Source organism: Alosa pseudoharengus, unplaced genomic scaffold, assembly GCF_046254945.1.
Source record: "Alosa pseudoharengus isolate Yale_2024_CS ecotype anadromous, Long Island Sound unplaced genomic scaffold, YU_APseudo_1.1 YU_APseudo_1.1_scf_23, whole genome shotgun sequence".
NCBI classification, from domain to species: domain Eukaryota; kingdom Metazoa; phylum Chordata; class Actinopteri; order Clupeiformes; family Clupeidae; genus Alosa; species Alosa pseudoharengus.
This window is the reverse complement of record NW_027468685.1, coordinates 24,726,085-24,785,584: the sequence shown is the minus strand read 5'-3', so window position 1 is coordinate 24,785,584 and position 59,500 is coordinate 24,726,085. Positions and strand designations below refer to the sequence as shown.

General features: G+C 41.7%; 4 protein-coding genes across 5 annotated transcripts; 2 read left to right on the top strand and 2 right to left on the bottom strand.

Annotated features, from left to right (window-relative positions):
• The first annotated feature begins 6,808 nt into the window (after positions 1 to 6,808).
• Positions 6,809 to 9,401, top strand: LOC143140952 (uncharacterized). The gene is made up of 3 exons (XM_076302120.1): positions 6,809 to 6,955; positions 7,416 to 7,928; positions 9,015 to 9,401. Exons 2-3 carry the CDS (start codon positions 7,423 to 7,425, stop codon positions 9,160 to 9,162), a joined length of 654 nt encoding a protein of 217 aa, XP_076158235.1. The 5' UTR covers positions 6,809 to 6,955; positions 7,416 to 7,422; the 3' UTR covers positions 9,163 to 9,401.
• Positions 9,402 to 10,000: 599 nt separating this feature from the next.
• On the bottom strand, positions 10,001 to 12,013 carry chrac1 (chromatin accessibility complex subunit 1). Its single transcript, XM_076302121.1, has 3 exons — positions 11,788 to 12,013; positions 11,297 to 11,423; positions 10,001 to 11,181 (listed from the first exon to the last, which is right to left on the bottom strand). Exons 1-3 carry the CDS (start codon positions 11,932 to 11,934, stop codon positions 11,105 to 11,107), a joined length of 351 nt encoding a protein of 116 aa, XP_076158236.1. The 5' UTR covers positions 11,935 to 12,013; the 3' UTR covers positions 10,001 to 11,104.
• A 148-nt stretch (positions 12,014 to 12,161) lies between these two features.
• crtc2 (CREB regulated transcription coactivator 2) lies at positions 12,162 to 23,187 on the top strand. Of its 2 annotated transcripts, none has more exons than XM_076302119.1 (14): positions 12,162 to 12,764; positions 13,493 to 13,594; positions 14,292 to 14,405; positions 16,728 to 16,789; positions 17,303 to 17,371; positions 17,869 to 17,969; positions 18,277 to 18,353; positions 18,716 to 18,759; positions 19,030 to 19,268; positions 19,499 to 19,950; positions 20,680 to 21,687; positions 21,988 to 22,044; positions 22,307 to 22,475; positions 22,702 to 23,187. In XM_076302119.1, exons 1-14 carry the CDS (start codon positions 12,585 to 12,587, stop codon positions 22,848 to 22,850), a joined length of 2,823 nt encoding a protein of 940 aa, XP_076158234.1. In that variant the 5' UTR covers positions 12,162 to 12,584; the 3' UTR covers positions 22,851 to 23,187. The 2 variants fall into 2 exon arrangements, with proteins under 2 accessions (XP_076158234.1, XP_076158233.1); XM_076302118.1 differs by having other exon boundaries at positions 12,182 to 12,764; positions 20,656 to 21,687.
• Positions 23,188 to 30,655: 7,468 nt separating this feature from the next.
• slc39a4 (solute carrier family 39 member 4) lies at positions 30,656 to 43,724 on the bottom strand. Its single transcript, XM_076300842.1, has 12 exons — positions 43,515 to 43,724; positions 41,590 to 41,892; positions 40,893 to 41,151; positions 40,301 to 40,482; positions 38,765 to 38,939; positions 37,989 to 38,161; positions 36,687 to 36,860; positions 35,317 to 35,412; positions 35,149 to 35,197; positions 34,540 to 34,692; positions 33,823 to 34,010; positions 30,656 to 30,787 (listed from the first exon to the last, which is right to left on the bottom strand). Exons 1-12 carry the CDS (start codon positions 43,722 to 43,724, stop codon positions 30,656 to 30,658), a joined length of 2,094 nt encoding a protein of 697 aa, XP_076156957.1.
• Positions 43,725 to 59,500: the final 15,776 nt, after the last annotated feature.

Below are 59,500 nucleotides of genomic sequence, written 5' to 3'. Positions count from 1 at the left end.
CGAAAAACAATGGACAGGGTGCATGTTCCATCCGTTTAACTGTTTGTGTCGCAGGTAGAACGTAGCCAAACTGTGCTATCCCTTGGGTGCAATTGTGTTGAAGTGGCCTTGTGTTTACCTCTTGTTACCTGTTACTTATAGGATGGTAACATTACAGCAGAGGCCATTTCCTCACAATTGCATGAGACAAACTGAACAATTGTCACAACGTGGTAATTCTCCGAAGTTCTTGTTTTAAATTTTGTTTTCGTTTTTTTCTTGTCATATCCAAAGGTGGTGTCATGCTCACTGATCCTACATCACTGCTTTACTTATATCAGGGCTGAGTATTGTCATTTGTAAAGGGCTGATGTGGTGATTTTTCCATCTAACCAAACACCAACTGGTCTAGTCTCTGCTGGTTTCCTTGCTTAGATGATGGATTAGTGGCTTTGATTGGATTAAAAGGAAAACATCACCCTACCTTAGTCCTTTCAGTGCAAGATTACAACCCCCTGTTCTGTATGGTCCAGAAACCCTCTTGTTGATTGTAACTGATGTCTGTTATCAGCAGGCTTTAAATGGCTGAGGTGACTGGATTCCATAGGTTTTTCCATAAGATTAATTTCCCACTATTACTAATCATGTCATTAAGCTTACTGGTGCCAAATCGACTGCTTTGGATTTCCTAGGAGCTTGCCACATTCTGCAGTCAATGCAGATTTAAGGTGATTGAGACCCATCTCTTGCTTAGAGGGCATTGTATTTTTTCAACCTATCTTGGGTGATTATAATATATATATATTTTAAATGTGCCGTGTACCAAATAGTCTTTCATGCTTTTCTTGCAAGTGCATTGTTCATGCATCACACATTCATTTCTATAAGCTCATATGCCAGCGACTTGAATTGACTGCTCCATAATTCAGTATTAAGTAAGTCAGAAATGTTAGGACAACCAGCTTCACATCCACGTGACCCTTTTTTTTGCTCTTTGTTCAAGTACACACATTCTGTGTAGTTCGTTTTTCAGATTTATTCATTTTGTTTCTGTACTAAGATTTGTTAGTCAGTTATATTGCAACTTTTCTTGACTCTCAAACCCATCTTGAAAAAGGATTTCCAATGATTTTGTCTTTTAATGTTGCAAGTTCTACCTGCTGATACCAGCACCTTAGATTTCCAGTTGTTCTCAACATATGCAATTCCTTAAAGTATGAAAAGTATAAAAAAACATTGTTTTGCACTATAGAAGTTTGGAGTTGTCAGTGGTGTTTAGAAGTGTATACCTCAGAATTGGGGCGAACGTAATGCGGGTAGCTCTGCCGTCATCTTGGTGACTTCTTTAAAGGTCTTGGGGTTACATTAGCCAGACACAGACAAACATTGGTACAAGAGAGAACCATGAACTACTTATGCCAAGTTCTACATTGTTACAGCCTATGCAAAAAGTGTACTAATGGAGATATTGATGGAGATAGTCAAAATGGAATCATGTAAGGTTCTTTTTCATTTTTAAATCATTGCTTTTTGATTTCATTGGATGACATCCAAACCTTCCTCTAGTTTTTTGCCATATAATCAAAATATTTAGGGCAACATATCTGTGTGTCAAAGATAGTATTGTGTTTTGAGTGCAAGCTGGAGGTCTCTTGTCAGATTGAATTTTGTGGTGCTTTACTAAAACAGATTGGCACTGTGGATAAATTGTGCTGTGTTGGCAACAAAAAATGTAGATTGTTCAATCGCAATTCAAATCTTATTTTTGTATACATGTTAAGGCTCAAGCTATTTCTCTTTGCTGTAGACTTTCTTTTGTTGGTTTCGTCAGAATAAATGATGCAGCACTATATAGTTTTGCCCTGTATTTATGACTGAAGATTTCATGATTACTTGTAAGCACATACAGTGTTCTCAGGACTGTATCAGATTTTACACTGAAGGTTTTAACAACATTACATCATAAAACTCTCCTACCTTATTTTTGGCCAAATAACTTACCTGCTTAAACACTACCAACAGGTTATTTTCCAGAGCTGTGGCATTTTACTCTGTATTCTGCAAATAAAGCTTACTTTATACATGTTCAGAGAGCAGGCAGAAAACTATTATTGATTGCTCCAGTCAGAGGATCTTGGCTTGTGTGAATGCTTTTCCCTTTTGGTTTTAGGCTGCAGGGTGTTGCATGTGTTTCTAGTGAGGCTTGCACATTCAGCTTTATTTTATTTTGTCTCAAGTTTGGCACCAATAATTTTACTATTGCCTTTTTATCAGTGGCTGTAATGAGTAAAATATACAAAAGATCCCTCCCTTTATATTACTCTTATTAATGGATCCTTCCAGAGGATCTATTCAGCATAACATGGTGAATGTATTTTAAATGCTAGCATTGTAAAACCAGTGTACTCTAGACCTATGTTCTGTTCTGTCTATCTTTACCTAGATGTAAGCTCCAATAGAAAGAAAATGTTTAGAAATTGCATTGCATTTAGTTCTTATATTCAGTCGGGCTCATCAAACAAATTTCAAGAACATCCACATTCAGACTTTTTTTTTTTTACCATTTTTCTCCAATGCTTCAGGCAGTTCTTCTGTATAGAGAGAACAATCAAGATGTTTCCTCAAAAATGGCATGAGCAAAACCTTAATTATTTATATTAATTGATCGACTTTTTTATTTTGGTCTCAATAAATCCATCACCATTTTAAGGCATGTAAGGGCCTTGGGCCTTGCGCCTCACTACATGATGGCACATACCATATAGTTGAGTGACCCTATTTTCTTTTGTTTATCACCCACATAGTTTTATTTTATTCCATATTAAGCTTTTCTATTCTTAGACTGACAGGTATTTATTGATATACAGCACCTTTTTTCATAGTTCAAAACATGCTCTTTTTCCCTGACCGGTTCTTTGGTAAAACCAGCATTACCTTTGGTGTGGATACTGAGGATACTATTCCAGATTCTGTTACTAGACATTCATAGTTAACAGAAATGCCATATTATTATTGACGTTTATTCAATGGATACTCTTAGTGCTCCAATCCTCAAAATCAATGCCATATTACTGTAATTAGGAAGCATGAGTGGGCACCTAAATCTGAAATGAATCAAACTATTTTTTCTTGTCTTCAAGAACTCCGGATTTATCTGGCTTTTTATACCAACTTGGAACACTACCTCAGAACAGTGTCAGGTGCTAGCATGCACCCCTGATTTGTATAATGACAAAGAACAGTAACAGTGACCAAACAACACATGCCAATACTGTTTGTATAGAAAATATTATTATTATTGTTTTTTTTTTGGTTGAGGACTAATTTGAGGGACTTTATCACCCAAAAAGAAATTCAGGGGACCAAAAATGTTGTATTTGGCAACAGCATCGTTTCATCCATATGTTCTCTCTTATGATCTAAGACTATGTCATTTCTAAAAACTGCCTGTGAACACCCTTATTTATTGCAGTGAGCCTCAACCAAGACTGGATGACCTATTTGCCAACTGTATGATGACCTGGTCTGCTATGTCCTTTCATGGGTCAGCAGCTGTTCTGAGGGTGTAGGATGCTAGGAGTATAGGTGCCATTTGATTGTGCTGATCTACACACTAAGCAGTGGAGAGGAAGAGAGAAAGAACCTTAAAAAGTTCTTCCCTGCTAGGGTCTTTGGGGAAAAACCCTCTTTTTTTAGCAATGAACAATGTCAATGTCAGCAGGGCTTCTAAACGAAACCTTCAGGTTTCAAAGAGTCCTGGAACTTTCAAAACTTTTTAAGCTTGACTTCATGAGCAGGTTTTACCAAGACCTTTTAGCAAAGAATACCTGAAGAACCTGAAATGGTTCTAAGAACCTTTTTAAGCGTATAGTGTGATTTAAGATAATATGTATGACTGAAGTCAAGTCAAGGATTGGCTTAAAGTCTGTGGAGGTTTGCGGTCATAGTTTTCAGAATAAAATGGTGTATATTTGAAAAGTTGTATATTTGTGCTATTTGACAGGGATGTGCCATATTGTGGGTTGTCTGTTAATTGTGGAGGAATGGTCATGGATGAGGTTGTATTGGCTCTTATCTCCAACTTTGGATTTTGCTTTTGGGCAAGGCAGCCTGGTATCTGAATAATGTGCAGTATCCGATCAGCAATACCATTGTGGCAAGCTGAAAATAGTGGCCGAATATAGCAAGGATTTAGGTTGTGATCCTCTACTTGACTTCATTTTGTAACTGTATGGCAATAAAATCAGTGAAGCTGTTGTCAAAATCAAATCTGCTGTTTTCTCCCAGAGTTAGAGAAAATGCAGAACATGCATAAGCTATGACAGTTCTCTGTTTCAAGAAACATATTGATAGACTAATTGCATTTTATAAAGGGAATAATTCTAAGTGACAAATCTAATAACAAATATATTCTTTTTAACTAATGCACGGGTTGGTTTTAGGCGTTTCAAAGAATTGCTCAGCAGAATGGTACAGATAAGGGTGTGTAGAATCTATGTTAGGTGTGAGGTAGAGACATCTGATTTTTTTTTTTCTCCCCTCATTCCTATGTGTGCCTTTTCGATCACCCCCCCCCCCCCCTCTTCAACGTAAAAGAATTTCTATGTTACTCATCATGCAACCTTGTAAGAACATGCTGCATAGAATGATCAGTATTTATCTTTTGCACTTTCTAAGCAGTTTTTAAAAGAAATCGCCCACATCTGGTTGGGCAGAGTGAGAGACAGATGAAAAATGAAAAGAACGAGGTATTTTCTGCTACAATAGGAACTTTAAGGAATAATATGACTTGGATAACTTTTCTAAAGAAAAAAAAAGTATATACACATGAAGTACCTCATAAGCCTGATATATGCTGCATTGACTTTGCATTTTATTTTTTAATTTTGCATACTGCATTTTTCTTCCAAAATCAAAGTATCCCTTTATCCTGGGAGGTTTGTTGAACACACAAGGTTGTGCAAATGCCTGTTTTTGTCTTTCCTGGCACAGCGTCACCTCTTTAATTATTGTTTTTTGTAACCCTAAATAGCATTTGCATTTGTACATTACATAGTGCACAGTTGATCAAAGCCTCTGACGTAACACATAAACTTAATTTCAGTTAATGTTCCCGAAATTTTCCCATCTGACAAATTCAATGTGATTCTGTATGATGACCCAACTTGTTAAACTAAATGGGCATAGAGAAATACATCCCAGTGAGACATGATCACTATTGGTGAATGATGAAATGTGACTACAGACTCAGGTATTGCCAGCTAGGGGCTATATCTGCTGCTGCTCTGTTACCTTTCAGTTCCCTCACCTTTGTCTTAAATTAGCCAATTGCATGTGGTGTTGGAACAACATTTCTGGACATCTGGCCTTAATAATGCACTATGACCTGCAGCGTGTAGGCTAAATGTTGCCCGTAGTTATTCAATGCCCTTCGTCTGTTTGCTTTTCATCTACCTCCTCTGAATGTAGGGAGTGTCTTGAACCATTTTTCCCCCCAAAGACAATCATTTACATTCTCCTGGCCCAACAGGAATCAAATGCAAGTAAAAAAAAAGAAGAAAAAAACTATCAAAGTCTTGCTATTCTGGGCAGCATGATTACTCATTTTTTTAAAAAGTAGTACATTATTTCCAGGACACTCCCTTTTTTATTATTAAAAACATATTATCTTGAAACATGAGTCCATATCCACACACAAGCCATGGAATAGCAAAGTGACCAAAGGTTTTTATTTTATTGTGATGGCATCCCTGCACAGCCCACTGGCTACAAGCCTCCCATTCATGTCATTGATTTTGAAAAACTCTCTAAACGTCATAGCTTTTCACCACATGCCAAATTTGAATTTTCTGTCATTCCTGTCTTGGTGGTCTTTTTTCTTTTCAAAATGATGCATTTGAATACACTGCTAAGTTCCTTGATGTTTTTGTTTTTCTTCTTGATGTTGTAACGTGTGAGCTTTCAATTTGTATTTTACTTTTTGTTAATTATTATGATTAACTCGGAAGATATGCTGTAAACCTTATTAGGACATAATGTGAATATGTATCACTTGTAGTTCACTCTCTGGCTTGACTGTATATTGCATTAATTAATAAAAAAAAATAAAATTAGATTTTCTCTCACCAGGCCTTTTTTATTTAATTTATTCATTTGTACCACTTGTTGATCAGGTGGTTCATATATACATATACATACAAATATATATCTCTCTCTCTCTCTCTCTCTCTCAGGTCATTGTTATATGTTTTTTAGACAGTATTTTACCGAATTGTAAAAAGGGCCAAGCCACTTAATTCTAAACAAACACAGATGGCCCTGGCCTCAGCAACACAATTGGGATTTTGCGCAAGCTCATATTTTACAAATGTTTAGATGGGGATGGACATTGTTATTGGTGTTCTTGCTATAAGTCCAAAAATGAGGGCACTGTTATTCTTAAGATCTGATTTCCTCTGCACACTATTGCGACCATTGATAGCGTTTTGCATTAGTAGCTGGTTTGGTTTTAATCTTACAAGATCTGTTTGGACATTTAGCTAATAATCTCTAGCCTGGCCCCTAGTCAGTAGAGTTCCAAATCTTTGGAGAGTAGCACTCAGTCACATCCATTGCGGATGCAAAAAGCATTCACTTTTACTGTAAATCGGAGTGCAAGTGCATATTCGCTCTCAAATGCAAATAGGCCTACTTGGAAATACAAGTAGCCTACATAGGCTACACTCAACACCGACAAGACCACACAGCATTACAAGACCATACACATTCCAGGAAGGCTGTGACGTAATTGCCGCGTACTGAAAACATGATTAGGTTTGAACGCCTCCTGGTAGAAGAAAGTCGTTCAAGACATGATCCGGCAAACAAATGGTGCATCGCTGGTTTCGAAGTCCGCAGTCGCCACCGACTCAGACTTTCCAATAGCTCAGCCGTGAGAGCACTTCACTGGTGCTCGAAGTTCGAGCTCTTCTCCAAGGTAAGTAGTTTGAATAGTTTTATTTGAAGAAACAGTTGCATTGCCTTTAAACTCCCGAAACTTGTAGGTATTTGTGTTTCCTATGTTTTATCTGACAAAACATGCACGTTATACTACGATGGGATTTCCCAGTTGAAAACTTGCTATGACAAAGCACAGTAAACAAAAGACACGATGGAACGTGAAGTGGGATGTAGGCTACCATTCTGTTTTTTTTCAGTGAACAGCAAGCTTATACGATATCGTCGTATTCAGAGCTGTTGAGCTGACATTATTATCTGTATTGTAGATCTCCTAGATCACCAAGATGCAATGGTATTTACACAGGAGCTCCTCTATCTCTCCCTCTAGAAAAATCTGTTAACCTGTGGAGAACCTGTGTTTGCCCTGTGGACGGCACCATTGCTGAAATACCTCTCTCAATCCATCACATCAAATTAATAAATACACTGTGTTGCAGTGCCACAATGTTGTTGTTTCAGGTGGACATGGGGCGATCTTGGCTGCCCATTGGTCTCCTCCTCTGTGCCTGGTGCCCCGCACACGGACAGGAGCTGGACCAGACGCAGGGTGACTGGGACGACTGGGGCTCGGGTGTCCAGGACCTCCTGCTGGCCGGCTTCCCTGCGGACAGCCCCTTTGTCTCGGAGACCCCGGACAGACCTGTTAACTGCACCCAGCGCTTCTGGCTGCCCCCCTCCTCCCCGGTCTGCTGGGACGACGTTGTTGGGCAGGAGGAGTTTGAGCAGACCCGCCTGCTGACTCTCCAGAACCGGGCAGCACTGGAGGCTGTGTCGGTGGCCAGCGGCCTGGACGAAGGAGGGCCCTCGTACGATGAACAGGCCCGTCAGGACGTGCAGGTGGTTCAGGCTGATCACCAAGAGGTGGTCCAGACTGCCGAGACCATGGAGAAGGTTTTCTTCTCTTTAGAGGACAAGAGGAGAGAGGGCACTGAGCATTATACCTTTTCCAGGTAAGCTTCACTTATCCTCTTATACTATATATCCCTTATCATAATCCATATTTAAGAACAAAAGATAACATGAGAGCTGCATTACATGCCACCTCCTGTTAATTAGTCAACAAACGGAGCCTTAAAAACCTGCAGGAAAGAACAAGCCTGTTTTATTAGCTCATATTTACCACAAAAGCCTTGAGACAAAGGGTTTTTATGAGGCAGACACACACACACACACACAAACACAGTCACTAACACATGTGGAAGAATGTAGGCAATTGTGAGTTTACCATTTTTCCACACCAGAATCGCTGCATACCTCAAACATGAGGTCACAGCCATCAGCTACGAGTCAGGATCTTTTCCGTTGCTCTGGACGTGTGCCGCACACACACCAACAAAAGCACTTGCCCAGACGTCCAGAGCTGTGATTGACTGTGGGGGGCCTAGATTCATGCTCAACAACAAGCAGCTGCAGCACTGTTAACAATTTAATAAATGTTGTTACAGTCAATGAGAGACACTAAAGGAACAGCTAGAAGGAAAACACAAGAATGTATAATGATACTACTGTGAAAATCAGCTGCAAAAAAGGATTGTTTCCTATGTTCTTTCACATCACTGCATTTAGATGGTTTAAGGTAGGGCCTAACTTATGATCAGATTTATTAATATTTCAAGTTTCCAGAAAAGTGTAAAAGGAAACTACAAATAAAGAGGCACACAATACAATATTAGTAGTAAAAAATAAAGGTGCTTAAATGCTTCTTTTCATCACTATATGGTTCCATAAAGAACCATGACTTTGTGTTGAACCTTTACATCAATTGAAAGGTTCTTCAGAAAGACTATTTTCGTACCTTTTCTTAAATGGTTATTTAAATATCTAATGCCTTGAGGGTTCTTTGAAGCACTACAAAAAGTTATGGCGTCCCTCAGAAGGACACTTTTTTTCTTTTCAGTGTTCAGGAAACAGCATTCAACATCTGTTTAACCCAAATGGCATGCCTCACCTTCTAAAAACACAGAGTACGATTGGTATTTTTGACATGAGACTGTTTAACAAGGCTACTGAAAACTGGGTTACTCTTCTCTTCATAGTATAAAGGAGCAGCTGACCAACACCAGAGCCTCGCTCCATAGTCGAGAGGAACTGGCCGCACTTCTGGAGGAGAAGCTCTCCATTCTGGAGAGGTCCCTGGATCTCATGCAACTTCGGCTAGCCAAACTGCTGGCACGGAGATGGTAGCCATGCCAACTGTTTTCATGACTATGCACGACTTATAACTAACATATAAAACCCTTGTTTACAACGACCTCTGATTTCTCTGAGATGTGTATTTACCTGATAGTTGGGCTTGTTAGATGGGGAGGTATTCAAGTTCTCATCTACATCGTTTTGCACCTGCCATCCTAATGATCCAGTGAAACATACATTATGGTGGCGAGTGTAAGCCTTGATAATAAAATCTATTTTTATACTCTCAGCCTTCAGGCTTGTTCCCTTTACATAGTGTAATATTACTATAAAACTGCCTCAAATTAAATGCTTAATCTGAGAAAATAATACTCTTTTTTAGAGCTTAAAGTGGTGGTATTGTGACACTAAGTAAGGCACTTAACCCCAAGTTGCTCCAGGGATCCTGCAATTGGTATCTGTAAGTTGCTTTGGACAAAAGTGTCAGATAAATTAATAAATGTAATGTAAATGTAACTGTATCAGAGACAGTATGGGGAAAATGGGCCAATTCTTGAATAATGTTTTTGTAAGCAACTAAAACAGGGATCCTCTTCCAAGGTATATGGCATGTGAAGTGCACCAGTCATTCCAATTGACTGCATAGGCTTGGCTATGCACTACGCACTTATGTGGTCCATATAGAACCACACCTAATAAAATAATTAAATAAAAACTTTTACAGTATGGCACCATCAAGTATATTACCCAAAGTGCTACTGATGATGTTTGTACGTTTTTTTGCATGCCTTTGCAGTAGATTGCTAGCTGCTGCTATATTATCTGTGTCATTGTGGACTACACAGAAACAATCTTCAGATTTTAATTGTGTTAAAATAAAACACAGCCACACTATGCAAACATGTTTATTTCCATACATGGTACAGACTAAACCCTCTTAAAAACATATATGAACACTACACTACGTGTTAACAGCTATACAAATCATATCCAGTGCACTTTGTTTTCTGCATGAGAAAAAAAGTCAGGTGTTAAGGAGAGTGACAAACTATATCTCAACTTCATCACCTCTGTTAAACATAGGAGAAGTTATACAAAATATTCCACTGATTCTTTAGAGAACAAATATTGAAAGGGTATATGGATGTTTCACAGCTTAAATAAATAAAAAAAAAAATATTCCTAAAACCCCTACCATTCATCTAGATGATTATTTGCACAATTCTTACATTTTTTTGCCCTCTGCAGAAATATGAGACTGGGAATCTTTTTTGGATTCAACAAATATGATTATCAAAAGAAAAGAAAAAACACAAAAAATGTATTAAAAACAATTTTGTGTTATTGCCCTCTAATAGAGAGAAAAATGAAACACCCTGAGTTATATTTAGTTCAGGTATTGGTCACAAATGCAGTAGTATTTTATATTCAAGACTGCTTTTTGAACAGTCAATGCCACTGGTTTTCAAGAATGAGAATAAACACACAGTACCCCTTTTTTGATTGATTTTTCACACTGTGAATGGAAGCCTCAGGAAGCACCAATGGAATCTGTCAGTAAAGCACCATTTAACCTGAGAATGTAAAATCCTGAAACAGCGCAATATATGTGGATGACCTGGCTAAGGTTGAGATCCATCCCTGAATAAATGTCTATGTGAACTGTAAATTACTGGAAGCCAAATTAATCACTGTTGCCCATGATCAGGCTCTTGCAGTGCCTCTTAAGAGAGTATCAGTTCACTGTGACATTATTTGCAGTAAGGAGGCCAAAATCAAACAAAACAAAACAAATCCACAAGCACAGCTTTTAAGTAAACTTATCAGGCTATTTGAGCTGTGCCTTGATTGGCTGGGGAAAAAAGAACATTTTCTGTAACCAGCACACTGATTCTGTGGTTGCTGATTTAGCTGCTAAAGGGTTGGAGAACTCAGCCATCTGAGCTACTGAGTGAGTGGTAACAGATCCAGGTTTGCAAACTCTAGATTTTCATTAGATATGATCTTCCTCTCCCCTTTCTTCCAGAGACTTCAGGTAATCCCTTGCCAATATCTTCTTTGGAAGGATATCTATAAGTGAAAAACACAGGCTTAAGGACTACAAACAAAATAAGCCCTCTTAGCTCTTGCAACAGCTCAAGAGGACAGCACAAACAACTGTTCAATGTAAAACTTGAGTTCATACCAATTAGAAACTGAAAGTTGTCTGTCCCCTCTGCAGCGTTGGCGAGGTCACTGTATGAAAGTGTGTTCTTTCCTTTCCCAGATCCATTCTTATACGAGGACCGGGCTAGATGCTGTACAAAGAGCTCCTGGATAAAGATGAGATGAGTTGAGATATCGTATTCTCTACCGCCATTAAGCTACTATGAATGACATAGACCTTTATGATCAGGCCATCTTACCAGGAGCCAGTTAACATTTCTTTACGCTAACGTTAGTTGTACGTGGCTAACATAGCTCGCGAACTTTTCACCACCATCATCACGTCGGATCAATCATAGCTATATTAAACCTAGACGTTTGTTTATACAACCTCTAAACAACCAATCTCTGTTATAGATATGAATGAAAGGACTGTGAATTAGCTGTCTGGATTGACTTCATTGCTAGTAAACGTGTGTTAGCTTGTCCCTACTAACGTTAGCAAACAAACAGCCAGGGATGTAGCCTTACCGTTGCTTTTGTTGTTAAAAAGAGGGCTTCCTGGTTAATATTTGAAACATCTGGAGAACTTTTCATTATCAGCTTCACTCGGGACATTGGCAGTGAAACATTTTTGCTGTTTGGTGCAACTTTGCCATCCACGTTATCTCCAGACATCTTCACACAAGTTGTTCGGACGACTATTTCGGCGGAAGTGAACCGCCACTTTTGAAAGCGGTCTTTGGCTAATCTAGGGAAATGTAGTTTTTTATATTTTGAACCACAGATTCAGTCATTCGTCTCTAAAAAGTCGTAACTCCCTCTCCACAGATTGCTCGAAATTGCCACATATTTGCCATATATTTGGCAAAAATGGCCAATATGAACAGATAAATCACATGCGTTTGATCTAAATTTAAAGTTAAAACTAGTTCTCAGCTTTGGTCTTGAGTTGCTTTAGACAGTAGTTAATGGAAAGAAATGCCATATCTTGCAGGACCAAAAATGAATTCCGTCCCAGACACATCGCACGAGAAACACTTCATAATGGCAGCCGTTCAATCAGCGTAAACCAAGTACAAGAAATACAATCTCGTAGCAACATTTGCACGAACTACATCACCCACATATCCTAATCTGTTTATCGACAGACCTGTTGCTCCATCTGTGGGCAGTGTAGTTTTTCAGACGGAAAAAAACAGCGCTTTTCCGCAGAAGAAAAAACGGCAGTTCCCATGATACATCACGATTACCTCTCTAGGGTGTTTGGGTCACCGATAGCTTACTGAACAACTCACTCACAACTGTTAAATACTATTGGGTCGATTATGTTTATGGCAGGTACAGGTTTTGGGGGTCGGGGATGTAACCAAGGACCAAGCTCGGGATCTGGGTCTGCGGGATGTAATCCACGCAAGTTCAGCGAGAAAATTGCCCTTCATACTCAGCGCCAGGCTGAAGACACCGCCGCCTTCCAAGAGGTTATGATGGACATCACTTCCACCAAGGTAAGTGTCGATGTCGGTTTGACAGGCCGAGATCGCAACGAATGTGGCCGTCAACACAGCTACAGACGGGAAGTAAGAGTATATGGCAAAATGGCAAACGGTCTGGGATTATAATAAAGTATTGCGAAGTCGACAGAAAAAGTTAGCAAGGTTGAGTTTGCTAGCAAACTTTTCTGTTTACGTTGCTTCAACCAAGCCTGGAAGCGGGTTGCGTGCAGTAATTAGGGTAACGTTACCTTACAATCAGAACTGCTTTATTTGGAAATGTACAATGCAAGGGGGCACAGGAAGTGATACAGCGCAGTGAAACGAAAACAGCAGTCTAAAGACACGGAGAAGCAACATCCAGTGAAACTGAGAGTAGGCAGGGAGTAACATAATACAATTAAATCAAGTACCCATGAATATAGGCCACAGCTCAGGAAGGTAATATGTCCAAGTTCAGAAATATTGCATGCTACAGTATGCACAGTATTTTCAGAGAGGACGGTCTGGGTCCATTGTAGGGGCTGTACCGTCCCAGTGTGTGTGTTGGGTGAATGTGTGTGAGGTCAACAAGCAATTCCACAACAATGCCCCTGATATTTTTCAGAGATGCACCAGATAACTTTATGAGACACTTCATTAACTTTTCTCTAGAATCTTTGGCAGCAATTTACCTTACTACATAATCTATTATCTTTCCAGGGCCCGATGCTTAAATTGACAGATGAGCTTTTCTGTTTCAGCTACAGGTCCAGAGAGCTCGCCAGACCAGAAATCTGGCCCCATGTTATGGTGGTTCCTTGCCCAATGTTAACCAGATTGTAAGAGCTACTTGTGACTCTCAGGTGAGGCTTTATTACTGTTGATGTGGTCTGTAAAAAGTCATATTTCCTGTATCAGATGAATTACAGGTTTAATGGCATGATGATGATGATTCCTTACAGTTATCCTTTTATGTTACTTTATTTATTTTGTATATATTTTCTATATACTATATTCATTTAGAATGGTATGCATTGAAGGCATACAATTCATATCTGATCAACTCCAGTCACTCAAGTAAGGTGATCACAGTAGAATGACATTGGTAACAACATGGATTAACAGGTTAACAGCAGAAACATGAACCTGGACTCATGGACTGAGGTCAATGCTTTACCATTTCATTTAGCTCCATTAACCATTTGGGCCACTATGTCAAGGACCATGTGACCTAATTTACTATGGGTATTTGTTTTAAAAAATGTCTTTTTATTATGTTCAGATTGTTATGACTCAACGTCCCAATCTTGAATGTGCCACACAATAACACACTGTTACCTCAAGACTAGGATTCATGTATGTGCCAATATGCCCACAGTGACAACGTTTGCTTAATTTTGTTGGTGTTGCATATTAAGCATATTGTAAGCATATTGGCTACTGTGTCACCGTTTTTCTGCTAAGTTTTTCTTTCCTGCCTAAAGACTGATATTCCTTTTTTTTTCACTCTCTTACCAAACTGACTCTGCACATATCTTCTTTCAACATCTCTCAACATAGGGTCAGGTGTCATACAACCCTGAGCACAGTTGTGTAGCACGCCGTCACCTGATGTCAGATCAGTCCCATAGAGAGAGGAGACTGAGTCCACCAGGCCGACCCAACAGAAGACATGTATCCTTTTCAGTCAGATTAGATGTGCTTCAGTTATTAGTAAGTCCTTACTTACAGACTGCTTCTGGACGGACTTTTTGGAGTTAAGTTTCTCTTTTTATCTTTATTATATTCAATAATGGAACTGGCGCCTTTTTCCAAATCAAGTTGCACGCACAAATATAGCAACCATAGATTATTTTATAGGTTTGTGTGAATGAATTGAAGACCTTAATATATTTTCAGAGATATAGAACACAGTTTTCTACCCATCCAAATCAATAGTCTATATTAATGTATGTATGTACTATGCACACAAATGTACACTATACACTAAGAATTTAACATCTCTCCTGTGTATATTTGAAATACAAAATAAGTTAGTATACCCCTCTGCATTAACACTTAAATGTCAAGGGATTCAAAATTGTATCACCCCAGTAGCACCTGTATTTTCTCTAATGATAATGAAACAAAAATGAAGAAAGATAATATTTAGAACACAGGCCTCAAAGTAGAATGTGATCACTGCTACACAAGTCAGAAAACCTGTGATTATTGACACAAAATTGAGATTTCAAGATTGAAGTAAGACTGATTTCCAGTTAGCCTAATTGCATAACAACTTCATGACAACATATTAAACGACTTCTGAAAACCAGAACTTAATTTTGGACATATGTATGAACTATGTCTAGCTGCAGGTCTGCATCATAGCTTCACACACAAAAATATGCTTATGGAATTGGAAAATATGATTGCGAGACTGCACAAAGATGGGAAAGGACACAATTGAAAATTATTTGAACAGTTACCGGCAGAACTCTGGAGCAATATACCAAGTCATACCATTAATCAAAGATGCAGGGGCTGTCCTGCTCAAATGACACCACAACTAGTGCACTTACTTGCTAAATCTAGGTCGGAAAAACAGACAGGCAAGTCCTTCAGGCATGGCACAGGGGTTATCAGTGAACATCTTTTGTGACGCAGATAGTGTGACATTGCAAATCGTCAACTTCTATGAACACACCCAAGAGAAAAACCCTTGCTTGCTCTTTGGCACAACACTTTGAGATTAAACTTTGTCATATCACCCCAAAATGTATTTAGTCTCACACGGGGTTCAGCATGTTTGGTTTAAGCATGACGTGGACTACTTCAGTAAATGCATAGCCCTGAAAGTGAAGCATGTAGGAGGGAGAGTGATGATACAGAGCTGGTGCTGTATGCCTGCACAAGGGACCGGGGAGATGATGACTTGTAGTTGATTATAGATGGCACCGTTTCTGTGTCTGTGGATAATATAGTAAAATAATGCCAGACATGATAAAAGCTTGGCAGAAGAGGAATATAGAGGAAGTACACTGCCAAAATCATGCAAAGGTTTCAAAAGAAGAAATCGGGGTAAACAAGGACCTGGCCAAGTATGTCATCCAATGGAACACCTTGGGGTAGTTTAGAGAGAAAGCTAGAGTAGCACAACTCTTCCGTCTCTGAAGAAAGGCAGCAAATCTCTCCAGAAATGTGTGCAACATTATCCCCTATCCATGCCGAGGAGGATTGAGTCTGTCAAATAATGGTGGTCAAATAATGGTGGACGTAGGAAGTATGGGAAAATGGATATATATGGTTGCATGGAACTTGAATAATTGTTGCATAGTTCTAAACAAATATCTATACACTTTTGAAACATTTGACATTGGAAGTGATATTAGATGGGGTACTCTCTGTTGTCTACTATATATTTTATGCACGTTTTTATCATTCTTCATTCACTAATACACATTAAAGCTGGACAGAAAAGGGAAACACGTCCTTTCTGTGTTTCTGTACCACATGCGTGTCCAAAAAGAGGACCCTTTTTGTGGTGTACTTTTCTGAGGAGATTTCCCTTCATGTTACATAATGCTCCTTCTCCTTCAGAATACTTGAGAATGAATACACATATTGACAGCTGCAATTATATATAAATACATTTTATAAAATATAAATTGATACATTAATACATAATAATACATTTTATAGCATTATATAATAATATGTTTTACTTATTGTACTCATAGTTGTACCATGTTAGTAATTATGTTGATGATAATACTGTTTACTGTACCGTTTGATTGCTTCAGGATGACATTACTTTTTCCATTGTGATTTTGACTGACTTTTGATAGAAAAAAGATAAAAAATATGAAAATCTTTTATTCTATCCACTATTTTGTTTCTCACTGCATTTAATGTAGCCCCTATCTATCCCCTCTGAAGCCAATTTGTATGATATTTGTATGAAACTTCCGATGGTCATGCCATACAAAACAGTCAACCTTAACCTTTGACCTGCAGACTGATAGTGCACCTTACCACTCAGTCCACCAGTCTCCTCCTCCTGGCTCCTACTGGAGAAGGTAGGCATCAGGACCCCGGCCAGCTGGCCCAAGTTGCTATGGCTATTAACTCCTGCTGTGTGCATAGGCACTGTCAGTGCTCTGTTTGAATGATACCGAATCTGAGAGTAGGGTTTACAATAACATTATTTTTAGTCTGCCAGCAGTTTTTAGATAAGTCATTCATTATTTTCTACATATAAGGCGTGTATTTGTTAGGTGTGCATTACCGAAATATAATCGTTTGTGTGCCAATTTGGTTTGTTACTGTAATTTTTCATTAAAGAAACCAGTTCTCAATGTATGAAGAATGTATCGGTGTAATAGAGTGTAATATTTTAAATTATACGATCAATTTTTAAATGAGTTTGAGAGGGGAATCCCATGTTCTACCAGTTGAGGTTTCCATTGCTTTGCAAACCCGTTGAATGTTCACTTTTCAATTGAAATTGGTATGTTCCTATTGCCTTTCTTTGGAATGCCATGAATAAATTCAATCGTATTTGACCCCTTTTTCTGTTTTGTTTAATGAAGGAACTGGCCAAACAGCTGCACCACTGACAAAGGCCAAGAGGTCCGCCTCCCAGCGACAGCTCTGAATAGGTAATTACCAGCTCTTTTGTCCACAGTTGCCCCTCTGGCTTCCCTTAGCCCTGCCCATCCCTAACTGCCCGCTCTCTCAACTCAATTCAATTCAAAAGTCAATTCCATTATACACTTTCATTAGAAAATGCAACATTTTGTTTCAAAGTTCATTATAACACTCATAACAACTATTCAGGAACACACATAGTCAGTCTGTGTATTGATTTAAAGTGATGTTGCTGTCTGTCTCTCCATCTTATGTTGTGCCTCTGGTGGCCATAAGACATAATTATATGCATTAAAAATGTGTTTCCTTCTGTGGTTTTCATAAGACATCGTCCCCATATACATCTATACTTTTTATGTGCTGTATAGGTAACTTTGGCCTTGATGCCATTTCGTGCGGCCTTTGTGCCGTTGCCCCTCCGCCAAATATGCCCAACCGATTCCTGGTCACGTTTATACGCAGTGCTTGTTGTCAGTGACAATTTCCTAAAACTTTTTTTTTTTTCCAGGACAAATTCGGATTCGGCCCTGCACACCACTGTACGTAACACACACATCGGTGACCAGATGAGCTCGGGCCAGTCTCTCACGCCCCGGAATAGACGCAGTGGTGAGTGTGCTGCCTCCCTCCCTTCACCCCACGCCAGCTGCAGTTAGCAGCTCCAGCTGGAGAAGGTTGTAATTAGAAGCCTGCAAAACCTCCCTGAGTTGTCTTGGTGCTCTGGTGTTTACACAAGTTGTTGTTGTTGTTGTTTTTTTTGTGAGACCGGAGTCCTGGAGTTACTCTACTTTGCATTCATTTGAAACGTAATATATTTAAGGGATGATTATTAGTGATGTAAACTACTGTGACCTGTTAAATAATCTACTGAGTTATGTTTATGACCATTTGGTCTGTCTTTGCTTTTAATTTCAAGTGTTCCCATATCCTGTGCCTCTCATCGAAGAGAATTTGCCAGAGGAAAGCAAGCCTTTCAAAAGTGACTGTAAAAAGGTAACTGTTTCCCTCCTGATACTTCTGCCAAGGATGTTATGTTTTATATTTCAGCTGTCTGTTTGTCTGTCTGTCCAAAAGCAGAATTACACACTGGCCTGAATTTCATGAAACTTGTTGGAAAGATGAAGCATGGGTCAAGGAGGAACCTATTAAATCTGGAAGTGGATCTGGCCAATTTAGTTTCACTTTCACTAACATTGAGTGATACTTCAGTTGGCTTTGGCAAAGTTCCACTCTACACTCTCTGCAAACTCTTCTAGTTGCCTGTTGCACTGATGTGATTTACTGCACAGTTGCTATCCCCTGTTCAAGTGTGTAAGTATGTATGGTTTATATGGACTTTTCTTGTGTGTCCTCAGTTGTCCGAAGTGCCATCAGGAAGTGCCAAAGCCTCCAGCCAACAGTGAGTCATTCCTGATTTCCTGTCATCTTCCCTGTATTCATACTGCCAAGTCAAATATCCTCAGCTGATGTGCTGTTTTTTCTTTTGCATTCTTCTGCTCTGCCCCCCCCCCCCCGTTCTCTTCTCTTCTCATCTCATTTCCCTTGTTTCCACTACTTTGTGCCTCTCATATTACATCTCCTCTCTCTCTCTCTCTCTCTCTCTCTCTCTCTCTCTCTCTCTCTCTCTCTCTCTCTCATTCTCCCTCATTCTCTCTTATTCTCCCCTCAGTGCCATCCCCACACCCAGCCAACAGGGCGGCAGCCTCCTCCCATTGCCCTCTTCTCTGAACATGAGTGGTTCTCTGCCAGACCTCTCCAGCCTGCACCTGCCCTCCTCCCAGCCCACCGGTCTGGGGCTGGACCCTCTGGGCCAGGCCTCGTGCCTGACCTCCTCCAGCAGCTCTGACCACCTGCCTGGGGGTCTCACACACCCTGGCCTCAAGACAGACGAGGCCTATCACCTACCTGGTATCAGTCAATCAACTATATTAGCGCTGTGTCTGACATTACTGAATTGCATTATCTTGTACATAGTAACATGTCTAATACATAAAGTATATACAGACCTCTTGTTGTGATGCAGTTTTTTTGTAAACTTTTTTGTATCGTTTGATGTTTAGATATTTAAAATACTTATTGTCAGGATGGATTGATTGATTGATTGATTGATTGATTTTTTCCAATCTTCTCCTTTTCAGGTTTATCACCAATGCCGGTCTCTCTCAGTAACCCTCTGCTTCAGTCTTCATTAAGTAGCCCCAATATCCAGTCATCTCTGAGCAGCAACTCCCTCCCCAACTCCTTGAGCTCTGCCTCCTTACATCTCTCTCTGAGTAACTCCTCCCTCAAGTCGTCCCTTAGTAACCAATCCCTGCTGTCCTCTCTCAGTAGCTCCTCCCTCAGCAACCAGTCCCTCCAATCAGCTGCTAGCCACTGTAGCTACAGCAGCGGCATTGGTGGATCACGTTCTTGCTCTTCCTCGTCTCTGTCCTGTTCCTCACGGGCATCCAACCAATCCCACCCTCCGGCGTCGTCACGGAAACGGAACCAGCTCAGCCCTCTCATTCTGCCCAGTGGGGGAGAGTCTCGCTGGCACCACCCAAAGCAGTTCTCCCCGACCGTGTCCCCAACACTGTCCTCCATCACTCAGGTATCGCAATTCACATGGAGGTCAATGTTTCCATTTGTGTACACATGAAACCATCCTGACAGGGAGGCTACACCGGCGGGCACGTAACTGAAGCGTTCTGTAGCGGAGTGTTTGCTGCAAAAATGAGCTTCCACTGTAATCAATGGAACTGGTTATAGAGGTAGCTACACCAGACGTGCCTACATTTGAAAAAATTAGACAGGCTTTTAAAACTGTTTTTACGTGGCGTGTGTCATGTTAAAGCTGCACTAGTGGCTTACTTTACGCCACAGGCTTGTGTTAGACGAATTTGAATTATCTTGACTCTTTCTGTTGAACGGGAATTAATTTAATTTAGATTTCTGGTTGGTGTAATACACTGACAAATTCCTTGAAATATCCTTGACATGTCAAAGTCTCAGTTACTCAACAAGATTCTGGAATTGAAAGTCGGGTGGTTTTCTTAGCAGCAACGAGAAAAACAAGAACAGAGCAGCCGCCCATTGAATTCTCAGTATTTTTAGCAGCACAAACATTTCTATCTAATCACTTAGAAGACATTTTTATCAAAAGAAATGTACAAAACACAATAGCAGCCATTTTATCTTTTTGTATCTTCAAGTTTCACATTTCATGGAGCCACGTATATCTCTGGGGCTGTATATGACTCATACTGGCGTCAGATGTTTTGAAATCTTGTATCTGCGTTGCTCTCTGTCTTCCCAGGGAGTGCTCCTCAACACCAATCAGATGTCACGAGACTCCCGACCTCCTGCGTATCCCTACAACCAGCCACAACACACTGGTCCTCCACCGTCCCAGCAGCCATTGCAACACCTGCCATACGCTCAAACAGAAGGGCAGCTCCACCATCAGCTGACCGCTGTAGAGCCACCTATGCACAGTGCCAACCATCAGCAGCAGCCACACCAAGCAGCCATGCCAAGCCAGCGTCTGCATCAGCAACCCTTACAAAATCCATCGTACCAGCCACCCATGTACCCAAAGCGCCAGGCTCAACAGTGTCAACATGCGCAACCACCCCAGCAACAGAGCCACCTCCTCAAGCACCTGCAGGCCCCGAGCCCTCCACCCTCACAGCTCCCGCCTTACCTCGCCCAGGACCAAGCAGGCCCAGGCCCGAACCCCCCACCCGGCCAGCAGCACCTGCGCCACCACCCACACCAACACCAGCTTCCCCACCAGCAGCCATATCACTGTGAGCAAAGCCAGCCACTCCACCACGTAGGTCCTCCACCGCAGCAGCCTTATGCCCAGCCTTTTACCCACCAGCAGCACCACCACAGCCAGTGGCCACCTCATCATCTCCAGCCTGACCATCATGCTCCACATGTTCTCCACCACCAACAACAACAGCAGCAACAGCAGCAGCAGCAGCAGCAGCAGCAACAGCAGCAGCAACAGCAGCAGCAACAGCAACAACACCACCACCACCACCCGCCATGGGCTTCTCCAAACCCTGCCATGCCTGGCCCAAATCAGGGCCATCTTTGGCAGAAGGAGACGGACCTCCACGGACCCCTGTCCAGCGTGGAAACTCTGCCCACTCAGGAGCACATTAGAGCGGGCACACCAATGCGGGTACAGAGCCACCGAAGATCCAAGAGCCAGCTGCAGGAGACGGTGGCAGCAGGAAGTGCCCACTCTGGGAGCCCCCAGAAGATGCCCCAGACTCTGCAAACAGGGATCTCCTCACAGAGTGGGCCCTGTCTGGAGAACAGCATAGGCCTTAATAATGTAAGTTGGATCTTCCTGTGTGGAGCCTGATTAATTACCTTAATTTACAATTAGCCTGTCTAATTTTACAGCAAAAGTGATTACTGCTACGTCAACTATGTCCTCCCAGTTGCTGAATTGCCCGGTTGCTGTTGATACCATTTTGTTGCATAATTATTGTTGATGATAAATTGATAGATTTGATACAATATTGTTTTATGAGGGTTGCATTCCTTTAAGATGCCTGTTGATTGTTGTGGTGATAAACGATGCCATCACATGTGTCCCTGTATTGACTCTCCTCTCTTGTTGTCCACTCAGGAGTCCTACATGGGTTTGCATCTCACTCCCAGCCAGACCAAAGCCCTCTCCCAGCAGGTGGGCCGCATAACCTAATCTACAATCACATTCCATTTACATTTGCTTATGTGGTAGACACTTTCATCCAAAGCGACTGAAAAAAGTGAAATAGTCAGGCTGTATGAGGAAGTAGTGACTTTCGTTTTAGTTTAATTTTAAACAGGGGAATCCCTTGAAGAATAATTCTAAGAGTAGCGTGTACTTGAACAAGTAGGATTCCTTCTTGTTCTCACTATAGTTCCACCCTTGATTTTTTTTTTTTTGTTCAACCTCATTACAGTTGGGGCAACTCTGCAAAGAGCCTGGGTCCAGTGCTGTCACAGAGGTGGGGATGCAGACCACCGCCACCACAGAGAAAGAAGCTTCTCCTTTCCAGGGCCTTGATCCTGGGCAGGACCAGAAACACAGCATTGGAATGTGCCATAGTTTCTCTGATACCATGTTAACAGGTATAGTTCAGCATGAGTAGCCCAAGGCTTTCTCACCTAAACCCATCTATCTATCTCTCTGTATTTCAGTCTATTTGTCCGTTCATTGATCTGTCCATCTGTCCATGCGATAAACTAGACAGTGGTACTTATCCATTGCTGCCTTCACAGATGTCTGTACACAGCTGTGAACATTTAAATAAACTGTTGTGTAAAGAATGTTTCTTTACCCCAACCCTTTTATCAGATGCAGCATCCTGGCTGGACCAGGAGATTGCTGGGTTCCCTGCCAATATGCTGGAGCTGGATGAAGAGGCCTTGGAGCTGAGCATCTTGAGGGATGAATTCACCAGCGAGCCTGCCACGGATGGGACATTTTACAACCCCATTAACTGACCTGGACATGAGCACACCACTGGATGTCAGCTGGAGGTCAGCTAGAGGTCATCTCCCTGCAGGTTTAGAGCCCCTCTTTATCTATGGAAGGTATGACACCATGAATGTGATGATCACAGTGTAATTATGTCAACTAAGAATTATCCATATGCAATGATCTCCAGATCACCATTTTAGACTGGAGTACGTATGTAGAGCATTGACATGAAGATGTTTCTGATGCATAGATATGGGGACAGAGCTAAATCGGTATATCTCCAAGTATCAAGTATACCACACCTACCAACCCTCCCTATTCAGGAAGTAAACGTGTGTTTAAAGAGAGAATTGCCTATTTATCAGATATTATATTATATTATATTATATTATATTATATTATATTATATTATGTTATGTTATATTATATTATATTATATTATATTATGTTATATTATATTATATTATATTATATTATATTATATTATATTATATTATATTATATTATATTATATTATATTATATTATATTATATTGTCCTTAATTATTATATGGAATTCTCCTTAGTCATTGTATAAGACATGTCAACATTTATGTTGTGAGGTCATTAAAATAGAAAGAATTTTTAGAAAACATATCTATTTCCCTAGCAAAAAAAAATGTACAAAAGGAAATGTTCACAAAAGGTCGAAGTCAACCCTTTAATAAGCTGTCGCTTGACAACTGTATTTGTATGTGCCAGCCTGATCAATCCTTTCAGTCTAATTTTTTTTTTTTAATGAAACCGTTTGCTTGAAGCTTCTGTGTATATGATGCTAATATTATGACTATATTGTCATGCTTATTTATTCTATATTTTCATATATATGTTTTATATTTTAAAAGCCACTTCTCTCTCTGGTAGAGATGATGAATGCATTTTTGTGCTTAGATAGCTTTCTTGCTAAAAAAAAAAACAAGATAAACAGTGTTTTTTGTCGCAAACAAGTAATACTTGAGTAAAACAAACAAAACCATTGTTTATTATTCATTACTGCCTTGATATGTTGCAATAGTAAATGTTTTTATGTGAACTGATTGCACAAAGCGGTTGTCTTTATTGATTTCAAATGTTGACCATCATATGTTGACAGCAACCATCTGGTTTTCACTGTCAAGTGAAAAAGAAAACTATCCTTTCTTTGGTTGTCAGTGAAACAAAGTTTGGTTTCTAGAAAAACTAGTTCTGTGTTAATCTTCACTGTCAGCTATGACAAATACAAATTCAGATGCCAGTGTCGATGCAAGAAGTAATGTAGGTTTATCAGAAAAATCATCCAGAGGGCCTTTTGCATTGCAATCCGTGTGTGTGTGTGTGTGTGTGTGTGTGTGTGTTTACTGTGTGCTGAGTGTGTTTCACTAATTCACAGATTGGGATAAATGCAGAGACCAAATTTTCCTCACAGGATCAAAAAGAGTATATATACTTATATATATATACAGTGGGGGTATCTGTTAAGATGACCAGATGTCCAGCTATGTTGGCCCCATTTGTAATTTAGTCCATTTCAGTGATAAATGCATGTGCTTTTCATGAATGTTTTTGTACAGTGCCATTGTGCAGTAAGTGTGTCCTCTCACATTGACTCACAGAGATGCAGTGTTGTCAGTAGTGTATGCCCTTGCTCTTGCATATTCACATTTCCGTGCTGTGAGCTTACAGCCTCTCCACGCTTCTGGTCAGCGCCACTCTCCTGACTCAGCTCATCAAGGCCGGCAAAATGGTCCCATGACTTTAGAGCACGTGCTTCAGCAGGCAGGGAAATGATCCAGGAGACTGAACAGCTGAGAGCCGCTCTGGAGCCACTTACTTATATTTGGTGCATTGCCCATAACGACCTATCGGTGGCGCCAAAGTCATTAACTTACACTATAATAGCCTGTTATGGCCTTGGTATTGTAGTTATAGGCACAACCATTCACAACCATTGTTGAAAGGTATATTGGTTTGTGCGGTAGGGATATGAAAGAATAAAATGTCTTAAATATCTAGTTTAATAACCAAGTCATCCCTGCAATGTTTAGTGTGGAGTCTGTGCATATTGTTAGTGGTTCACTATCTGTCTCTCTCACATCTAATTTGTGCCTTGTCTAACATAAATAATTTCCTTTCCGTTGGTTTGACTGTAGCCTGTTTGCAGGGTTGAACATCTAGAGCAGCCTTGACACACTTAAGTTTCAGTATTACGTCAAGAGTCTTTTCAGAGGCCTAGTTCTGACGTAGGTTTCGTGTTTGATTACTAATATCATCCATGTGAAGTGAATGAGGGTGTCTGTCTGCCCTGACACATCCAGACAGGGTGAGATCATCTGTGGTCCAGGCCAGAGACCAAGTAAACAACTAAGCCAGAATCACCTCATTACCCAGCTGCTGTGTGTGCAACTCAGGACCAACCACTTCTTCAGCTCACTTACACACAGGGATGCAGAGTTGTTGAGGGTTCTACATAATACTCATTGGAACATTCTAGCAGTCTGGAACTTGTGGTAACAAATGTATGCATTGACTATTTTTTCTTCTGTTCTGATTGCAAGAAGGACTACGAGTGACTCAAATTATATAGACCTGGAGAGCTTGCAGCTTTCAATGTCTGTAGCTTACTATAGAAAATTCAACCCAGGAAATATGAAAAAGCTTATTTTTTATATCTCAAAGAGCAAATCAAATTAGTTGTGAACATTGCAAACATCAGTTATGCATGACAGAAACAGAAACCATAACCCAGATCTAAGAATCATATCAAATGAGGACCATTTCATTTTAAGTTAAAACACTCAGGAAAAAGCATGTATTTATTTATTTATTTATTTGTATGTATCCTTTATTTTACCCAATGAAAGCAGTAAAATGCTTAATCCTATCTCAACAAATATGGAAATAATGCTCCCCTGATCTGTGAACAGTATGTGATCTTGTGGTGCCATAGCTGGAGGTACTTTCAGAAGAAATGGAAGACAGGGTTGGAGCAATGTAATATGAAGGAATTGTAGGAAAGGGTTAACCTACTTAAGTAATCAGAATGACAGAAGTACTTGTGACTTGATAGTACATCAAAAGTTACTATAGGGAAAAAATGTGAATCTATGAATCACACACACTTCATACAAAATGGTACTTGCACTTGCTGTTCAGAGGAGGGCAGTGTAGAACAGCCACTCACACCAGATCTCCAGAATGTGTCACAGGCTCCTAACTTTCCCCCATGTGTGCAACTCATCATGGCTTTCTGGATGTAAAAATACAGCGCCTTCCACACACTGTGGTAAACATGAGTAAAAAGAGGTATACAACATCCTCTTTTGCCATTTTATCTAGTTTACAAACGGATTTCTGAAGAAAACGATCATACTTGACCAGATCACAAAGGCTCTGTTTTTTCCTCATGTTTATTCCTCAGATTTACTGAGTTTGATTAGTCTGTATAAACTTTCATTTACTTGTTGCTCAAGAATGACTCTTGTCACCCACCAAGTCCAACTCATTTAGACATTCTTTTTATTTACTTTATCAAGAGTTTGTGATATACACTTTACAGCTTGTGTCTTGACCCTGTTATCGCCTATCAGTGAATGGTGGTGGTGTGTGTGGGGAGGGGGGGGGGGGGGGGCTTGGGACTACTTGTTGTTCAGATGGCACAGATTTCAGGAGTGCTTGATGTTCAGATGGCACCTTTTCTAGTGCTTGTGAACATGATTTCCACAACTTTCAACTCTATACAGTGAAATAGCAGTCTGCTAAATTTAGAGGAGTGCTACTGAAGTCATCCCCCAAAGTAACCCTTCTGCAAACAAGCCAGTAGCAACAAAGAAAATTCCCTCTCAAATGTGTTTTTAGCTGTATTGCATTTAGAAGCTCATCAACATGATGGAACATCCTTATGAGGATGTAAACAAGGAAGTAAGGTGCATGAATAAAGAGTCGGTACTCAGATATTTGCCTAAGGACGGTCTCTAAATGGCGGCCATGTTATTTGCGGGAAATGCTTCCTGTCCCCTCCTCTGACAAACCCAAGGAATGCACGTTTCAGAATAATTAACTAATGTGAACAAAGGCAGTAATTCAAACAAATGTTAAGCTTTTGACTTTCTCTGGGTTTACATGGGGAGAGGCTCTTCATATCAGAATCTATTTGAGAAGTGTCTGAGCGAAGAAAGTGTTTACTATGTTGGTTTTAATAGCTACTATTTTCTCTACTCATGGCAATAGCTGTTAAGTAGTAGGGGTGAGAGACATGACTCATGCTGGGAAAGTATAGGTTGTCTGACAACTTCAAGACCATTTTGCTTTATCTTGTCATTAGGATGTTTTGTATAATTCATCAATATTTTCAGGCACATCTGCTTTTACATCTATTAGCAGATCATTCAGAGCACTTAGACTTAAGTTCTTTGTGAGTTTATATTAACAGCTGCTCTCTAATCTCACTTTGATAAATAACCCACTGAACCACTATGTTTGGGTAATGGAGAAATGTTTTCGCAGAAAGCTTAGAAACGTAAGGTGCACAAGTCAACTTTCATAGTGAAGATAAGAGTTTACAGTCTTTGTCATGTGTGAACTTTGGCAGCCAGCAGGCTTTTAGTGGGTGGCTGGGTTAGCTTAACCCACCTTTGTCACTTTACTGTAGCTAGGTCATATTGACCTGTTGCAGTTGCGGAATAAACAGACATATCACTGTAGATTATCCTTAACATTTCATATGGGAGAACTTGGATGGTCAATTTAGAAAACACTTCATTGAGATATTGAGTCTGTTGCCCACTTTAATGAAGTTATGAAGTCTACAGTTTCTGGATGAGCTGTGTCTCAACCATGCCAAATGTATCCTAAACATCCATATATGATTAAAACTGCCATGAATAATTTTAGATTATTAACCACGCTGACCTGGATTGAGCTTTAACATCAGGCCTTTAATCACAGTTATGACTGAATGAATTGTGTCCTCAACTCTTGCTGTTGAGCCTATTATCTGAATGTATATTTAATGTTTCTGAAGACCTGACACACACATGCATGCACACACACACACCACATGTTGCCAGTCTAAGAAGGATTGATGGCACTGGGTTGCTTGATGGTGGTGTCTGATTCACTGCTTAACTATTTTAAATTAAAGTGAACAGTAATCAGTGACCTGAAATCTGAAAGCCTTTTCATTATGTAACTTGGTAACACAGTGATAAAAAGATTTGGCCATCTTCCCTGAACCTTAACATCTTACGTATGTCTTCCATGACCTTTGAGTGAGAGTGATATTAGAGGCCGCTTTACCTGACGCCCTTGATGCCCTTTTACTTGTGCCCTGAGTAAGATTAATACAGTACATATTTTATGTGTCCTTATGTAAGGGATAATGCACGACACGGCATTCAGGTATCAGCAAAATAATGCACGTTTGAGGTGGTAATGCAGCCGTGACACGCAGCAGAGTCGAGTGCATCACAATAGGAAATTCAACCAAGCAGCAGCATAAGTGCTAATATTAATGCCCACAGAGTTAAGAGAGACAGACATAACAACAGCTTTGTTGTCTTGAATGTTGGGAGTCGGTGATAGCGCGACTACACAGTCATGTTCTCTGCTTCCATCAGGAAATACGAATGTATGTTGTAACCAGGAATGGAGCCATAAAAGAGAATCTTTACTCTGCACCACACCTCTGCACAGGACTGTGTCAGCATCTGTAGGTCAGGTGGTGTGTTGGCTGGCACTGCATAGGACCCTATGTGTGTCGCTGGCATCTAATGTGTGAATGTGAACAACTGAATACATAAATCAGAAGTAGTTCTTGTATCATGCAGTTCAATGGCATGTTTATTTTTTTATTTTTTAGATTCAGCTTTACACCTCAGGGGCTGTTGTACGAACTCATTACTGGCCTTTTGAGTGGTACATTTGTTGCAATGTGTGACTGCTTACGTTGTCAGTTGTATTAAAATGGTACACACCTGTTTTGCTGAGACAATTCTAAAAATATGCGTAATCCAGATTGCTTGTTAGATCATTTGTACAATGTTAAAAGCCACACTACCACTACTGAGTTTGTTGCAGATATGCAAATAGTCCTATTTTTTTGTTCATTTAGAATTACTGCCCTGTATTATATATCTGGTTTCTCATGACTACATTTTGTATTTCTTGTAATGTTGTTTGGCAGTTCCATGATTCCATTGAAATACTGAATGATTCTGTTCAGTTGCAAGTAACATTTGTGGATTAAACAATGTGCCCCAGGTTTACTTCATGCAACTTCAAATGAAAAGGCACACCATGTGCTTCATGCATACTGCAAGGTCACTATTGGCACAGAACTCTCTAACATCTGACCGTCAGTCTTGCATTAAGTTAGTCTTAGTGCTAAGGTTCTCAATTTAGCCTTCTATGAGTTTCCTTGGTCTCACCTCCCAGTCGGGATCTTTCCTAGGTCTCACCTCCCAATCAGGGTCTTTCCTAGGTCTCACCTCCCAGTCGGGATCTTTCCTAGGTCTCACCTCCCAATCAGGGTCTTTCCTAGGTCTCACCTCCCAGTCAAGGTCTTTCCTAGATCTCACTGACCTGTCAGGTGTGAACTGTTCAGTCAATATATATCAACTAAAAACTGCTTTGAGGGGAAAACCCTTGTAAAAACTGCTGCTGGTAAAGTTATAAAGTATATTGTGTGACTTACTCAGCTGACCCATTCAATAGTTCGTCAACAAGTCCATGTTTGTGTAAAGGCAAATATATTTATGCTCTGCATAACGATCTTGCTAAATGGCTCGTTTTTCTTGGGCCACAGAGTAAGAGCTTGCGTCCAAAGGCATAATACCACTAGCCTCTGATGAAGTCCTAGATTAGTCCTAAATGTGGTTGTTAGTTAGCCCTGGCAGAATGTAATTTGCTGCCGCTAGGGGCGCGTCTAGATTTCTAGGCTAGTTGTTAGTGGCTATTGTGCATTACAATGCATTATGCATATGCACCCTGAGCAGGATCATCTCCATAATAAGAAGTCTATTTCTGGAAAGATTTTTCACACATGAATGATGCAAAACAGACACAGCACACACACACACTTAAGCATTTTTACATGTACAAACTCATTATATTTCATCACTAAATTAAATAAATACAAAAAGAAAATAATAATTGCATAGATGAATGTGAAAAATAGGATATCTGAAAGTTTGCAAAGCTGGTTTCACTGAGCCACACACACCTACTCAGAGTGTGAGTGTGAGTAACCCTGAGTAACTGTGTGAGTGTGAGTAACTCTGCAAGCTTGAATAGAGTGCATTTGTTCTCACTCTGTTGCTGTTCCTCTACGCAAACTCTGTAGTGCCTGGAAATATACAGTCGACTTCTTGTGAGACCTGCTAATGTTTAAGTGAAAGCTTAACCATGCTTTTCAATCCGAAACCATCTAGCGGGCTAGCAGGGCTACATGAAGTTCATAGTTAACTGCTACATGGGTCAATATACTGGTTGTGCAAAGTCAAACATAATAATAATGCTTCCATTCATTTTGACACACATTTACTCAAGATAACCAAAAAACTACTCTTTAACTTAAGGTTCGCTATAGGCATTGCTTAATCCTGGGCTTTCCACTCTTCTGACAGTTTGAGTTTCAGCACTTCTCCAACGCTGAACTGAGGCACCCAGTGCACCAAAAATCTCCTATGTATCTAACATAACAAAAGATCTCCATTTAAATTCATCATTTCAGTTGAGAAAATATATAAATTCTTAAAACAACTACAAATAGCATATAGACAAACAAACAAACAAGAAAAAAAACATCCAGTCTCTAGAAGACTCCAATCTGGTCCTCATAAAGGGAGAGGACCAAAAGAATGCCCCACCCGGTCAACAGGCCTAAATTCTGTAGAACAAACATGAACCAGGGCCTCGAGCTGTTCACGTGCACCATTGAAGGAAGCTGAAAGAAAATATATAGTCATCAAACACTGTTGGCTTCTAGGAGGCAGCAATACATTTTCAGTGATAACATATTTTCATATAGGGGGATATAGAGAGATATGTTATTTTTACAGCATAGGCCTACATAATCCAATGACTAACAGACAAACTAACACATACGTCACCTGATGAATGTCGGTTGCAGCACAATGAAACACATATATAAAAATCTAGGTTTGATCATTTCAACTTTGTTCATTTGTGTTATAGAAATAATTTAGTTTGTAATTAAGTCACATTCTGCTAATCCCACACATGGGTGTCACTAATACTTTCAGAGCCTGGTGGCACCCATTTTGGTAACACTCCATAATAAGGTGCCATAATAAATAGCAAACTAGTAATTAACTAACCCTTTGTTAATATTTGTTAATTTTTACTAAAATATCTATTTGGCACAAGTTAATAGTTTTTTCATCATTAATTAAATATGAGTTGTTTGCACAAAATCTGCATGTTTTAACAAATCTATTAACTAATATTGTATTAATATTTGTTAAAGAGGCCCTATGCAACAATTTTAGCAAAAATGACCTTAATTATGCAGGTTGAGAGTCGTTCTGATGGTTCTACAACACTTTTTGGGTCGTTTGGTGGGTGCTTCGTCTCCCCCTAGTGCTTCTCCGCGGAAAAACCGAATATGCAACTTTCTGGTCACGGTCGGAACACATCCGGATGTAACTCGGCGGAAATACTCGAAAATGTAGTCAGATTTAGTCAGATTGTAGTTTCTAAGAAGACTGCAAAACGGACTCCGACTTGGCTTTGTTGCTGTTGAAATTGTAAGTAGCCTACCTTTGGGTGAACTTCGTTTTTGTAATGTGATTTTTGCTCGACCGTTTTATTGTGAGCCCTATGTGTTTAGCTTGGTTTATTGATGCTAGCTCGCTAGCTATTGGGGGTTTAGCGTAGCAGTCACTTGCTACCGAAGCTGCAGGGGGAGCTATGTCGTGAATAATGCGAGCCCAAATCAGGCGAAAACCCAGAAACAGCGAAGGAATAACCAGACCTGCATAGGGCTTCTTTAATAGTTAACTAAATGTCTTTTTGGCACTAATTAACAGTTATTTTTACATCATTTAAATGTTAAATGTTTATTTACAAACTATATGCTAATATAAAAGTTAATGACAAATTATTATTTATCAAGCTTTTCTGATTAGCTTTGTGGAGAATTTTTGGAATTTATGGTTTATGGCTTTATGGTCTTGTGGGGTGTATAAGGCACCCTACTGCCAGTGGTTGGTTGTGTGAGAGTTTGCGCACCTTCTTCCACTTCATCCTTATTGGATACCTTTGTGGTTGGCTGTCCTTGGTGACCCTCTGTCTAGTGTTTGAAAGTAGTGTACTCTTTGCCTTTGGAAGTACTATATGGTTGCTGCTCGAATTTGGTGAAATTCAGGGGAGGTGGGTGTAACAGAGTTAGAAATGTAGTTTATTGTTTGTATGTGATTTTCGCCGTAATTAAGCAGCTTTATTGAGATTGGTGTTTTGGAGCCCCCTTTGGAGAAACGGTATACTGCAGCTCTGCTGCGTTTTGTCCTTGTATTGTTGCCATAGCCGATCAGAAGCGGTATGCTTTGCATTGGGTAGGTTGACTGTATAAAGCACTCCCCACTTTGTTTTAATTTTGTAACTGTAAAATGTTGTTTAATTTGAAAACTTCGATATACCACCTGTATTATATTACTTTACATGTATTGTTAGGATTTGGGTGCAATTGTAGCAACTTAGAGAACGTTTATTAATGTTTTCATTATGACCACGAGTTCATACACAGTCTTACTTGACTTTCTGGAAATGTTGCCATATTTGCTGCCATCTTCAGGGGAAAGTCCGTAGGAGTCGATTGTCGATTTCGTCGCCGTTTTTTTCAAAAAAAAAAACATAGTCCAGTATTTCTTTCGAAATTGAAATTAAGTTGTATGGACTGGACTATGTTTTTTTTTTTTTTTTAAACGGCGACGAAATTGTGAATTTCCAGAGCGTGTTACAACACACTCAGCAATCGACTCCTACGGACTTTCCCCTGAAGATGGCAGCAAAGATGGCAACATTTCCGGAAAGGTACTGGCTTGATTAAATTCATTCTGGACTCTCTATCCGACCACATAAAGACCTCGGGATACTTCGGTTTGGGTTTAGGGACCCTCTACTCACTACCACGTAAGTGTTATGTTGTTTGGAACTGTAGAAGAGGTATAAAAATAGCGTTTTGTAGCGGCGAAATTGATATGCCCTGCTCACTTCCAGGCTACGAGTTTTGACCCCACGCTTATAGCTATATACTACTAATATATTAATTAAGCTTAACCAACTTTATTGCAAGCGGTTCCAGCGCTGACAAGAGTGACAGCATGTCAAGGTAGCTCTGTGTTTTTTTCTTGAATTTCCCCTTGGGGATCAATAAAGTATCTATCTATCTATCTATTGTAAGGGTCCTATGGGGAGTGGTTCATATTGGGATAGGCAGAAGCACAGTTTAATAACAATTAGTTAAATAATAATAAGTCATTAACTTTTCTGTTAACATATAGTTTGTAAATAAACATTTAACATTTAAATGATGTAAGAAATAACTGTTAATTAGTGCCAAAAAGACATTTAGTTACTAACACATATTAATACAATATTAGTTAATAGATTTGTTAAAACATACAGATTTTATGCAAACAACTAATATTTAATTAATGATGAAAAAACTATTAACTTGTGGCAAATAGATATTTTAGTAACAATTAACAAATATTAACAAAGGGTTAGGTAATTACTAGTTTGCTATTTATTATGGCACCTTATTATGGAGTGTTACCCCCATTTTTATTAGAATGCCTTGGATGATGAAAATATTCCTATAAAATATCCCTTTTTTGGGGGAGAGGGGGGGTGCTCTCCACAATGACTCCAATATGGCTACATCCCAGACCTTACACTACCCGTTCCTGGACCACATTTCACCTGTACTGATATGGGCCTTTACACCATGACACATACCATGTCTGCTAGGCCCACATAAAGGAACAAGCCGGCCGTTACTGCCGCTATCCACTCTTTTGTTGCTGCGTCCGTAGCGATGGACAGCGAGATGTAGAGTCCAATGAAGGAGGTCATGGCACTGCCCATGTTGAGCAGCAGGGCCTTCTTCACAGACAAGCCGCAGTGCAGAAGAATGGCAAAGTCACCTGTGGTACAAACCAATGAAGCCGGCAGTAAAATAAGATGGCACTGATAAGGCTTTGTAAGGGCTAGGAACTGCTGTGTGGCAGATTTTTATGATGATCTGATAGCAAAGTGACCCGCAGTGTACCACAGTCAAGGAGCAGCCACAGGGAGAAAGAACATTTTGTAAAGTTATTTTACAGGTTTTGTGCCCATCGTTGATGTCTATCTCAGTCAGCTGATAACAAAGTCACCTTCAGTACACAAGCAGGAGAGTGGAGGCTCCCGATGAATAGTGAAAATAGGATGTCCCTGATGAAATGAGACTGATAGGCTATACGGTAGGTTGTGCGACCTTTCTGACAATTAAATGATTGGAAAGATACTTGCTACACACAAAAAATGGAGTAAAAAGTAGACATGAGTTTATGTATAGTTATTTGACCAATTTTGTGACCATGTAAAATATAGGATTCAGATATAAGAAGGCAGAGTTGCCTTTACCATTGAGTCACAGCAAAGGTTAATATGTAAGCGGAGGGGAGAACTTACCCAACTCATGGGGCAGTTCGTGACAGAGGACAGCCAGGGACGTGGCCAGGCCTGACTTCCAGGATATGGAGAAGGCCGCACCGATGGCCAGGCCGTCCGCAAAGTTGTGTATCCCGTCACCGATGGTGATCATGTAGGGGAGCATTTTCTGTTCTAGAGGTCCAAAAGACACAGAGAGAGTTCAAGTATAACTCTTTTGATCCCGTGAGGGAAATTTGGTCTCTGCATTTATCCCAATCCGTGAATTAGTGAAACACACACAGCACACAGTGTACACACAGTGAGGTGAAGCACACACTAATCCCGGCGCAGTGAGCTGCCTGCATCAACAGCGGTGCTCGGGGAGCAGTGAGGGGTTAGGTGCCTTGCTCAAATGCACTTCAGCCGTGCCTACTGGTCGGGGTTCGAACCGGCAACCCTCCGGTTACAGGTCCGAAGTACATGTGAAACGGTTACAGCAACATACAGGAAACGAACGAACCTCAAAAGTATAATGACTGCAACAGTTTATTGTTTTTGTAGTGCTTACTGTATGATACTGTATGATTAACTAGTCCCTGTGAATAGTTTTATTGGACCCCTATGTTAAATCGTTAAGTGGCAAGTCACCTTGGGTGCGAGGCTGCTCCTGAGGGAATGATTTTTCATTGTCCTCCTCCTCCACCTAAATAATGAAAAACAATTACAGTTGATTATTTGCCTTCACTTATAGGAGAAGCACCCTAACCTAGGTACAGGAGTGTTGTATTTGCCATAGTAGGTCGTGGAGGCTCGTACCAGGTCTGCCTGAGAGGTGGAGTGTTTGTGTTTCTTCTCCTGCTGATACATCTGAATCACTCTTCCATGATCACAGTGATGAGGCTCTGAGTCCTCCTGGACAAAGGAAGGCCAAGAAGGGTGGAATGGAAATTGTTGAAAAATAATTGTTGGAGCAGACAAAATGTTTATATGTAGAGGTTTGTTCTTTACTTTAGCAGTTTTGATAGATTACTCTGTGCTGGGACATTCCGCAGTTGAGTGATAAGGTGGTCAGAGTGACCGCAACTGCTTTCCCTCCCTCTTTCTAATCTGGGCTGGGCTCTTGAGTAACTTTGCTACCTAGATATATCTTGTATCAACGCACAATACTAAGTGAACGATGAGTGGTGTTATTGCAGAATAGTATAAAAGCTGTGTTCTATTCTGGGACTATCTCTGCCTGACAACTGGAACCCCACTTGCAAGTTATTCATAAAATTTCAATGTTTGCAGGGTGGATTTGAGTTTATCAAAATTCAAAAAGGAGAGAATTAAAGTGCTTAAAGGGAAACTCCGGTGTAACAACCGTTTGAGAGCAAAATTACATTAATAGGTTTGAGCAAGACTTGATTGCATTTGCAATGTATGGCTTATAGTGAAAGTACATGAGGGCAAGCTAGCACGTCAAAAAACGAACACTATTTTATACCACTAATGATGCTCAAAATATTATTACACTTCTGTGGTAGTATGGTGAGGGTCCCTACAGACAAACCGAAGTATTGTAAACTTTGGAAGTGTACAAAGCATCAAAACAGTGGGTGCGTTTTATCTTGCAGCGCTGCGCAGACCAGGCCAGATTGCTTTAAGAAGTCGAACACAGCCACCGATTTGATGCTAACGGAACACAAAGTCAGAAAATGTGCTTCCTTCAGAAACAGGTGTTATTATAACCTGTCTGTACACTTTCAAAGTGTATATACTGTAATACTTCCATTTGTCTGAAGGGACCCTCAACACACTACCACACAAGTGTAATTATATTTTGAGCATTGTCAGTGGTAAAAAGTAGCTTTTTTATGTGAGAGCTTGCCCCCAGAGGTTCCACTATTAGCCATTTCATTGTTAATGCAAAAAACGGTTTTGCTCAAAACTCCACCAATTAATGAAATTTCTCTCTCAAATGAAAGTTTGAACTTGTTAAATACTTTGGGAAATAGACCCTAGGTTGTTTTTACTTCGGAATAAAAACAGTCTCAGATCAAACAGTCTATCACTAGTGCGCTATCCTGAAAACAGTATGCAAGGTCACTGACACCAGCAATATGACAATCATACAGAATAATCATTCAAATAAAAAAATGTTATATATATATATATATATATATATAGTGGTGGTGGCGACTGACCCCGTGGTGGTGCGGGTGATGGTGATGCTTGTTTCTACGGGAGAGGATGGCGAAGATGGCCTCCATCAGGTAGAAGTAGTAGATCCCTGCCAGCAGCACCAACATCTTATAAATGTACGTCAAGTCATGTCCTCTTCCGTTCTCCCCCGTGCCATGGGCGTGTAGGCCAAGAAACTGCACACAGAGAACAAGCCCTCTCAAAGAATAATAATTACACCCGAGCCTTGCAATGCAATTAGCCCAATACCCACCAAAAAAAAGACTCCTCATAAATTCCCCTCGTGGCAAAGTTACAGCGATTTCTCTTTCTCCTCAATTAGAGGCTCCTGTTGTCGTTTCGTAATTGTGTTAGTTGCTACTCGCTGTGATGACAATGTACGCCAGTCTGCTAGCGTGTTGGCCTGCGGGCCTGACATGTATCTAAACGGATTGAGTCGCGGAGGTGTGTTTAGCGAGGAGAGGGAGAGAGGGGGGGGGGAAAGGAGCTCGCCCTGGGGGAAATAAGGCTGTGACACTCTGACCCAAACTGTGACGGATTCTTTGAGGGCCGGAGCGTGTTAGCCATAATGCTTTGATGAAACGCAGAGAGAGAGAGAGAGGGAGAGAGGGAGAGAGAAAGGCAACCGCCAAAGGGCCATTTCACATGGCTGTGTGGAGTCCCGCCAACAACAGCAACCGACCCTATTACAGAAGCAGCCAGTAACAGCAACAACAACAACGATATGAAGTGCTGAGGCTGAGAGTATGTGTGACACCATGACTCACTGTGGGAGAGTAAACCTCTGATGGCAAGGTTAGCTTTTCATCGAGGGCTTCCCATAATAGCATAGGTGTAGGAGATGATGATAGGGTAGAGAGAGAGAGAGAGAGAGGGCAAAGCACAGGGATGAAAAAAGAGAGAGAATGTTTTGCTAAGTTGCAACAGACCTCATTAAAATGACTCTTGTGTCACTCATAATGTTTTGTAGAGAGGGTTCATCTTTGATGACACTTTTGCTATCAGTTATTCGACACCGTGTGTGTTTGTTCTGCACTACATCAACAAGCAGCAAAGTCCATCAGACAACACAGTCCAGTAATACTCTACTGGTCCGAGGTAACATAGTGAAAGGACATCTTGAGAATGATGGTTCCTCGCCGGATGAATGCAAAATAGGCTTTTTGTAGAGGACAACTAGATCATATATCTGGGAGACCTGCAAGGATGATGAGGAGGGGTGGGGTGTCAGAACACAGGACACGGTTGGCAGTGACCGAGGCCCACTGGCACAGAGGGGTGGGGGGGGTGGGGGGGTCACCCACCATGGGCAGGAGGTGCAGCAGGGCGTCGCCGGTGAGCGAGCCCACAGCCAGGCTGATGCAGAACTGGATGCAGAGCTGGAAGATGCTGCTGCAGGAGGTACACAGGAGCACCACGATCCCAAACAGCGCCGTCAGGCAGATCAGCAGGTTGGCCACAGTGGCGTACATGTATTCTGCCAGGAAAACAGAGCGAGAGACAGACAAACACACACACACACACACACATAGACACCGCCAAGGAGGATTAAGCTGGAGTTTAGTTAAGACATAATTCTCTACGCTTTGTTTTGTCCTCAAGACTGTGGCTGTCCTAAAACCCACACATGTGGCATCAAAATTCAACAAGAAAATGTCTTGTGTATCTGAGGCTAATACATTTGTCATAGGAGGCATCAGTACAGTTCAGGGTGAAATGTAATTTGATCGACTCTCGTGGGATATAAAGAAGCCCAACATGTGATCTCTTAACCTGATCAGTGACACTGTGACTTCTCCCCTTGTTAGTAGTTAGTGTGCCATGTTTCCTTACGCTTGAGATGGACAAGGGAAACAGAAACATGCACGTCCAACAAACAAGTGCCATAACTAAAAGGACTGTGTCTGCCACAAACTGCATCTACCTGCTCTTTGTCTGAACACCTGAAGAAGGCCGCTGGGCTGAAATCTTATGTTTATTAAATCATTTCGAAAAGCCGATTGTACACTGTACACTTCCAGTCTTGGGAACCGGCGTTTTTCAGATAAGGTGGGCTTGGACACTCTGAAGGAACACTCACTCTCGGTCCGGCTGAGGCCGTCTCCAGGGTGGATGACGGTGGGCTCCGTGGCATTGCAGGCGCCACTGACAAGCTGCTGGACCAGCGCCGGGCTGAGTCGGACGAACTGATCCCGAGTCAGATTTGAGCCGTTCAGGTGGTGGATCCTCATCAGCTCCCCTGCACTGTAGCAGCTCTGAGTACACACATACACACACACACAGGAGGAGATTAAGTCATCTCAGGCTTTTCCACAACCTTTTAGCCTCTTATATGAAATATATACAGTAAATATATATATACAGTATATAGTTTCTTTTACCTTTTCAGCAAGGTATTATAAACAAATATGATCATATTTACAGGAATTCCCAACTTTTGTATTGTGTAGTGCATTTTATTTCTCATTTATTAATGTATGAGTAAAAGTATAGTGTAGTTTGAGCAATACAGTATATGATCTCAGATAGTTGACTTGTAAGAATATACAGACACAAAGAAACCTGGAGTGAAACAGAATATATAAGGAATTAACGATACTGTCTAGTGTGTGTGTTTGATTCATGGAAGCGCAGTGGGAATGGTGAAGGGAGGGAAAAAATCAAAACAATTTGATGGCGTCCCAATATACAGTGTGGTGTGTGTGTGTGTGTGTGTGTATTCGCGAAAGTGACTGTTGTGTGCCTCAAACACTCCAGATGAGCCCATAGCCAGGGAGTGGGGCCCCGTGTATTAGGGCCTGTCGCGCCATCAATCAGCCCAAATCAGCGCTGGCGTCGGGCTTCTGATTGACATGGTGTCAGAGCCTGGCTCTTCATGTTTCCGCCCTCAGCCAGAGTGACTTGTCCTTAAATGAAGTGCCACCGTTTAGATGATGTTATCCCTCAGCGGACTCCAGGAGGGGGGAAGAGGGTGGGGAGGGTGGTGGGGAAAACTCATCTCCATGTAGATTTTCCGAGAGGAGTGGAATTCCCTCGTGAGTGGCAGTAGCCAATGGCGTTTCGTGTAATAGAGATGCGGCATTACATGGTGGACCGGGGGGTTTTGCTAGGACCGGCATGGTGGCAGCTGCATGGTAATGAGTGTGTGTGTGTGTGTGTGTGTATGACTTTGTCTGTGTGAGTGTGATGTGGGTGTGAGTGTGTTCTTACACCTGTTTCTGTGCCTGCGTTTGTGAATATGTTTGTATAAGTAAGTGTGGGAGAGTATGTGTATGTGTGTATCTAACAGTCTGTGTGTGTGTGTGTGTGTGTGTTTGTGTGTGTGTGTGTGTGTGTGTGTGTGTGTGTGTGTGTGTGTGTGTGTGTGTGTGTGTGTGTGTGTGTGTGTGTTTGTGTGCGTGTGTGTGTGTGTGTGTGTGTGTGTGTGTGAGTGAATAAGTGTAGTTCACATGCGAGTGTGTGTCTTCTTCCAGTCTCTGTGCGCATGTATGTGTGTGTGTGTGTGCGTACATGCACTTGTGTGTGTGTGTGTGTGTGTGTGGGCGAGGCCCTGGAGCGCTGTCACAGGAGCGGAACGAAGCCCTCCACCCAATTACCCGGGCCTGGCCGTAATTACCTGCTCCCAGCTGCTGTTGCGCTCCTGCCCCTCCTCGTGGCTGTGCCTGGGGCTCGTCTGGCGTGCCGCGCGATGGCCGGCCTGATCATGGATCTCGGCATCATGGTGGTCGTGGCCGTGGTCATGGTCTTTCGCCAGCTGCCTTTCCCCCAGGTTTAGAGACTTCATCAAACTCTCCAGGTCTGTCAGGCATCATTAACCATGCAGAGAGTTAATCATTAATATACTGTTCAGATGCACTGTGTATTTTAATTGAAAAAGCCTTGTAAATCCTGTGAAAATCCAGCTTTTATTTAGTTCTAGCAAATTAGCTTTGAGTTTCCTGATGGTTCGTTATCTTTTGGTACTACCACAGGATAGCTCATTGAGATATTGTGTTCTGCCTAATGGATGAAGTAGCATACTGAAATTTGTGCATGCTGGAATTACTTTATATCTTTCTCTTCCTTTCTCTCATTCTTTCTCTCTCTATCTCTCTCTCTCCCTCACTCTGTGTGTGTGTGTGTGTGTGTCTGTCTGTCTGTGTGTGTTGTGTGTGTGTGTGTTCCTTCGGTTAGCTCAATAGCTCACTCAACTGCACCAAATAATGTACCTTGTAAAGTGACATTATCAGATCCAAACTTTCCAAAGATGAAGTCCAGGAAGAACGCCTCCTCTGGCAGCTCCTGTGTGGTCATGCAGTCCCCTCTGAGCGCATGGTACAGCACCACCCCAAATAGGGTGTCCAGCTCACTGTGTTCGTGGTGCTCACCGCTGCGGTGATCACCATCGTGGTCACTGTGATTGGTGTGGTGCTCATGACTTATGGACGCATTGCTCTCTTCCAGGATGTCTGACATGGAGACACAGGGCTGTGGAGCCACAAAATAACAACCTGTGTTAAGCTTACAGATATTTACATCATAATGATAACATGATAATAATGATAATGGTAACAGACTACTCATCACCATTGATGTAACAGACTACTTATCAGTCAGGGAAGGTAATCATCAATTTCTCATTGCCACCTGTGACCTGAAATCATCAATACTCTACTTGTTCAGCTAGGAGAAGCAGGAAGTACATACTTCAGAGAGTTCACTTTCATGTAAACAACCCAAATCATAAATGTTCTGTTATCTATTTAGCTAGGAGGTCCAGGAAGTGCATACTTCACAGTGTTCACTTTCATGGACACAATGGGTATTTGTACTTCAGGAGATTGGCTTTTCCAGGTATGTATCTGAACTATGCCAAGTATGGGACTCCTGAGACGGGCCCCACCGCTCCGCTCTGCTCTCTCTCACCTGATTGCTCTCTGGGTGGTAGTGCTCCTCCATGCCGTGGAGCAGCCTCTTCACGGCACCACCCTCATGTCCCCCGTGATCCTCGTGTCCCCTGTGACCGGCGTCCTCCCCGTGGGCGAGCTGGTGGATGAACTCCTCGGTCTCCTCGCCCCAGCGGCCCGCCGTCGCTGCCCCGCAGGCCCGCAGGGGATTGCTGAGGTACAGGCAGCACCCTGCGGCCAGCCGGAGGAAGTCGTCCGCGTGCACCTCCTGAGTGGTGGAGTAGTTGGTGACCAGCTGAGGCACGTGGTCCACAGAGAGGCACTGTAAATTATGGGATGGTGTCGATTAGTACACAAGTGATAGAAAATTCAACATGAACACATACGGGAAAGATATGGCAATATATTGTAGATGAAATATACCAGGTTTTATTATTCACAATGACTGTGTTCACACTTGGTTTTTAAATGTGTCTTGAGCGATCAGAGTATAAGTGGACAGTGCTAAATACAATTCTAAACAACCACAAACATTGTCAAGTTGGTTTGGGACACATTTGACCACAAATGCTAACGCTTCCTGAGATTTTCCTACTGTACAAGATTTCTAGTGTAAGTAATGTAGGCAAAAAAGCTAAAAAAAAAGCGTAAACAGGACCACTGGTATAAGGCAACTTTATGAAATACATAAGAATGGTTCATTGGCTTAAGAGGATCCTTGTAATATCTCTTAAACACAGCATTTCTGAGATTCTATTACTTATTTGCCCAAAGTATGTTCTTTGAAAAAATATTTTATCAAGAACATTTATGTCCTTCTAAAGATTACAGCTCTTTATAGCTAGGGACCTTTAATAGTTATTTTACTGTGTAACATAAAACAGGAGTACATGTCTGTGATATATTCTGTGCATGGTGCAAAAGGTTACAGTTGAGGCTGACACATTTAACAGAGAGGCCCAGAGTTATATCTTACTTTACCATTTCACACAAACCGACTAATTACAATGACTCATAGTGCCTTGTCTAAGCCTAGTCTGACTAAAAGCTATTTTTCAACGGAGATCTCTCTTCAAATTCTTAATCTAGGACTAGGAATTAATCCACGTATGGGAAAGTAGCCCATGAAGTTCATATTGCACAAAACATTCAAGTCATTTCAAGATCACTTTACACTGTCATAATTTGGATATTTTGCCCCACTGAAAACAAATGAAGGTGTTCAGCTATAAAATAGCTTTTTCTTGGAACAGTTCTCGTGTACACATACCTTGAACCTGAGGCAAAGTCCATATCTTGTAGTTCTCAAGTCAGGGATTTTAAAGATTATCAATGAATATACATTCTACATAGCCTAATGTATGCTATTTTATATACCTAAGTGTAAGCCCATCTCATATTTTGCTGAGCAACAAAGAAAAAATAGTACTTTGGTAATGAATAGGTAATTGCAATTTCAAACTATGAGAAGAAAATAATAACATAAAATTTCAATTTTGACATATTACTGAAGTCATATCATCTTTATAACATCCATTTTAAAATGGTAACTGAATTACCAAACACTTAATTATACAGTTATAAATTACAAACACGTTTATTTGACAACAAGCCAATGAAACTGACAACGAAAACTAAATCTATCATTATAATAGCCAAGGTATGACTAACTAACGCATTCGAACAGCAAGCATGAGAGACTAAATTATTTAGTGTTCAATAGCTTGATGACTGAAAACTAACTAGTGATTAGGCAACCACTGTATGATTAAAAGTACGTTGATAATATGAGCGTTTTAATTAGAATGAAAGACATCTTAATCTTGTAACAGTTTTAGTGTTGGTTTATGCACTTCACGAAATACAGTGAGTATTTTAAGTAGCGCACGGTACTATCGCTGGACCTCGACCTTAGTAAAAGTAAGTTGAAGCGAGTAAAAATACCTTTCCACACGACACATCGCTGCATTGCACACGTTTCTCCAACTCCGTCAGAATCGAGTGAAGACTTTTCTCAGTCAGGTGCACTTCACCTGGCGACACGAGGGCCACCACTTTGTCAAAGATGTCCTCGTTAGAACATTTTGCATAGTTGAGTAAAGTCAAACTAAAACAGCTCAGAAAAACGCAGAATCTTATATTTGATCGATCCATAATAGACTACTCTTGTTTTTCTTAATACAAACGAGATTAAACTAGCAATTGTTTTAATTGAACTGACAAACTGAGCAGCCTGAAGACACTTCGATTCTTTCAGCTCTTACATTTAAGTATTAGTAGCAAAGGTATGGTTCCTGTTGCTCCTGTTGCCTCGCTCCACTCTGATTGGTCCTCAGCAAACGTGAGCTTCAGCAAGATCTCATAAAGCTAGACCTGTGAACTAGGCTACTTGTGAACAAGGGGTTCATCACCCCACAAATGACTTGATCCTCCACATAAAGACTCTCCCTACATTCCTAAGTCATGCACTTTTTTTGCCATTTGACCTTGATGACAGAAATAGCTCAAATTAGTGTTTGTGGTCACCCAAACCTTGTGACTGCAAATCTCTATGAACCATTTAGTCATTGCTGACTGAGCGGAGATTAACACACATGCTTTCTGGGAATAAAAATCCAGTAGGCTAGCTTAATACATAAGCACCCAAACCATTAATCACCCCAACTTTAATCTTGAAGTAATGATGCGTTGGTTCTTGTCATTTCTACTGTGTCAATGACTTGTGTGACAGTCATTATTTCTTTTTTCTTTCAAGAAAGCAGACAAGATGGACCACTTGATTTCAAAACACCTGCATAGACTTGACAGACCCCATTCTTTGGGAAAAGGGGAAATGATACGCCGTAAAAACCCTGAGACAGTGCTGTGTTACAATTGTTTGCTTTTTCTCCAGCGCCTAAGTGAGACAACAGAACTCTCTACTTTTCTCTCAGCAGTGTAAACCCACATGGCCATGATTCCATTTTAGACCCCTCTTTCTATCTGATCTCAGTTGATCCCGTCTCTAAAGCTAACCTAATCCAGAAACCTGAGTTTCACACTGGCACATACAACCCAATCACCCCCACCCCACCCGCTTTGGACTCAGTGATTTAGCAGTTGTGGAATAACATCGTTGACCCCCCCTGACACTGCTGTCTGCATTCTTCTCGGCAGGTTTTGTGAAGGCAGGCCAGTGCAGGAGGTCACCCCTCCCTCCTCTCTTGGTTCTCAGTCAAGGGATCGCAGTCACGTGATGATAAGAGCCTGAAAGTGAGCGAAACTGCCTTGGCTTTTTAGGACAAACACGCAGGTGTCTATGGTCAGAATGTGAAGCAACTAGTTCACCTGATATCAAACAGGAACTTCCTTAAGGTGTCGATTTTCTAACCTGACTCTCGCCAGATGAATTTCGTTCCGCCTAGCTCCACTCATCCATCTGGGATCAATCCATTGAAGTGTTGCTTCAGAAGGCTGGGCCTAATCAAAAAATGCTTGCATATGATTGGATAAGCCACTTGTCCGTCATCTATTGACGTGCTACTTCAACCACTCACATCGAAGCCAACACGTGTCTCACAGTCGTTTCTACGCTATGTCACATCTATGAAACTCCCGCCCTGCGTCCTGATTGGCTCTACCATAAAATCTGGTGCAGAAATCACTCTCAACGGAAGAGGTCCCAGATGGATGTGAGTGAAGCTAGGCAGAGCTAAGCGGAACGAAAGATTTTCAAGATCTTGTCTGAAAAACAGGTCACTTTTTTTTGCAAACTATAGAGCTGAATCTTTGCAAACTATAGAGCTGAAAACCCATATTGGATGACTGTGGTCTTATAGGGCAGCCGTGGCCCACTGGTTAGCACTCTGGACTTATAACCAGAGGGTTGCCGGTTCGAGCCCCGACCAGTGGGCTGCGGCTGAAGTGCCCTTGAGCAAGGCACCTAACCCCTCACTGCTCCCCGAGCGCCGCTGTTAAAGCAGGCAGCTCACTGCGCCGGGATTAGTGTGTGCTTCACCTAGCTGTGTGTTCACTGTGTGCTGAGTGTGTGTCACTAATTCACTGATTGGGTTAAATGCAGGGATCAAAAAAGTATATATACTTATACTATATACTATACTATACTTATAGACCTCAGATGGCACTGCATAAACCTGTTTCTGTAAAGAAAATCATTGTATGGGTTCAGGAAAACCTCTGATAACCATTGTCTATGAGAACAGTTTCATACTCAATTCAGTAATGCTAGTGTAAACTTTACCATGCAACAGCCAAAACTGTATTTCGACATGATACAGAAATACCACCGTCTTATCTGGGCCTGAGCCAAGTATCCAACCTATCCAACTTGTTTTACTGCACAATCAATTCTGAATGATGTATAGGTTTTGAGCAACATATACTGCCACCCAGGCAATGTTTTTTTTTATGGAAGACCCTGAATATTTCAGTAAAACAATGCCAAAATGAATTCTGCACATATTTAAAAAGTATTTATCCATAGAGGAAGAGTCCAGGTGCTAAAATGGCCTGTCTGCAGCCCATACCTGTCAAATTAGGTGCATCATGGAATGAAAAACATGTTTAAGAATATATCATACTGTTGAGCAACTGAAATACTATATTGGGCAGGAATCGGACAACATGTAATTCTCAAAACTCTAGCAACTGATCTTCTCAGTTCCTAAACATTTACAGATGAGGTGAAGCAGCACAGTGGTAAGCATTCCCTTTCCCAGCTTTTTTTTTAAACGTATTGCTGGCATGAAATTCAAAATGATCATATATTTTCAATAAAATAGTCAAGATTTTCCTTTTCAACATTTGATATGTTGTCTCTGTCCTTTTTGCTAATAATTATGGGTTTACAAGACCTGTATATTATCACATTCTGATTTTATTTGCATTTTATTCAACGTCCCAACTTTTTCTGATTTGGGTTATACAATACAGTACAAGAGAAGCAAGATATTGAATTTTTTGCCGATATTTGATGTGTCAATATTTTGAACCTTACTTTGGCTGCATGCCAAGACTATAGAATATATGAATGTATGCAAGAATATATACATATCTTTTTCATATTATTGAAAAGAACGCAAGTTCTATCATTATAATGGAATCCTTGCCATATGTGCAGACATAAAACACATCTTTTGATTGCACCCTCAGTTTATCCTTTAACAAATGTCAACACTCCCTCGTGAAATATAAGGAAATCATGTCAACTTGGAATAGATGCCACAGTTGTTTTTTAAAAAACAATTGTATTTAAACATTTTCATATTAGAAAATCTCATCATAGAACAACTTTGTCTGGTGCTTCCCTGAGGCCTTATATACCAGGGATATCGTCAAAAAAGTTATAACTACCTATGGCAATGTGCCATGTTGTGGCCGGTTTTGTGTCGATATTATCATGCATAATAATTATCATCCCTAAATGTAAGGAGAATTTCTGTATACACATGCTGCCAGTCATTAGGCCCAGTTGTACGAATGGCTATAGATCTCCATATTCTTAATGATTCATGGCCTGTCTATTGTCTTCTTGTGAATATAAGATATCTGTTGGCTGTATAATTCGCCATGGGTAGCAGGTGCTTTGATATAGCTCTGAGGGCTGATTTCACACTTGTCAAAAAAGTGTTCCTTCAGTTCCTAAGTCATCCACAAGAGGGTGATATTGCTCCTGGTTCTGAGGGACATTCATGAACTTTCTTTGTGCTCGAGTTCATCCCAGGATGATTGAGGCATTCTTTTAATGCCTCTTTTGAAGTAACCACGTGCCAAATGGACGCAACAGAAACCACACTCTTTTGTTATAAAACACCTGAAACGTGGCTTTAAACAGATGCTTCCCTGCCACGTGTCCAAAGGGGAAAAAAAGGTGTTGTTAAACAGCTGACAGGGTTGTTGGAGATTTGGGATAATCCCTCAAAGGTTAGGTCTCCACCAGTTCAATCAGAAAGCAAGAATCCCTGTGGTTTACCATTGGAGATGGCACCCAATACCTGTGGCGCAGTGCAAACATTGTCCATGTACTTGCAATGCTAATGGCAAAAGCTGTGGAGTCTTGGAGAACACCAGTAAAAGTGCTAGACTGATATTAATCACCTCGCTTTATTACAAAACTGAACAGCATATGTGCTAAACATAGCAGTGGCGTCCCTTGCGGGCTGAGCATATGACGTACTGAGAGTGTGAATTGTTGTTGCCCAGCCTGGCAGTGCTACAAGGTGTGGAGAGGGAGAGAGACTCGTGCTTCAGGCATAGATGAAGAGATGAAGAGTGGCTTGCTTTGTGTGTGAGTGTGTGTGTGTGTGTGTTTGAGAGGGGAAAGTGTGTGTGTCTTTGCGTATGTATGTGTGTGTCTATGTGTGTGCATTTCATAGAGTTTTGTGTGTGTGTGTGTGTGTGTGTGTGTGTGTGTGTGTGTGTGTATGTGATGCTCAAACAGTGTGGAACAAATGCTGTCGAAGGCTAGGTAGACCATCTGCAATCTTATTGGTCATTGTATTTGTTCCTTCAGGGTAAGAACATTATGGATCCAATCAGTAGACAGCATGCCTTTTGTTATGTAAATCACCCATGGTGATCGCCCCATGTCATAAAGAGATTCTTAGGTTTCATCAGGGATGTGCGAACTGTGCACAATGTTAAGGCAAGAACCAAATGCCAACTGCAGAGCAAGTCTAGAGAGAAGAGTGCTGTAATTTAGAAACATGGCACAACAGGACATATTGCCTCACATTTAGGCACAGTTTATATTTAAACATGCAATCATTCATTGTGATCCATTCAAAACACACACAAACACACCCACAGGGAAACAAGCTTTTCTTGTAACATCTATATTCTAAATACAGCATGGCACTAAAGCAGATGAGCAATGCTGCATTTAGCTAACGTAATATTCTCCATAGTCAGCTACCAAGCTGAGTAGCCTATGTTTGTACTGTTTAGGAAGACCTTAAAGGCACCGTGAGAGCCTACAGTGTGTTTCATGGGCATTGTGTCCACTCAGACAGGCCGTTCTGGTCCCCACAGCTCCTCTGGTGTCGTCGGTCACACGTGGACGGGCTGCTCCCCCAGTTAATGATCTTCACATTAAGTGGCCTTTAGGACCCAGTGGTGAAGAGGGCCAGGTCCCACATGGGGACACTCTTTGTGTCTGGGTAGAGACGAGAGAGACTGGAGATATTAACACCCTCTGTTGCCCAGCGCCCCCCCGCCCCCTTCCCCATCAACACACACACACACACACACACACACACGCACACACATGCACACTCACACACCACACACACAGACCACCTCCCCCTCCCCATGCTTGAGCATATACATGTCCCTGTGCTTCTGTTTTTCTCTCTCTTTCCCATTCTCTCTCTCTCTCTCTCTCTCTACCTCTGTCTCTCTGCCCCCTCTCTTTCTCTCTCTCTAAGAAAAAAAGAATAAAAAAAAAAACAACAACACGTGCACATGTGTCCTTCTCCTTCCTCTCATCACACGCACACACATGCATGTCCCCACACCCGGACCTGGGTCTGACAGCAATCACAAATGAAGCGTTAAATTAAGAAACAGATAGCCGTGCTCTCAGGGGAAGAGGGGCTCCCCGCACAAAAGGAAAAACGCGGCTGGGACCAGGGAGTCATTAGCTCGCCTGAGACGGCCCCCGCCTCCCCACTTCAGCAGGCAATTAAAGGTTACTGTCTCACAGAGGCTGTCCGTCAGGAGGGACCCAAACAACACACAATCTCTCTCTCTCTCTCACGCACACACACACACACACACACAGACACACACAAACACAAGTACACACATGCACAGAACTGCTGGGATGTGAGGAGCAAGCATTTCTCTCTCCTTTCCTCTTTTACCCTTGCTCCCTGGTTCTATATCTATTATTCCTTCTCTCTCTCGTGGCTTTCTCTCTCTTAGTACAGCGGCTTTTGCAGAAAGCACAAAACTTGGCACAGTTATAGTACTACCCTTAATGATCAAAAATTTAAATGGACCCTAGTGGTCGCTATCTTGACGTCAAATATGGCCACCAAAATATGGCCTTTTTTCTACATTTATAATGCTTTTAACACATCTTATAATGTGTCTATTGCCATCTTTCAGCATTATGAAAAACATAATGTGAAGGATTGATTGGATTTTAAGGAAGTAGCCATACATTCTGACACTATCTTTAAACAATGAGTCAAAAACTGTGGTGCATTTAGGCAACGTATGAAGTTTTGACTGTGTGACTAAACCCTGCACTTGCCTGGCCACAATCTTTCTAATTTGCACCCTAGAGGCTGGCATGCTAGCAAGGACTGGCATGCTAGCAAGGAGGCTAAAATCCATGGATGCTAGCATCTGTCAAATCTCTTAAAGGAACATATGCTACAGTACCTTTTGGGAAATTAGCTTTTTTGCCTATATCCTAGAGTTAGATAAATTAGTACATAATATCCTTTTCTTCTCTGTGTGTGCAATAACCCAGTCCAACACATCCCACTGTTAGCGTAATTCAATGGAAGTGGGCGTGAACAACTAGCCTTACACGGAGTTTGGGGGTGGGGGGTTAGGGGCAGCACTACCCCCCTGGTGGCTGAAATGGGTAATTGCATTGTTTCAAAAATTAGCGGAATATGTCTGGCATGAACACAAAACAACAATATAAGGAATGGGCTGCGGTTGACGATGTGAGTGGCCAGGTTTTCTTCTCTTACGATCGTTCAATCAAAAGCGACATTAGCCTCAAGAGGGACCCGAGCTCGGCAGCCTGGCAGGTTCGCCACTGGTGCCCTGTGCTTTTCACAGATGAGAGCAGGCTCACCCTGAGCACATGTAAAAGAGGTGAAAGGGTCTGAAGATGTTGTGGAAAATGTTATGCTGCAACATCAGCCTAGCATCTCTAAAATGTTATCCTGCAATATTATTCAGCATGACCGGTGTGGTGGTGGGCCAGTGATGGTTTGGGGAGACATATCCTTGGACGGACGCACAGACCTCAACGGGCAAGACAACAACACCCTCACTGATCTTAGGTATCGGGATGAAATCTTCAGACCCATTGTCTGGCCTTGTACTGGTGCAGTGGGTCCTGGGTTCTTCCTGGTGCACAACAATGTCCGGCCACATGTAGTGAGAGTGTGCAGGCAGTTCCTGAAGGAATTGATACTATTGACTGTCCCCCCACACTCCCCTGAGTTAAGTCCAATTGAACACCTCTGAGACATCATGTTTTGGTCCATCCAACACCGCCAGGTTGCACCACAGACTGTCAAGGAGCTCAGTGATGGCCGTGTCCACATCTGGGAGCAGATCGCCCAGGACACCAGCCGCTGTCTCATTAGGAGCATGCCCCGACAGCATCAAGCATGTCCGGGCCATGCAAACTACTGAGTACCATTATGAGTTGCTGAGATGAAATTAAGGCAAAATGGACAAGCCTGCAGCATCAGTTTTTCACTTTGATTTTCAGGGGGGTCTTTGAATTAGATTGATAATTTTCATTCCCAAAAAATGATGTGGCATCCTTTTGTTCTTTACACATTACCCAGTCCATATCAGTATAGATATCCAAAGAGCTGATGTGTTTTCAAAGAGTTCCTTTATTTTTTTTGAGCAGTGTATAGTAAGTCAAGGTTTGCTCAGAAAGAGAAGAAGATAGAAAATGAATTTATTGATGGTGTAGGTAGTTACTTCCATCAACCAAAATATAGAATAATTGCCTTATTCTATAAGACTGCCTTAGTCTTACACATGGTGGCCATATTGGAATCTTAACAGATCATACTTGATGCCTCTGATGTTTTTGAGGTTGTCATGTGATCAAATGACTTCAACATTTTAAATAGTTTTTGAATGACAATACTATAATGAATAACAATAAAGATGGTCAGTATTTTCACATTTGGTATCCGCCATATTGGATTTCAAAATCAGGTTTGTTTGGAAATCATGTCAATAGCTTTCTTGACCCTTAAGTGTTAGAACTATTTTATCTTGCTTCATTTTGAAGTTGTATCAACAATTCTATTAAGAATGGTGGCCTAATTTGAAGATTTCGGCCACTAGGGGGCGCTATGTGTTGGGGTCCATTTACATTTTTAATCACTGGGGTAGTAGTATAACCGTTCCAAGTTTTTAATAAGACGTCGTCATACTCAATACTAGTCAGAATTTGAATCTGATACTGCTCCATCGGGATGTAATTATGGACCGTGTTTCAACCGATACAGGGGGAAAATGCCTCTGCTCTCAATTGGATAGACCTAACCAATCAGAGCAATGAAATAGCTTACCGTGAGTTAGGAAGAACACCCAAAGCACCCTTCTTCTCCACAAATGCCTTGCAAATATCTTGTACAACACCCGATAGCGAAATCTAAGACAACGAAATACGTAGCAGGGTAGGCTATTTGGCAAAACGGATATTTCCCTTCCTTCGTATTTAAAAATAATTCCGTTCACACCGATGCTAAAAACAGCTGGGGAAGGGTGTTGCATTGCAAACCCCTTGAGCAAACAGGTAGCCAGTCAGAGATTTCAAACAAACGAGGGAACAACATGTCACAATGCAAACACACTGTTTTACCTTGATGAAAGTGAAACCAGAGTTTTCCCTATCCACTTTGGCCGAAGTTTTCAGAAATAATCGTTTTCAGTCATAAAACCTCCGTTTTCGTGTAAATGAAAGGCCAAACCACATGGAAATCTGTCTAACTTCTAACCACAGTGTTTTTGTTGCAAACAAAATCAACCTAAGCGTTCTCAGATGACATGATAGACGAGGCACTGTTGCTCATCTGTCCATCATCGTACAAAGCCCAAATTCATTGGTCCGAACAGCTCTGGTTCGGTTCGGGCCTAGTTGCACAATGGAAGTCCAGACCGAACTTCCCGACCTCAAATGTTGTGGGTGGGGCTAAGTTCAGCTGGCATCCAGGCTACCAAATTTTGTGCTTTCTGCAAAAACTGAACGATTCGGTGCTTAGCCGTTGTACTATCTCTCTCTCTCTCTCTCTCTCTCTCTCTCTCTCTCTCTCTCTCTCTCTCTCTTTCACACATACACACACAGAGACACACACACAGATAGTCTATCTCTGGCAGGCACTGTTTCAAAAGTACATTAAGCACAGCAGCAGCATCTAAGACCACACCCCTTCCTCCACAGATTTCTGCATGCATTTCACAGATTTTACTGCTGCATATAGAACTGTAGTTTGCATTATAAACAAGGTGAATCTTATATTCCAATTACCATATTAATAGGAAATTAATATATTGCCATCACAGTGTAACAAGTAGTTGCATACCACATTTTTGACTCTCAATCACAAGCACACAAACTATTAGCAAGAGATACAAAAAGTTCTGATTGGCAGACTAATGGGAACAACTATTCAGCCAGCACAAACATTTGAATGGGTGCAGTGCAGTGCAGCCAACTTATTTATTGTAACACAGAAGGCTTCTACTGACAACTGGGAGGGTAATTTGATGCAGCAAGACGCAGGGCATCCACATCCAGTTATTTTGGCTGCATACTGTATGCGGACTGCTAAATTACTAAATCATACAGAAAAAAATAATAATCTCTAGGGTCAGAGACTTTGACAGCTTCAGTTTTTGGAAGGGGAAAATCACTAATCCGGGGAGGATTATCAATTCTGTAAAATTACAGAGAGAGAGGGGGGGGACTTTCCAATGACAACAGAAAGTAGGGTGCCTCGAGGCAAGTGTATGTGAGACTAGAGAGAGAGGACCCAGTGGATTATAAACTGAAATGAGCGTTTATCAATCTGCGATTGGCTGACTGGAGGTCCGTCTGGGGTAACTGCCCCCCTGACTGTCACTTTGAGTAAGCGAGTTAGTCTTCTCCTCATGTCAGCCTGCTCTCCTAGTGCGTCCGTAATGGCGCAACAGATTTTTAATAACACCTACGGCTGGATATGGCGAACTACATTCAGAATAATCAGCCTTGGTGGACCGTTGTTTGAATGCATTTTTTCATGGCTGCATACCGAAGCAAAAAAGCCCGACTCATTTCAATTTATATCGAGCATGAGAGGTAAAACCCTACCTCCAAACGAGATGCGTTACTACACAACAACAAATAAAGTTCCCATCAATCCGCTATGCAGACAAAAAAACCTTACAGAGCAAAGTACCATTCCATTCCTCAGTGCAGCTTGTCTGCTTAAAGGAAGATTGATGACGGTTAACTTTACGATGATAAGTTTTGTAGCATAACAAGTATTGTTGTCCTAATCAGTTGCGTGGATGATGAATCTGTTGGCTGTGGACGGAACGGGTGACGCTGCAGCCGGTGGCGGATGCTAACGCAGTAAGATTAATGCGCTGGCACCGGGACTTTCCGCCGCTCTCTGTCTGGCCCTTGGAACTCAGCCTCGTCCTGCTCTTTGTGTCCTTTCCAACAACAGCGTCGATGTCCCCTCCCTGCCTCCCCCCTCCACTTCAGCTCCCTCCATCGCCCAAAGCTGACAAGACTATTCAGCGCTAGAAAATGACTGTTTCACTTTGAGAAGTATATCAAGATTGGGATTATTCAGAAATGAAGGTGGTAAAGAGGTGCTGTCGGTAAGCATTGTGTTTGCTCTTAATCTAATCTGGCCCTGGGACCTCGTAATTGTAAAGTGTTTGAATCAAGCATTCACTTGCATGTGGTGGGCCTGGGCCTGACATTGCCAACACCAGAACACCAATATACATTTATGCTTAGACACACACACACACACGCAAAGAGAGAGAGAGAGAGAGAGAGATACCCATCATCCATTATGGGCCTATTCCCATTTCCCTAGACTGCACACTGCTAAATCGCCTTGTTGAGCCATGAAGTTAACCTAAGTAGGCAGTGTAGGGATGTCTCTGTGGGGTCTCAGCGGTGTCCTTGTAAGGGGATGGGTAATGGTGGTGGTGTGGGGAGGGGGGATATGCCTCAAGAATGGACACTATTGTCCCCTGAGATCCGTGGGACAGTGGACATCTGTATCCCTTTTCCTCTAGTGTGGCCATCCTAGCATCTCTAATTCCCCAGACATACTGTACACAAACACACACACACACACACACACATGCACACACAAACAGACAGACGTCCAGTTCTGTGACCTGTTTTTGAAGCCTGTCCCCCGTCTTGACCTCCTGAGTCGTGAGAGAGTGTGTGGATGTCACTGTGCGTGTGTGTCAGTCCTGAGACAGACGAGGCAAGGCGAGGCTGTGGCCATAGCCCAGCCGGATCAAAGCGGCTCTCTCCGCCCCGACGCCACACAAGCCCTGCAGGAGATGAAGGGAGGAGAGCTCAGTTGCAGGATTGGGGCTGACTTAATGACAGCCTTCTCCATACATATTGGTTCTGCGTTGGACGTTACACACACACACACACACACACACACACACACACACACACACACACACCGTCCATGCACTGAAGCCTCCACCCCCCCCCCCCGCACACACACACATGCTACACGTAGACACACACGTCTAAGAGGACACACACTTTCATTGCCGAAGCTGATGCCTCCCGCTCAAAAATAAAGTGTGACGGCTAATCCATTTAGTCGTTTATAAAGTGTTTTCTCCCCCCTTCATCGTTCTCTTTTTTAAGTGCGCGGCCAAGCGGAGAAGCCGGGTCCTTGTCTCCAAGCACTAGTTGGGCTGATTGAAGCCGGACCCCCCGCTGCGTTTTTACACGCCGCCGCTACCTCCGGAAATAAATAAAAAACACTGGTAATCTCTGTAGGCCGCGTTCGCCTCGCCATGCCTTAAAGTGGGCACAGAGCGCCAGGCGGCTGGAGGAGAGGAGAGGAGGAGAGAAGAGGAGGAGGAGGAGGAGGAGGGGAGAAAACTTTTCCTTAGATCAGATCTGCCTGTAGCTCTCTCTCTCTCTATCCCTCCCTCCCTCATCTGTCTATCTCTCTCGTTCTCCCGTTCGCTCTCTCCTCCACCCCCTTCCTTTCTGACAAAGTGCTCTAGTTCCCTTTGTTTTGGGAGCGTGCTCAGCTGTTGTGTGTGTGTGTGTGAGAGAGAAAGAAGGATAGAGAGAGAGGGATGGATAAAGGGGTAGAGTGAGAGGGAGTGAAAGAGGTTGGAGAGGATGATTAAGTTAATTAACAGAAGCCCTGTCTCACATGTCACAGGGAGAAAGGATTGTGGAGGAGAAAAAGAAGAGAAAAATGGAGAGCTGGACTGAGCTACCACCAGCTGAGTGGAAGACTCTCTCTCCTCTTCCCTCTCTCTCTCTCTCTGGTCTATGAATGCAGCTCTAATGAGCCCTTAAAAACTTCTTGTCTCAGCAAATTAACTAGTGAGTTTCAGACACTCTCTCTCTCTCTCTCTCTCTGCCTCTTTTTAGGTAGTATTCTGAAAGTTTAGACTTCTTATCCTTGTATCCATGCATGCGTTTATCTATCTGCACTCTTCTCTGTAGTCAACTGTTGCTCCACCAGCATTTCCTGTGCACTTCGACTGCTGCAGTCTCAACCCAAAATAAAGTCTAAAAAGAGAATCACTTCTTCTCTTCCAGACTTTCTCTCAGTCTCACACCAAAGACTTTAGCTTGCTTCCCTTAAGATTCAGGAGTTATACAAGCAAGTTACATTTTGAAACTGCTTACATGGAAAACAATGTATTATATCAGCCATCATGGCTTTTCTCCAGGCTCTAGGCTTAGACCCCACAGTGTGCTACACTCAACACCCTCTGACCTCTGTGCACTTTAGGTCTCATATAAACATGATGCATTATGATAATGCATGTTGATGAAAGTGAGAGTCGCCATTCCTTTCTTGTGCTCTGCGCTCATGTAATCCAGACACGTCAGGTTTTTACAATGGAAACAGCTGACACCTAATAAATCCCCCCACAGTCCTCACAATCCTCATAAATATGGGGCCTGTGTTTCATTCTGCAAAAGTAAACAGGAATTCAGCAGGTAGTACAATAAATACGACACACGAAAACAAGGAGGCCCAGTGCACTGGATCGACTTTGTGACAGTGTTTGCCCTCCATGCATAGAGGCTAGATCGGTTCAGTTAATTAAACCTGTTATGATAGGTAATATGCACCGCTTCGTAAATATGAGGGTGAATAATAATATGAAAAAATACCAAGAGCAAGGAACATGCGAGTGATTTGCAGAACTCCTTATCTATTAAATTTGTATTTGATGTTAATTGGGATTGCCTGCCCGTTAATAGGCCTTTAATTAACTCGGAATCGCCCCCTTCCTATATGTAATTAAACGCTACTTGAACCACTTAATCGCCAGTGTCCTTAAATTGTTTTTTTTTCTTCCACGGCGTGACACTTCTAAAACCAAAGCCCTAAGGGATAAGAGACACTGTGAACGTGCATCAGAGTCCTCATTCAAGTGAGCTGATCCAAAGCAATTGTCCTTTGGTTTGTCTTAAAAGTCCGTTTGGAGTGTGCCTTTGTTGATAGAGAGGGGGCCCTGTGGGTAGTGAGAAAGACACTGGCTCCAGTTATTGGCTTTTAGAGGATAAACATGTGCTTATGTTCTGTTGCACCTACCGGGTTGGGCTGGGAGCTGCTCTACTGTAACTGAGCCTCTCTCTTTTTTTTCTTTTTTTTGGAGCACATAAGCAGGCTGGCTCGTGCGTTCTGGTACAGACGTTACGGACGGAAATAGACCCAAATTGTCCTCCTGGGCTTTAGAATCAGCAACTGTAAATTCAACACAGCCTGGCTGAAAGGGAACTTTGAAAAAGACAGCCATCTCGCCCAGCCAATTATATTTTCATATTAAAACAATGGGGTGGATTATAACAAAGTTTAATTTGAAGCTAACGAAAGATGCTAAAAATGCTTACTGCATCTTTAACCTAACCCGTGTTGCACAATTTCTCAGGTCAGGCCGAAGAGAGAGAGAGACTATTAGCATGTTAACATGCTATGCATGTAAATAGCATGCTAACTCGTACGATGCACTTACTGCATGCTGAACACTCTCACATGAACCTGTTCATTAGCCTCTGCCCGATAAGCATGCCCCAAGCCTATCTGACCACACTCCTCTAACTCCACAAAGATAGAGGACGAAGGGGGAAAAACTGCTTCTATAATTGCCCAGATGCCATATGGTCAGTGTTGGGAATGGAGAGGAGATATTTACTCCCATCTTTTTTTCCTCTCTTATCCTCCCCTTCCCCCCCATCATCCTCTTTTCCCAGAGTTATTGTTGGCCTTTTTTCGGTGTGGGTTATGTCTTTGTTAGCGTTCGCCCGTGTTGTGCTGTCAGGGCCCTGTCAGTGAGCGGCCCCCGTTCGGCGGACCACCGGCCCACTCGCTGCCTTAATTAGCATCTGTGCTGCAGTCATTACTGCAATTAGTGCGGCTGTGGTGTGTCTGCCTGGGGTACCTGAGCCGCACAAGCACTCTGCCCCAGCAGGGCTTCCCAGGGCCTGACAGCTGCTTTTGGGCCAGGCTCCATGTGTGTGTGTGTGTGTGTGTGTGTGTGTGTGTTAGGTGTGTGTGTATTTTTGCGTGTGCATTTGTGTAGTCTATATTTGTGTTGGGTTTGTGTGGTGGGGTAGCTGTGTATGCACATACTCATGTGTGTGTTTTCATCCTTGTGTGTGTACATACAGTATGTGTGTTGAGTGGAGCCTATATGTGTAGTGTGTGCATGTGTGCATGACTTCCTGAGTTTACTTAATTACCCACTCTTGTGTTTATTAATTTATTTACAATCCCCTAACTCTCAGATGTTGATATCTTCTTCAAGGGTGAGCAATGCGGAAAAGTTTGCGTGTCCTTGTTATGTGTTTTTTTTTTTCAGCCAATATTTGTGCCCTTTTTTTTGTTGTTTGTTTGTTAGCTCATGAAGGGTGGGAGGAGGAGAAGTCTCAGAAGGGGGATCCAGATGGGAGTGTGGTTTAATTAGGTTAAAGGAAGCCTGTAACGGAGCTGGAACAGATTTCTTTACCTTAGACACGAGGCCTGTGACCTGCTAAACGCATGTGATCAAATGCACAGGTTCCCGAGTTCACAGTTAGCGTTTCTTATTAATTTTGAGACTCGAGGAGAGGAGGAGAGTGAGGAGAAGAACTTCTAGAGGAACCACCTTTGGCTCTTTATGATGTACCAAGTCAGTCAGGTCATTGTCACTATCATACTCTGCTGTCAAAACACTTTCTTATAAGACAAGTGCACTTGTCATTCAGTTGAAAATTAGGATAACTGACAGTTATGGTTTCGCTGGGTGGAAGATGATAATATAATTTTGGGATGAAATACAGATATATTTTTGCGTTGGTCTGTCTTTGGAGATTTCGCTCGCCAAGGCTTAGTAGTGTTTTGAAATTACTGTGCAAATACATGGAGGAATACTCATCTAGGACTTGAGCCTGAATTAGCCTAGTTTTTTTGTAGATTGTCAAAACATCAGCCTCGATCCGCCATTTGTTAATTTCACCTCTCTCGTCATCTTGGCACCGTCTTAATTCCTGGTTGAGTTCTTGTTTTAAAAGAACTGTTGTTTTCCTGCTACTGTTGTCATTGTTGTTGTTGTTGCCTCTCCTCTTGGCTCCTGTGCAACAATCCCCGTAGTATTTTTAGCGAGTGAAGTTTTCTTTTCTTTTTTTCTTCTTCTTGTTCTTTCTCTCTCTCTCTCACCACTAGCTAGAATCTGTTTCAGAAGATTATTGAGTTTGCTATTTGGGTCACAGCTTGCTCCCATGTCTCCTGCATCGATGTGCTCCAATACAATACAGATTTTTTTTTGAGTGTGTGAAGGTGGGGGTTTTGAGGGTGGTGGTTGGTGGTTGGTGCGAGGAATGGAGACGATTTGAATCTCACCATGACACAGTGGTTGTGTCTCGCCCCGTCGTCTCTGGGGGTCCTCCTTCCCCCTACCCCCCTTCCTCCCTGATGCCATATCATAGCCGACTCAATCTT

Bases quoted from the DNA above. Each gene is read 5' to 3' on its own strand.
- slc39a4 (XM_076300842.1), bottom strand. From the start codon at position 43,724: ATGGATCGATCAAATATAAGATTCTGCGTTTTTCTGAGCTGTTTTAGT. The intron at 38,162-38,764 runs GTGAGTGTTCCT...TTTTCCTGGCAG, and splicing joins CGGCCTCAGCCGGACCGAGA to AATACATGTACGCCACTGTG. The intron at 35,198-35,316 runs GTACGAGCCTCC...ATTTAGGTGGAG, and splicing joins CCACCTCTCAGGCAGACCTG to GAGGAGGACAATGAAAAATC.
- LOC143140952 (XM_076302120.1), top strand. From the start codon at position 7,423: ATGTTGTTGTTTCAGGTGGACATGGGGCGATCTTGGCTGCCCATTGGT. The intron at 7,929-9,014 runs GTAAGCTTCACT...TTCTCTTCATAG, and splicing joins GAGCATTATACCTTTTCCAG to TATAAAGGAGCAGCTGACCA.
- crtc2 (XM_076302118.1), top strand. From the start codon at position 12,585: ATGTTTATGGCAGGTACAGGTTTTGGGGGTCGGGGATGTAACCAAGGA. The intron at 17,372-17,868 runs GTAATTACCAGC...TTTTTTTTCCAG, and splicing joins CCAGCGACAGCTCTGAATAG to GACAAATTCGGATTCGGCCC. The intron at 18,354-18,715 runs GTAACTGTTTCC...GTGTGTCCTCAG, and splicing joins TCAAAAGTGACTGTAAAAAG to TTGTCCGAAGTGCCATCAGG.
- chrac1 (XM_076302121.1), bottom strand. From the start codon at position 11,934: ATGTCTGGAGATAACGTGGATGGCAAAGTTGCACCAAACAGCAAAAAT. The intron at 11,424-11,787 runs GTAAGGCTACAT...ATCTTTATCCAG, and splicing joins TTTTAACAACAAAAGCAACG to GAGCTCTTTGTACAGCATCT. The intron at 11,182-11,296 runs GTATGAACTCAA...TTTCACTTATAG, and splicing joins CAACTTTCAGTTTCTAATTG to ATATCCTTCCAAAGAAGATA.